This window comes from Nicotiana tabacum, chromosome 19 (genome assembly GCF_000715075.1).
Source record: "Nicotiana tabacum cultivar K326 chromosome 19, ASM71507v2, whole genome shotgun sequence".
Taxonomy (NCBI): Eukaryota; Viridiplantae; Streptophyta; class Magnoliopsida; order Solanales; family Solanaceae; genus Nicotiana; species Nicotiana tabacum.
In genome coordinates, this window is record NC_134098.1 from 19,535,414 (window position 1) to 19,607,502 (window position 72,089).

The following is a 72,089-nucleotide window of genomic DNA, read 5'->3' on the forward strand; positions in this document are numbered from 1 at the left end:
TCCGCTTGAGAAACTCTTTTCATAAGCTCGGTACCAATCAAACTAATCTGCAAAAAGGTAAAAGGAGGAAGAGTTATGAATTAGGAAGAAAGAAGAACAGAAATATAAGCTTGTACCTTCAAAGAAGAATGAACAATGTCATTAATTAAAGTTAGTGAGCTATGTCTTTTTAATTTCTTCTTCTCCACAAGTCCAATCAGTGGCTTCAACCACACGTCGGCTTGACCAGATTTCCTCAGTAAGTTCCCATATTTAGGGACCTCAATTACGACTCTTTTTATCTCCCTTCTGCTGCTTGAAGGTTCGACCTCTATATGAGAAACAACTGGAGTAACGTCACGCAAATACGCTGAGGTGTTGATGGTAGATGAAGCTGGAAGTGAAACAAAAGGCAATTCTTCAGAGACAGGCCCGAAAGCATCTTCACCCTCGAAGCCTCAAGTTAACAATCTATCAACGGAACTTGGTGGGGGATCAACAACATCTTCCTCAGAAATCATTAAAGGAGCATTCTCTCGCTCATCTATGAATCTGAAAGGAATTGCACTAGAGGGGAGGTCATGAGAGGGGGGTGCCTCATCATCAGAAACCATGCCTCTTCTAACGCGCATCTTTCTCACCAAAGATTCTTCATCTGTTTCTTCTTCATCATTAGAGCCACGGGCTTCGTCAGTTTTCCTTTTGGAGGAAGAAGCACTCTAAATCCGTTCTTGAGCAAGACTCTCGGAAAGTCTGGTTCATGGAACAGATGTGGGGCTGATACCATGAATAGCAAGTCCTAACAAAAAAGAAAAGGGAAGGATGAGAAATTATTGTATAACCAAGTAAAAGGAAAAGAAGAACTATGAAGGTAAAATGTACCGTGTGTCTTCACTTTCCAACCAAATTTTTGAGAAAGGAATTTCCAAGATCTTTTGTTTATAGGGCATCAGTTAACATATTTTCTAACCAAGCACAGAAGTCGGGAATCTCATCAAAGACTTCCATGGTTGCTACAAAGCGGGTACGTGATTACATGAAATTATGCAAGATATATAAAAAAAGAAAAAAAAGGAGAAGAAAACTTATGTGCAGAATTCCATTTTTCTAGGAAAGACATGTTTTCTTCACCCACTAATCCACTAGTGGGAGCAGCAACGAAATGGGCATACCAGCCACGGTCTCGATCATCTTTAGGGCTAACAAACACTCTCTTACTTCTAGCCACGAGAGAAAACCCCCTTCACGAAACAGCTTGGGAGAGTAAAGGTGAAGCAAGTGTCGAAAGGTAAACTGGACGGAAACTAGAGTCCGACAAATAACAAAGGCAAGCTACAGTCCTCCATACAATGGGGCCAATCTGGCCAAGACACAGGTTGAAGTAATGACAAAACTCAATGATTACTGGATCAATATGAGGCTTAAACCCCAAAGTAAAAAGGTAGGTATAAACAAAAGAATAACCGACATGATAAGAGGTGATTCTCTGATTGGCACCATAGACTAAAACTGGAAAATCCAATTTTCAATGGCACTCTCGTCGAACTAAGAAAAGAAGACCGGTAATGATCAGAATCGGGTAAAGTTAAGTAAGGTTGAGGGGAGTTATAGAAGAAACTTGATTTCTCATGGTTTCACGATCAGTTATAAAAGAAAATTCTTGGGGAACAATTTCTGCAACTGTAGGTTCACACATATATTCGTTTAAATCCTTATTCCCAGAAGAAGATCTAGGGGTTAAATGAGCCCTAGGTTTAGAAAAAGATGGCCTAGCAGAACTACTTTGAGGAGAGGAACCACGATTGGATAGTGAACCAAGGCTACGAAGTCTACCACCTCTCCTACTTCTAGTAGGGGCAGTAGAAGGAGCAAGTTCATCAACAATCACAACTTTTCGAGGATTTGGCATTGTCGAAGACATGATTATCCAATGAAATACAGAAGAAAGGATGCAGAAATACAAAGAAAGAGTAAATGTAATGGATGATGAAGAAGTAAGACTCCAAGAAATAAAAAAGAATGAAGTATTTATAAGAAGATACGACCGCCATTAAAATTGGTCATTATGAAGCGTCTTAATGGAACCGTCACTTTGAGACTGGCACATCCGTAGGGAAAGAACCCTAAAAGGCACTAAGAAACTGTAGAACCAATCGTAATAAACCACATGGTGTGGGCATTAAACAGATGTGACAAGCGATACATCGATTCTGAAAAAGACATGATGATGCTCGAGAAGCGGCGGCAAGGAATTCCTGCCATAAAAACTTACCACTTCCCGAATATTCAATTGACAATATTCGGAATGAGGGAGGACTATCTTTATTGGTGAAAAAAAGTCATGACACATGGAACGGCATTAAACTAGCGAGGCATGACGCGTGGAGTGTCGATATAGCGACAAATGGCATTCTCAAATTAACTGAACTAATAATGCACGGAAGGTACGAGAGAAACACCTATGGGGTAGCATAAGAGAAAAGAACTGAGCCTGACAGTTGTCAAAGGAAAAATAAGAACGGAATGAATGAAGACTACAAAGAAGGGAAGATACATGAACCGGAGATAAATAAGGAAGGGAAATCGAGAGAAGTTATAAGGAATCTTTAGTCATAAATATGCCGGTTATGGTTATCTATGATAATAGGAAATCAATAAAGCTAATGCCCTTAATTAGTCCAAATTAGGTATGATAATCGTTACGATTGTATGCTCCTATATAAGGATGAGAATTTCATTTGTAAGGACATGTGACGATTATTACTTAAATTCATACTATAAATCGTTGCTTACTCTCCAAATTTTCAGCCTTGATTTTGGGAAGTGTTTGTCAATTCATTCCTCATTTTTTCTTTGTTAATTATTTCCATCATTTTTTTATTTCTCTTAAGATTATTGAGAAAGTGAAGTAAAACTTGGTTACCAGTAAACTGTTTTCTTCTAGATATTGGATTTGACTGGAAAATCTATTTTTGGTTAAACAAGTGCATTCACTCTTTCCCTCTTTTGACTAAATAGCAAGTTGCCGAACAATGCAAATAGTTAATCATTAACTTGTGGCTCTGATGCTGTCAGCAGGGGTGGGCGTTCAGTACTTTGGTACGGTATTTATGAATTACGGTTCGGTACTTCGGTATTCGATATATCAATTGTGCATACCAAATACCGTACCAAAGTAGTTCGGTACGGTTCAGTATTTTCTTGTTTGGTTCGGTACAATTCGATACGGTTTCAGTATCGCACCATCTCTATCTAACGTGACAAGAAGTGGCACTGGCCAATGAAAACTGCATATATATAGTTGAAAAAACTTATCATGTCATTGCACTAGCAAACAATTGGGCTTGGGCAGAGAAAGCTTGTCATAAAGCGAACCAAATCTTAATTAAGAGTAATATATATTGCTCCAGTTGAGAAAGTTTTTGAAGCAAAAGTTCTTATTTCTGATTAACATAATGATTTTCATCTCCATTCGCAAGTTGAGCTGCTTTGAGGCAGCACTAAACAGACGACAGATTGGTAATTCCTAATTCATATTGGATTTTTGGGTTAGGTTGGGAAACAACAGAAAGATATCAAGGGACTTGGCTTAGTCTTATTAGGTTAGGCATTTAAAATTTTGGGCTAGGCCGTTGGGTAGTGTAGGACTGTAGGTAAAATTAATTCAGTATTTCTGTATACCGAAATATCGAAACCTCAATACCGAGGACCGTACCGAAATATCGAATAACCGAAAAATTGATACCGAAATACTGAATAAACCGATACTGAAATGCTGAATTAATTTGGTCCAGTTCGGAATTCAATTTTTTGAATTGTATGCCCACCCCTAGTTGTCAGTCCATTGGTTATTAGTACTTTTGTTCTTCCATAACCTTAGTGAATGAGGTTCTTCTGCACAAGTCATTGCCTCAATGTGACCCTTACTAGTCGAATTCCTCCATAATGAGCGGAACAAGGTCACTAATTATTTTTATTTAAAATCAAATCTGGTAGGGTTTTAAAATTCAAAATCAAAACTAGATCAAACAAAAAGATTATCGATTTCTTGTATCGGCTTGATTTAATTTTCGGTTTGATTTGGCTTTCTATTTTCTCGGAATACCCTGGTTGAGAATATGGCTATATATAGTTTCAAAATATATATCTGAATATTAAGATGTGTATTAAAATTCAAAGTTAAAAACAAATGATGCCTAAGCTTTATCCCTCCCTAAGTGAGAAAAAGAAAACCCAAGAGCCTGTTTGGAAAGCCACCTATGAATTGAATTTGGGTATAATTGCACAGTTTGGTATGTTTGTCTGACCAAGTAATTACTTGGAACATGGAATTGAGTGTAATTGGAGAGGTTTAGGGTGTGTTTGGTATGAAGGAAAATGTTTTTCGTGGAAAATGCTTTCTTAGAAAATATTTTTCATGAAAAATGAGTGGTTTTATCACTTATTTCCCCTTTTGATTGGTGAGTGAAAAACTTTTTCCGAAAAATATTTTTTAGTGTTTGGTTAGAGAGTAGAAAATATTTTTTATTCTACTCTCCTCACCCCCCTTCCCCCAAGTCCCCATGTTTCCTTGCTCGCCCCCTCCCTTCCACCCCCCTCCAACCAAACGTTTTCATGACTCTATTTTCTTCAAGGTATTTAATTACTCTTCTAAAAATACACACAACCCTAAATGAACTAATGTGTTGCTTTACTTTTTACGCAAAAATAATGTTAAAATTTATACTCCATAACTTAAAAAAAATACACTTGAAAGTACTCTTGCTACAACATAAAAATAAAATAGTCATTTTATTTAAATAAAAGAAATACTTTTTCTACATCATGAAAAAGAAAATGCTCATTTTGTTGAAATAAAACAAAATATTTTTTTACATCATGAAAAGAAAATACGTTTTCTTGTTGAAATGAAATAAAATACTTTTTCTATGAAAAGAAAGTACTTTTGTTTTGTTGAAATGAAAAAAATACTTTTTTATATCATGTAAAAAATACTCATTTGTTGAAATGCAAAAAAAAAAAAAAGAGTCTATCTATAACATGAAAATAAAGTACTATTAATAATATTTTTATTTAGGGTAGGATTGGGGGGTTGGGTGGGTGTGGGTGTGGGGTGGTTTGGTAGGTATGGGGGTGGGTTGGTGGGGATGGAGAATAGGGTGTGGAAGGTTGACAAGGAGTTTTGGAAAATATTTTTCTTTTTCTTGATAGGGAAAATATTTTTCTCCAATTGAAGGAGAATGAGTTTATGAGAAAAATATTTTTCAAAACATTTAATAGCATGTTTGGCCAAGCTTCTTTTGAGGCAAAAACGCTTTTTTTTTGTTGTCAAAAATGCTTTTTTCTAAAATTAAGGTGTTTGGCCAAGCTTTTGAAAGGAAAAAAGAGAAGCAACTTTGGAAAAACAGAAAAAAGTAGCTTCTCTCCGAAAGCATTTTTTTGAAAAACACTTTTGAGAAAAGTATACTTAGAAGCAGTTTTTTAAAGCTTGGTCAAACACTAATTGCTGCTCAGAAGTGCTTTTCAAATTAATTAGCCAAACACAAACTGTTTCTCACCAAAAGTACTTTTGAGAAAAATACTTTTGAGAAAAAATACTTCTCAAAATAAGCTGATTTTGGTAACTTGGCCAAACGGGCTATAAGTCAACCAAACATGAAAAAATTGAAATTTTTTTTCGGAAAATATTTTCCGTCATACCAAACACATCCTTAATTACACTCTCCAATTCTCAAAGGGGAGGTGAGAATTTACGGTAATTACACTATGTAATTATAAGGTTATTTTTTGATTTCTTTCCTTTTAATTTTAATTTATTTTTTTCACAACTTTTTTTCTATTATTTTAATTCTTTTATTTATTTTTTTACTTTTTAATTTCTTTATATATATTTGTACATTATTTATCTTTTATTTCTCTACCTTACTTCTTGTGATTTCATGTAATTGCTCGTATATTTTATTTCTTATTTGTTTTATTTTCTTCATTTACCGTAACTGCGTTATTATTCTAATATTATAAATAATGAGTCATTAACAAACTTGGGATATAATGAGTGATGTCATTAAAGTAGAATTTCATTGTTGAATGATGTTATAAACTTACTATGTTTCACAATCTTAAATTGTATTGGAGCTTATTTTTATTATGTTAGAATTTGACATATGTTAAACTATTTTTTTTTTTTGATTTTGAAATTGTGTTATATTTATGGTTCCAATTTACTTGTTTTAGTAGTATTGACTTGTTATTTCACATTGCATGTTATTTATGTTTTAGCTAGAATTGGTAGATTAGTTTTGTCAAACATATAAATAATGTTATGGCATTATATTTATAAATATTAATTTATTTTATCAAACATACATTCCACGATGTTCTTATAAAACATATATTTTATAATTAATTAAACTAAATATTATTAATTTTAAAAATATACATAAATTATTTTTACAATATTATTATAACTATATGTTTACTAATTAATATATATATTCAAAGAAAAATATGCATCTTAAATACCAAATCTAATATCATTTATACTTATAAAAAATTATTTATAGGCATATATTTATTACATTAACTTTTAGTTTTGATAGTTACTTTATTTAAAATTTAATTTAATTATATAATTATACTTGTATAACCAAACAGTACACTTATAATTACACTATCGTAATTACTATTGTATAATTATTAAAATATATAATTACTATAATAGTAAATACATCAATTCCAATTAATTTCAAAAAGACATCAGTATTAAAACAGTAATAAGAAAAAAAGGCAATAAAACTTGGCAACATTTGTCAATTAGTATTTTCCTTTGCCATTCTGTTTCGTGTATCCGTACTGCCGGAGTAGCTGAAATCGACGAGGAAGATGGGAGAAGAAGCCCCTCCTGCTATTGACATCGATCCCTCATCATCATCGCCGCCTTTGCCTTCGCAAAACAAAGATAAAGCATGGCACTCTTACATCTCAGAGGATCTGCCTCGCACAGTACAAGAGTCTACTGACTCCGCCCTACGCTCTGCCCGTTCCATCCAATATACTTCCTCCACCCACCTCCGCACTCTTCAGGTTTTTGTACTAACCCTACCATTTTAAATTTTTCATTCTAACCCGGGTTTTCTAGTAATGCGCTGAATATCATATCCGCTTTTTCTTTTTGGATTTGTTTGTGTTTACTGTATCTTCATTTGGGATCTCATATTCTTCCAGATATGAATATTTAAAATGTTAAGGATTTCTGTATGTATCCCCCGTGGAGAAGCCATGATTTTCATTAAAAGTTTCAAAATATAAAGAAGTAAATACGCTAAGAAGCCGAGTGAAATCAACATATAGTATATTAACATTTAAAAAAAATTGACCTATCTACGTAGTGTCTTTTTCTGGCGAAGGGATTTCGATTGACTCCACTCGAACAAGGGTAGCTCCGCCCCTCCGTATCCCATTAATGGAAATGGTATGAGAAAAAAGACTTACAAGTGTAGAACCTAGATAAATTCAGCTCCAAATGTCAGTGTCTTCAAGGTTGTGAAAGATTAGTATTTAATTTTGAGACCTTACAGATCTGCAATAACCTTAATTTATAGTTCCTTTGCTGTAGTTGAGGGGATGATAATTGGTACTTGTCAATAAATTATTATTTGCATGATTTTCTCGTGAGAGCGCTTCTAGGTATTCTGATACTGGCCCATCAGGCAAATTAGTTGGCGCTGTGGGGGTACAATTGTGCAACTTTTCACTTGAAATTTCTCTCCCCCTTCTTAGCAAAGTTTTGCAAGTTTCCTCTCTCAGTTGTAGCACTAAAACTAAACTGAATGTAGATAACTGATCAGGTAGAAGATAAATGGTTTAATTTGAAGCCTTATAGCTTCGCAAGGACCGTAATTTAGAGTTATGTTGCTGGAGTTTGAAGGATTAAAATGGACTTACTGCATGCACGAAGTGCTCTCGTGCTAGGATGGTGGTATGGCAAGACTGGGGGTTTACAGTACACAGCCTTCCCTTTTCATTTCTGCAAAGAGGCTGTTTTGCACCTTGAACTTGTGAACTATAGGTCCCCAAAGAGCAATTCTACCATTACGTCAAGGCCTGTCCTCAAAGAAGTTTGAAGGGTTACCATTTTCTTGAGAGACCTCTTGTTGGGCGGGCTGAATTGCTTTGGAATATTTCACTGGAGATATGCAGTAGGAATGGAACAAATAAACCAGTGGGTACTTCGTCGAACTATCACCCTTAAGTTGGCTTGATATAAAAGGGAACGAATAATTCCAGAGGCTCATTTTAGATAGTTAACACATCTCAAACTAGAAAACTGTGCAGTTTACCGTCAGAAAGAATGTAATGTGGATGATTGAAGAGGCCTTTCTGAGCAGTTGTGTAGAAAACCCGAAAACTCCCTATTACCTGAGTGCGGAAGAACATGAAGTTATGTCATGAGCTTTTCAGCATCAAGTTGCTAGGAAAGTTATCTCCTCTTCCTCTTTCTTAAAGTTGCTTTAACGTTTTCAGCCAACAACATGTGACAATGAGCTGATACACAAAGCCACTATGACTCCCAAATCTTTAAATGTCAGGAAGGAAAATTGAGGCTAACAAGCAAATGATCTACCCTCTCTGAAGTTCACCTCCTTATAATTTAGACTCCAGGAAGCAATCTTGAAGTCCCCAAAAAGAAATTCTGTTACCAAATGCCAGCTACTTGCTTCCAATACGTTGCCTTACAAGAAGAATGACTTGACCGGCTAGACCGTAACTACTAGTGGCTCTGTTCCATTATTGGAAAAAGTTCACTTATCCAGAGTAGAGCATTTATTATTATAACTATAGTGTTACATAAGGAACCTAAACAGTGTAACTGAAAAGAACAATAAATGCATATAGGCTAACATGTTACTGAATAATTACGCAAGCTCGCTAATCTCATTAAAATAATTCAGGATTAGCGCTTGCATGTTTCAAGCTTTTCTTTGGCAGTCAGCGTGAACATTGAATCCACCTCCCTTATTTTTCCATGCTTTCTGAACAAACTAGATGGAAAAATTGAGGAGTTTACTCTTAAGGATAGAAAAAAAAGGAAAGAAAGAAATGGGAGTTGATGAAGTGGTTCATTTGCTCTTTCTATTGTTATATTTTCCATGGGAGGTTGTCCAAGTATTTAATGTACCTGTTATAATGTCTCATATTTGTGCATGTACCGTTGTCTCCTTAGATGGCCTTGAGTAGTCCGCACATCATGGATTAACTTTTGAGGTTGAAATATTCCCAAGGTCTATTTTCTTCACATTGTATCGGAACCAGATCTGTCCAAGTTCTTGCTTTTCCTAGTGTTAGGCTCCCATATTACATTGTCCACGCACAAGATGTTTTTGAGGTGCTTTTGGGGGGGGGGGGGGGTTGCGCAGGTGTTAGATATCCCACTCAATGTTATTAAAGGCCAAACTTGAGAAAAAGTGCTGAAATCTGTCAAGGCTTTAAGCACAAAGTGCATATAAAGCATGTGCTTTGATGAAGAAAAAATAAAAAATTGTGTGTGAACAATTAAAAAAAATTATATGTAGTTCAAAAATAATAACTATTAAACACAAACAACAATTATTTGGACAAAAAATTATAAAAATTATTGTTAGAAGAAATAATTCTCTTTTAACAACACAATCTTCAAGACTGAGCCCGTGGGGATGAGGTGCACAACTTAGTGCCAACACTAAAGTAAAGCACCATCTAAGCAAACGAAGCACACAATTGATTTGCACCTACATTTTCAGGGCTTAAATGTGCCTTTATGTGAGCCTTTGACAACACCGGTCCCACATTGGTTGAGAGAATGAGTTGTTGTTTCCTTATATTGTCTTGGGCAATCGTCAGCTCATCAACTAGCTTTTGAGGTTGAGTTAGGCCTAAAATCTATTTTTTCCAGAGTTCCATCTAAATCATTCCATGTTATTTTATCTTTTTTGGCATGTCTAATCTATAAGTAATGTGTTCCAGGATTTTATGCCAAAGATAAAAGCCCAGTATACAACATATGAAGAAGTTTTCTTCAGGAAAATTAAAGGTAACTTGCACTTGCCTTCTTATAGTTATATGGACTATTATGCTTCTATCCTCCTGAACGCCTTGTAAATAGAATGTCATTCATCATTTGTTGGTCAATGAGCTTATGTTGCATATTTTCAAAAACAAGTGAACCCTCATGGTTTGTAGATGCTACCAGTCTTGCACAAACTTGCCTTCTCATGCATGTAATGTAAATGATTTCCTGCTATATTTGTATGAAGAGAATCTCCATTTTGAGATGTTGCATGACCTTTGCATTACGCTCTATGCTTTCTTCAATATCTATCGGGCGATGTCTTATTCCAGCAAGGAATCTTCATTGGCATGGCTGGGAGTCAGCATTGGTAAATCTATAAGAAATTTTGAGATGAAGACTGCTTTGCTTGATAGGGGGTCATTGCAATTAAAAAAAATGTAGTCGATGCTTTAGGGAGAATCTTTACTGATGAACATGATAAAGTGGCTCTGCGTGCTACCTTGGGAAGGAAAAAGCTGTTCAAGGAGCTGATTAGTATTTCAGTTTTCTTTGTTCTTTGTGTAAGCCTTCATTAGCCTTTAGATTTGGCTAGTTCCTATTTTTCTTCCTTTACTGTTGTACTTCATTCAATGTACTCTTTACTTTTCCGAGGGAATAAAAAGGAATGTGTGAATGTTTTATCTCCTTTGTTCCTTAGTATCCTTACTTTTTATTGTTGCCCTTCAGAATTCGACAAGACCATTGTGACTTTATTGATATTATAATAAGAATTTGATTTAGAGATTAACTTGGTAAATGGATTTTTCTCTTATAAACGCCTTGCTCCAATCTATCCTTTCAGATGAGTTGGTAACTGCGAGAGAGCACCCTGCTATGGCTGGGGGAATTGGTATTGCTGCTGGCCTCCTCCTTATGCGAGGTATTAGATGTACTTATTTTTACTTTAAATTTTCTCACCCATAATCTGCTGGGAACTGATTAAGTATCACTTATAGCCTGTTTGGCCAAGGTTCTAAAATCAGCTTATTTTGAAAAGTGCCTTTCTCAAAAGTACTGATAAGCAGTTTGTGTTTGGCTAATTAATTTGAAAAGCACTTTCGAGCAGTAATTAGTGTTTGGCCAAGCTTTTAAAAATTGCTTCTAAGTGTATTAAAAGTGCTTTTGTAGAGATGCTACTTTTTTCTGCTTCTCAAAAATTGCTTCTGATTCTCCTCAAAAACACTTTTTTTCTTTCTAAAAGATTGGCCAAACACCTCAATTTTTGAAAAAGCACTTTTGGCCCAAAAGAAAGCTTGGCCAAACAGGCTATTAGTCGTTTATCTGAAATTAATAGAGAGGTGGGGGATAAAGGATACAAGTCTTTGATTTGCTTAGAGCCCGTCTCTAATACATAGTGACAAACTTTTGTGATATTTTGAAATTTCAGGAAACAATGCATGAAATAGCTAGCATTTGCGTTTTGTTTTCACTTTCTTTTTGTATTTAATGTTGAGGTTTAGCGAATGTGTCATTGTATGTAGATCGATATAAGAGATCTAATTTGCGCGCCTTCAACTCGTAAGTGCGAACAATTCACCGAAAAAAGTAGTAGTAGTTTTATAATTGTCGAAAATTTCTTGTTGTACTTTGTTCATATTTTCTTTGCTTTCTTATCAGTATTCGCCGTTATAATAAAGAAACAAATCAACTAAACTGGCCAGTCACCAAAATGACAGAGAAGAAAACAAATCCAAGATTACACAACATAAATGTCTCATTCTAATATAATATGATATAATTGAAAAATAGTCCCAACATATGCATTTGCCTAAAGTGGGAGCAACTTCTTTTTCTTCTTTTCTTAGGAGGTTGGTCCATTGTGTTTTATCTCCTAGTTAAGGATTTTTGTTTTTAAATTATTGTTATTGCTTAAAATACATTATCTCCGCCTTTCAAAACTATATAACGCCCCAAAAGTATAGAACTGGGGTTAGTACTGATTTGATATTTGTTGTTAGTTTATAGATATGTATATAGTCTTGTCCTACATTGGAGTAGGAGTAATAAGTCCTTGTAGTGTATAACTATAAATAAGGACCTCTTGTATTGTATTATTTGTCTAATATCAATAACATATTTTCTCCCGTGCTTTCTCACATGGTATCAGAGCAATCGTGAGAGATTTATCGCTGCGCATAAATTCCAGCGACTCCGGGAAGAGAAATTAGTCACCGGAAGTCTTTTTCCGGCGACTTTTTCAAGGCTGTTTGTGTCTTCTTTGTCTCCGTCAGTGTTGTGCAAAATCCAACACTACCACAAGAGTCGTCATTGTCCGGCGACCAAACCCCAGTCAAAATCTCCGGCATCAGCCTCCTCACGCGCCCCCATGCGCCACCAGAAGCTCACGCGTGTGAGCTCACGCGCCGGCGCGTACGGCTACTTCCGGCCATTTTTTGAAAAACTTCCTTCAGAACAGTTGGGTCGCCTGGTAATTCCGATCCTACGCTTATTGTTTTCGTTTCATTCCAACCACTTTGAGTTTTTTTCGGCAGCTACAGTAAGTGAATCTACATTATTCCCTTATTCTGTTTCAGTGTTTCCTTACTCTGTTTCAGTGTTTTCTTACTCTGTTTCAGTGGATTACAGTTGATTTGTCTCTTATTTGGTAATAATTTGCAACGATGTCTTTGGGATTTGATGTTTTTGGGTCTAGAAACATGAGTTCTGGAAGCTATAGTGTTATGATTACCTTAGAATCTTTAATGGGAAGTTAAAACTACTTAGCTTGGGCTTCATCTGTCGAGTTGTGGTGTAGAGGTCAAAGTGTTCAAGATCATCTAATCAAATAGTCTAGCGAAGGAGATGAAAAGGCGATAGCACTTTGGGCAAAGATCGATGCTCAGTTATATAGCATCTTGTGGCGATCTGTTGATTCCAAGTTGATGCCCTTGTTTCGTCCATTCCAGACATGTTATTTGGTTTGGGCAAAGGCTCGCACCTTATACACTACTGACATATCACGCTTCTATGATGTGATATCGCGGATGACAAACTTATAGAAACAGGAATTAGATATGTCTACTTACTTGGGTCAAGTACTGACAATCATGGAGGAGTTTGAGAAGTTGATGCAGTTTCTGCTAGTGTTGAAAAACAACAAGAGCAGCGACATGAGATGTTTCTAGTTCTTACCCTCGCTGGACTTCCTAATGATCTTGATTCTGTACGCGACCGGATTTTGGCTAGTCCGACTGTCCCCACAGTTGATGAATTATTTTCTCGATTACTCCGCCTTGCTGCAACACCAAGTCACCCAGTGATCTCATCACAAATACTTGATTCCTCTGTTCTCGCATCCCAGACAGTGGATGTTCGGGCATCTCAAACTATGGAGAATAGACGAGGAGGAGGTCGTTTTGGAAGATATAGACCCAAGTGTTCTTATTGTCACAAACTTGGACACACTCGTGAAATGTGCTATTCCTTACATGGTCGTCCACCCAAAAATGCTTACATTGCTCAGATCGAGACTACAGGTAACCAGGGATTTTCTTTATCTAAAGAAGAATATAATGAGCTCCTTCAGTATCGAGAAAGTAAGCAGACATCTCCACAAGTAGTCTCGGTTGCTCAGACTGATACTTCTGTTACTGGTAATTCTTTTGCTTGTGTTTCCCAGCCTAGTACTCTTGGACCATGGGTTATGGACTCATGCGCTTCTGATCACATCTTTGGTAATATATCACTTTTGTCAAATATTGTATATTCACAGTCTCTTCCCACTGTTACTTTAGCTAATAGATGTCAAACCAAGGCAAAAGAAGATGGACAAGCTAATCCCTTGTCTTCTATCACCCTAGATTCCGTTCTTTATGTCCCTGGTTGTCCTTTTAGTCTTGCATCTGTTAGTCGTTTGACTCGTGCCCTCCATTGTGGTATATATTTTATTGACGATTCTTTTATTATGCAGGACCGCAGTACGGGACAGACAATTGGTACAAGACGTGAATCAGAAGGCCTTTACTACCTTAACTCACTCAGTCCTTCCACAACATTTCTAGTTACAGATCCTCCAGACCTAATCCACAGACGTTTAGGACATCCGAGTTTATCTAAATTTCAGAAGATGGTGCCTAGTTTATTTAGTTTGTCTACATTAGATTGTGAGTCGTGTCAACTTGGGAAACATACCCGAGCCTCCTTTCCGCGTAGTGTTGAGAGTCATGCAGCGTCTGTTTTCTCCTTAGTTCATTCTGATATATGGGGTCCTAGTAGAGTCAGTTCAACCTTGGGATTTCGTTATTTTGTTAGTTTTATTGATGATTATTGAAGATGTACTTGGCTTTTCGTAATGAAAGATCGTTTTGAGTTATTTTCTATATTGCAGAGTTTCTGTGCTGAAATTAAAATCCAATTTGGTGTTTCCATTCGCATTTTTCGCAGTGATAATGCCTTAAAATATTTATCTTCTCAGTTTCAACAGTTTATGACTTCTCTAGGAATTATTCATCAGACATCTTGTCTTTATACCCCTCAACAAAATGGGGTTGCGGAGAGAAAGAATAAACACCTTTTTGAGACTGCTCGCACATTTCTAATTGAATCTCGTGTTCCGTTGCGTTTTTGGGGCGATGCAGTTCTCACAGCTTGTTATTTGATTAATTGGATGCCTTCATCTCCCATCAAGGATCAGATTTCGCATTTAGTATTATTTCCACAGTCACCGTTATACTCTCTTCCACATCGTGTTTTTGGGAGCATGTGTTTTGTTCGTAACTTATCCCCTGAGAAAGATAAGTTAGCTCCTCGTGCTCTCAAGTGTGTCTTCCTTGGTTATTCTCGTGTTCAGAAGGGATATCGTTGTTATTCACCTGATCTTCATAGGTACCTTATGTCAGGTGACCGTCACATTTTTTGAGTCTAAACCTTTCTTTGCCTCTGCTGACCACCATGATATATCTGAGGTCTTACCTATACCGACCTTTGAGGAGTTTATTATAGCTCCTCCTCCACTTCGACCACAGAAGTTTCACCCATACCAATCATTGAGGAGTCTAGTGTTGTTCTTCCTAGATCCCCAGCCACATGAACACCACTCTTGACTTATCATCGTCGTCCGCATCCTACATAAGGCCCAACTGGTTCTCGTTCTGCACCTGACCCTGCTCCTACTGTGGACTTGTCTCTTCCTAGTACACTGATTGCACTTCGGAAAGGTATACGGACCACACTTAATCCTAATCCTCATTATGTCAGTTTAAGTTATCATCGTCTGTCATCTCCCCATTATGCTTTTATATCTTCTTTGTCTTTAGGTTTCCATCCCAAAGTCTACAGGTGAAGTGTTGTCTCATCCAAGATGTCGACATGCTATGAGTGACGAGATGTCTGCTTTACATACAAGTGGTACTTGGGAGCTTGCTCCTCTTCCTTTAGGTAAATCTACTGTTGGTTGTCGTTGGGTTTATACAGTCAAAGTTGGTCCCGATGGCCAGGTTGATCGACTTAAGGCCCGTCTTGTTGCCAAAGGATATACAATGTAGATAACAATGTCATCTAAATTGACAACCACAAAGTCATCCAAGTACTCATACATCACATCGTTTATCAGGTTGCAAAAAGTAACAGGCGCATTCGTCAACCCGAACGACATAACAAGGAATTCATATGAGCCATACCTTGTAACACAAGTAGTTTTTGACTCATCACCTTCAGCTATCCGTACTTGCCAATAACCAGACCTTAAGTCAAGCTTTGTGAACCAACAAGCCTTGCTTAACCTGTCCAACAGGTCCTGCACCAACGGAACTGGGTATTTGTTCTTCACAGTCACTTTGTTCAACGCCCTGTAATCAATACACATCCGAAGCGTCCCATCCTGTTTCTTTTGAAATAAAACAGGTGCACCAAATGGAGTTTTTGATGGCTGAATTAATCCCGCATCGAGCAACTCGTTCAGTTGTTTCTGTAATTCAGCCAACTCTTTTGGCGCCATCCGATAAGGAGGTTGAGCAGGGGCCACAAAACCTGGCAGCAACTCTATCTTGTGATCAATAGCCCTCCGTGGTGGTAAATTTCTAGGCAATTCTGGTGGCATCACATCAACAAAGTCGCTCAATATTGGAGCGACACAGTCCGACACTTCAACCTGAACATCAGGCTTCACCTCGACCATCGAAGCAAGGAAAGTCTCATCTCCCCTCTTCAAACCTTTTTCGACCATCATGGCCGAAACTAATGAAGCCTTTTGTTGAGTCTCTTCCTTCCCATAAGGATGAACAACTTAACCAGGAGCCATTTCATGCATTATCATTACTCCGTCCAAGTGTGGCATTGGAACAAAGCGATTTTTTCACATGAAGTCGATTCCAAGGATTACCTCAAAATCCTCCGGTGAAATCACCATCAAATTTGCTTTCCCATTCTAGTTACCAATTGACATAGGAACATTGTAAGTCATACCCACAATGGCTTGGGCTTTAGCATTTACAGTTTTCATGTAAAAGGGACATTTACTCACATTCAACCTGTACTTTTGCACCAATTTCGTCGAGACAAAGGTGTAAGTAGCTCCGGTATCTACCATTGCTATTACACTCTTTTCCCCTTGTTTTATTTCAATGTGCATCATCAAAGAATGAGGGTTGGTCTCGTTGCCTGTAGCATTAAGCAACGCCATGACATTTATCAGTCGCAAAGGGTTCACCAAGGCAACAACTTCTTCATCTTCTCTTTCCCGATTATTTTCTGATGCAAGCAAAGCATTAACCCGTTCTGGATTTGGGCAATTTTTAGTTAGATGAGATCCACCGCAAGTCCAGCAACCATCGCCCTTTTTGTTGGCGTTGCCTCTATTTCTAGCATATCCGTCAGCAACAGCCTTGCCCCTTTCCACAAATTCTTTTCGGGTTCCTTCCTCCATTCCCCTTTCTTCTCTACCTTTTTCTTAGGTTTTGAAGTAGAAGGAATTTCAGAAAGAATTCGGGTACTGCGGTAATCCACCAATGAATCTGCTGCAGCAATCGCACTCGGTAGGTCCTTCATGCTCTGCCTCCTGAGTTCGTTTTGTGCCCATGCTTGCATTCCAGAAATAAAATTATGCAAATTGTCCTCCTCTGACATGTTTTGTATATCCAACATTAAGGAAGTAAATTCCTTAATATAATCACGAACTGCTCCTGTTTGCCGCAGGCGTTTCAAGCGATCCCTAGCTAGCCAAGAGTCGTTGCTAGGTAAGAACTGGTCCTTCATTTCCTTCCGGAGTTTCTCCCACGCATCAATTTTAGGCCTGCCCGCACTTTCATCATCGGCCATGCGAGTTCTCCACCATAGTTTTGCATCTCCCATTAGGTACATGCTTGTTATGGTTACCTTTTCTCCGTTTGGAATCTTGGCAGCAATGAAATATTGCTCCATATCCCATAGAAAATTCTCCAGCTCTTTTGCACTACGCGCTCCACCAAACGCCTTTGGTTCTGGGATCTTCACCTTAGATCGTTCTTCATTGCCTCGGCCAGGAACAGCCAAGGTCCTTCGAAGAACCGCAATTTCTAAGTTGAGAGTTTCATTCTCCTTCTTAAGATCCTCAACTTGAACATTCGTGGCCTCACGTGCTTGTTGAATAGTTTCACGAAGCTGATTCAACCCTTCCTTTAGACGATATATCTCAGTAATTAGATCATCCAAATCTAAAGGATCATCAGTCACTCCCATCAGTGCCTCCAACTTTTGCACACGTTCTCGTAAGTTTGCATTGTATCCACCAGCCATGATCCTAAATATCGGGCAACGCTCTGATACCAGTTGTTACAGGGTAAATTTTCGCAACTAACTCTGCACGGCAGGAGCGTAACACTTAAGCTACTCAGCCTTACTTTTCCCACACTTGGAATTATTTCAGACTTTATGAAACGAAAGCAACACATACAATTACGGGTAAAACACCCAACCTTTTATTATTCTCGCAGAATATACAAAGGACTCTCTGTTGGAAAGGCTTACAACTGACTTGATGCCTTAACCAACGAACTACAACACCTATAAATAGGCTGCCACTGGCAGATTACAAGGGGCAATTTACAAAGGGACAAATACATTATAGTGCTTGTCATTATCAAACACTATCAGCAAACACTTAGTCATATAACGGAGCACTTCCACGAAATGGTCCCTCTTCTGCGCTAAGCCATATTGGTTGGAGCACTAAGCCATGTTTTTTTGGAGCACTTGCCATATAATGGAGCACTTCCCACGAAATGGTCCCTCCATTAGCACCTTTGACCCCACTGCAACATGCCTTGCTCACAGATTTATCCACCCTTTGTCTCTTCCTTGCCTTACCTTGTCATTTGATCATGCCTCGCACATCAGCTTATGACAATGTCTTCGTCACAGCCTTGTCGTCCCACTGATTCATTCGCATGCCTGGACAAAATGTCATGCGTCTGCCATCGTCGTCGCACATACCCAAGGTTGCCTTGCCATCACTCAAGGAACCTTGCCTAGCGGACCTGCCCAAGTCCGTGCACCTGACTTAAGCACACTCTCAGCTTTGTACATTGTTTATCAATCCCACACGATCCCATGTCAAGGACCAATGTACAAACCCTTGACACTGGTTCCATCCGTCATCCGTCACGTCTCAACATTAGGGGCTAACAAACCATCCCCACTAATGTTGGGAAGCAACCTGCACAACCAGCGGCGATTGTACAACAAAAGACCGGGGGTAAATGTCCAGCCGCTTATCGCTATGGTTTGGATAGACAAGCTATGATCAAAGAAGCGATAAATAGCTTGTCAAAAGCTCAGCGAAGAATGAAGAAATATGCTGACAAAAACAGGCGCCCTTTGGAGTTCAACGTGGGTGATAAGGTGCTGTTAAAACTTACTCCACAGATTTGGAAAAGATTGACAGCCGTGTCAGGCATCGAGCCTTGGTTGCACGGTATGATGGTCCTTTTGAAGTTGCTGCAAAAGTTGGGGAAGTTACTTACCGACTGACGTTGCCGGAAAGAATGAAAATACATCCGACTTTCCATGTGAGTTTTCTAAAGCCTTATATTGAAGATCCTGAAGATCCGAGCAGACACAAAACTAAGAGAGCTCCTCCTGAGATGCGCACTCAGCATGAGGAAGAAATTGAGAAGGTGCTTGACCACCGGGTTCTTGGGATGCATAAGAAAAATAGGCGGACGGAATTCCTGATTCAATGGAAAGGAAAGCCCGAGGCAGATGCGACTTGGGAAAAAGGTGCTTCATTATGGCAATATGAACAACAAGTAGAGGACTACTTGAAGTCAGCCTCGACGAGGACGTCGAGTTCAACTAGTAGGGGTGGTTTGTTAGCCCCCAATATTGAGACGTGACGGATGACGGATGGAACCAATGTCAAAGGTTTGTACATTGCTCCTTGACATGGGTTCGTGTGGGATTGATAAACAATGTACAAAGCTGAGAGTATGCTTAAGTCGGGTGCACAGACTTGGGCAGGTCATAGGTAAGATTCCATGAGTGATGGCAAGGCAACCTTGGGTATGTGCGACGACGATAGCAGACGCATGACGTTTTGTCCAGGCATGCGAATGGATCAGTGGGACGACAAGGCTGTGACGAAGACATTGCCATACGCTGACGTGCGAGGCATGATCAAATGACAAGGTAAGGCAAGAAAGAGACAAAGGGTGGGCAAATCTGTGAGCAAAGCATGTTGCAGTGGGTCAAAGGTGCTAATGGAGGGACCATTTCGTGGGAAGTGCTCCATTATATGACAAGTGCTCCAAAAAACATGGCTTAGTGCTCTAACCAATATGGCTTAGCACAGAAGATGGACCATTTCGTGGAAGTGCTCCATTATATGACTAATTGTTTGCTGATAGTGCTTGATAATGACAAGCACTATAATGTATTTGCCCCTTTGTAAATTGCCCCTTGTAATCTACCAGTGGCAGCCTATTTATAGGTGTTGTAGTTCGTTGGTTAAGGCATCAAGTCAGTTGTGAGCCTTTCCAACAGAGAGTCCTTTGTATATTCTGCGAGAATAATAAAAGGTTGGGTGTTTTACCCGTAATTGTATGTGTTGCTTTCGTTTCATAAAGTCTGAAATAATTCTAAGTGTGGGAAAAGTAAGGCTGAGTAGCTTAAGTGTTACGCTCCTGCCGTGCAGAGTTAGTTGCGAAAATTTACCCTGTAACAACTGGTATCAGAGCGTTGCCCGATATTTAGGATCATGGCTGGTGGATCCAATGCAAACTTACGAGAACGTGTGCAAAAGTTGGAGGCACTGATGGGAGTGACTGATGATCCTTTAGATTTGGATGATCTAATTACTGAGATATATCTTCTAAAGGAAGGGTTGAATCAGTTTCGTGAAACTATTCAACAAGCACGTGAGGCCACAAATGTTCAAGTTGAGGATCTTAAGAAGGAGAATGAAACTCTCAACTTAGAAATTGCGGTTCTTCGAAGGACCTTGGCTGTTCCTGGCCGAGGCAATGAAGAACGATCTAAGGTGAAGATCCCAGAACCAAAGGCGTTTGGTGGAGCGCGTAGTGCAAAAGAGCTGGAGAATTTTCTATGGGATTTGTAGCAATATTTCATTGCTGCCAAGATTCCAAACGGAGAAAAGGTAACCATAACAAGCATGTACCTAACGGGAGATGCAAAACTATGGTGGAGAACTCGCATGGCCGATGATGAAAGTGCGGGCAGGCCTAAAATTACTGCGTGGGAGAAACTCCGGAAGGAAATGAAGGACCGGTTCTTACCTAGCAACGACTCTTGGCTAGCTAGGGATCGCTTGAAACGCCTGCGGCAAACAAGAGCAGTTCGTGATTATATTAAGGAATTTACTTCCTTAATGTTGGATATACAAAACATGTCAGAGGAGGACAAGTTGCATAATTTTATTTCTGGAATGCAAGCATGGGCACAAAACGAACTCAGGAGGCAGAGCGTGAAGGACCTCCCGAGTGCGATTGCTGCAGCAGATTCACTGGTGGATTACCGCAATCGGGCCTAAGAAAAAGGTAGAGAAGAAAGGGGAATGGAGGAAGGAAGTCCGAAAAGAATTTGTGGAAAAGGGCAAGGCTGTTGCTGACGGATCTGCTAGAAATAGAGGCAACGCCAACAAAAAGGGCGATGGTTGCTGGACTTGCGGTGGATCTCATCTAGCTATAAATTGCCCAAATTGGGAACGGGTTAATGCTTTGCTTGCATCAGAAAATAATCGGGAAGGAGAAGTTGCTGTCTTGGTGAACCCTTTGCGACTGATAAATGTCATGGCGTTGCTTAATGCTACAGGCAACGAGATCAACCCTCATTCTTTGCTGATGCACATCGAAATGAAGATAGGGGAAAAGAGTGTAATAGCAATGGTAGATACCGGAGCTACTCACACCTTTGTCTCAACGAAATTGGTGCAAAAGTACGGGTTGAATGTGAGTAAATGTCCCTCTTACATGAAAACTGTAAATGCTAAAGCCTAAGCCATTGTGGGTATGACTTACAATGTTCCTATGTCAATTGGGAACTAGAATGGGAAAGCAAATTTGATGGTGATTCCGCTGGAGGATTTTGAGGTGATCCTTGGAATCGACTTCATGCGAAAAAATCGCTTTGTTCCAATGCCTCACTTGGACGGAGTAATGATAATGCATGAAATGGCTCCTGGTTTTGTGAAAGTTGTTCATTCTTATGGGAAAGAAGAGACTCAACAAAAGGCTTCATTAGTTACGGCTATGATGGTCGAAAATGGTTTGAAGAGGGGAGATGAGACTTTCCTTGCTTCGATGGTCGAGGTTGAAGCCTGATGTTCAGGTTGAAGTGCCGGACTGTGTCGCTCCAATATTGAGCGACTTCGCTGATGTGATGCCACCAGAATTGCCTAGAAATTTACCACCACGGAGGGCTATTGATCACAAGATAGAGTTGCTGCCAGGTTCTGTGGCCCCTGCTCAACCTCCTTATTGGATGGCGCCAAAAGAGTTGGCTGAATTACGGAAATAACTGAACGAGTTGCTCGATGCGTGATTAATTCAGCCATCAAAAGCTCCATTTGGTGCACCTGTTTTATTTCAAAAGAAACAGGATGGGACGCTTCGGATGTGTGTTGATCACAGGGCGTTGAACAAAGTGACTGTGAAGAACAAATACCAGTTCCGTTGGTGCAGGACCTGTTGGATAGGTTAAGCAAGGCTTGTTGGTTCACAAAGCTTGACTTAAGGTCTGGTTATTGGCAAGTACGGATAGCTGAAGGTGATGAGTCAAAAACTACTTGTGTTACAAGGTATGGCTCATATAAATTCCTTGTTATGTCGTTCGGGTTGACGAATGCCCCTGCTACTTTTTGCAACTTGATGAACGATGTAATGTATGAGTACTTAGATGACTTTATGGTTGTCTATTTAGATAACATTGTTATCTACAGTCGGACTTTGGACGAACATATCTCACACTTGAGAAGGGTGTTGTCTCGTTTAAGAGAGTACCAACACTTGAGAAGGGTGTTGTCTCGTTTAAGAGAGTACCAACTCTATGTGAAGATGCAGAAGTGTGAGTTTGCCAGACAGGAGATTAAATTTCCGGGGCACTTGGTGAGCTAGAAACGAGCGAGGATGGACCCGAAAAAGGTGCAAGTCATTGTGGAATGGCAGGCCCCTAATTCAGTGAAAGAATTGAGATCTTTCCTCGGGTTATCAAATTATTATCGGAAATTCATTGCGGGTTATTCAAAGAAAGCTGCTCCTTTGACGGATTTGTTGAAGAAAGATGCTAGGTGGGCATGGACTGCGAAATGCAGTGGTGCATTTGACCTGTTGAAGGAAGCCATTGCCTCGGAACCTATCTTGCAGCTTCCAGATTTTGAACTACCCTTTGAAGTTCATACCGATGCTTCCGACAAGGCTGTTAGAGGTGTGTTGGTTCAAAAAGGCCACCCAATGGCATTTGAAAGCAGGAAGTTGAATGAAGCAGAGCAAAGATATTCGGCTCGCAATCAGTGTACTAGGAAGAGTCAAGTCCGCAGTAGGAGCAGGGTCAGGTGCAGGACGAGAACCAGTTGGGCCTTATGTAGGATGCGGACGACGATGATAAGTCAAGAGTGGTGTTCATGTGGCTGGGGATCTAGGAAGAACAACACTAGACTCCTCAATGATTGGTATGGGTGAAACTTCTGTGGTCGAAGTGGAGGAGGAGCTATAATAAACTCCTCAAAGGTCGGTATAGGTAAGACCTCAGATATATCATGGTGGTCAGCAGAGGCAAAGAAAGGTTTAGACTCAAAAAATGTGACGGTCACCTGACATAAGGTACCTATGAAGATCAGGTGAATAACAACGATATCCCTTCTGAAGGAAAGGTATACGGACCACACTTAATCCTAATCCTCATTATGTCAGTTTAAGTTATCATCGTCTGTCATCTCCCCATTATGCTTTTATATCTTCTTTGTCCTCGGTTTCCATCCCAAAGTCTACAGGTGAAGTGTTGTCTCATCCAAGATGTCGACATGCTATGAGTGACGAGATGTCTGCTTTACATGCAAGTGGTACTTGAGAGCTTGTTCCTCTTCCTTCAGGTAAATCTACTGTTGGTTGTCGTTGGGTTTATACAGTCAAAGTTGGTCCCGATGGCTAGGTTGATCGATTTAAGGCCCGTCTTGTTGCCAAAGGATATACTCAGATATTTGGGCTCGATTACAGTGATACCTTCTCTCCCGTGGCTAAAGTCGCATTAGTCCGCCTTTTCCTATCCATGGCTGCGGTTCGTCATTGACCCCTTTATCAGCTGGACATTAAGAATGCCTTTCTTCACGGTGATCTAGAGGATGAGGTTTATATGGAGCAACCACCTGGTTTTGTTGCTCAGGGGGAGTCTCGTGATCTTGTATGTCGCCTGCGTCGGTCACTTTATGGTCTAAAGCAGTTTTCTCGAGCCTGGTTTGGTAAGTTCAACACGGTTATCCAGGAGTTTGGCATGACTCGTAGTGAAGCTGATCACTCTGTGTTTTATTGGCACTCTGCTTCAAGTCTCTGTATTTATCTAGTAGTGTATGTTGATGATATAGTTATTGCTGGCAATGATGAGGATGGTATTACCAATCTGAAGCAGCATCTCTTCCGGCACTTCCAAACTAAGGATCTAGGCAGATTGAAGTACTTTTTAGGTATTGAGGTTGCTCAGTCTAGCTCAGGTATTGTTATTTCTCAAAGAAAATATGCTTTAGACATTCTTGAGGAGACATGGATGATAGGTTGCAGACCTGTTGACACTCCGATGGATCCGAATTCTAAACTTCTGCCAGGACAGGGGGAGCCGCTTAGCGATCGTGCAAGCTATAGGCTGTTGGTTAGTAAATTAAATTATCTCACAGTGACTAGACCCGGCATTTCTTATCATGTGAGTGTTGTAAGTCAATTTATGAATTCTCCGTGTGATCATTGGGATGCAGTTGTCCGCATTATTCGGTATATAAAATAGGCTCCAGGTAAAGGATTACTGTTTGAGGATCGAGGTCATGAGCAGATCGTTGGCTACTTAGATGCTGATTGGGCAGGATCACCTTTTGATAGACGTTCTACGTCTGGATAGTGTTTTAGTAGGAGGAAATTTGGTGTCTTGGAGGAGCAGGAAACATAATGTAGTTGCTCGGTCTAGTGCAGAAGCAGAATATCGAGCAATGGCCATGGCAACATGTGAGCTAGTCTGGACCAAACAATTGCTCAAGGAGTTGAAATTTGGTGAAATCAGTCGGATGGAACTTGTGCGCGATAATCAAGTTGCCCTTCATATTGCATCAAATCCGGTGTTCCATGAGAGAACTAAACACATTGAGATTGATTGTCACTTCGTCAGAGAAAAGATACTTTCAGGAGAAATTGCTACAAAGTTTGTGAGGTCGAATGATCCGTTTGTAGATATTTTCACCAAGTCCCTCAGTGATCCTCGTATTGGGTATATATGTTACAAGCTCGGTACATATGATTTGTATGCACCGGCTTGAGGGGGAGTGTTAGTTTATAGATATGTATATAGTCTTGTCCTACATTGGAGTAGGAGTAATAAGTCCTTGTAGTGTATAACTATAAATAAGGACCTCTTGTATTGTATTCTTCATCTAATATTAATAACATATTTTCTCCCGTGCTTTCTCACATTTGTCAAAACAATAATTTGATTGATGGTGCGGGTAAACACCCGTTGTACTGGTGACATACAAAATAATAGAGAACCTACACTAAGATATACTTATCACTTATTGGCTGCACCAAAAAGTGACTAAAAGCAAAAGATTAGTCCTAAATTGTACAGAACTTTTCATTACCTTCTCTCTTTTTTTTTACTCCACAATATCCACGTAAGTGGCAATGCCGTCTACCAGAGTTCTATTGCTTACTTGGATTGTACCAATAAATGGTTTATGTTCTCACTCGTATGGATATTTTTGTCCTGTGCTTCGTAGGCATGCACAGTGACATGCTAGATCTGCCTAAATCTTTATTCAGCATGATGTTCTCCTCTTCATCCTGCTCTGTCCCCATGGTCATTTATCCAGAATTGGATATGTAACTCTGAATTCGCTTCGCTTACTTTTCTTGGCATACAAAATTTACTTGATAAAAAGAGAATTCGATTAGTGGGGTCCATCTTTTGCTGTTTGCTATGTCCCTTCTCATGCTTGTTTCCAGACACAACCTCTTATAGCCACGCCTGTTGATTACAAATCGTTCTGTAATGCAACTTCAGTCCAGAAAGGGATCACATTGTGGTCCCTTCCCAGGGAAAAAAAAGTGAAGTCACGAAAATTCTCTTGCAGCACCGACACTACCCCAAACTTAGTCATTTGCTTTAACTAATTTATCTCTTGTTAAAACAATTTGAGGATCATGTCATTAAGGAGGGTGAATGTTGGATGATTTAAGCCTGGTTTCTTTAAATGAGTTTGCCCTTGAAATAATACCTAGTTTCTTTAAATGAGTTTGCCCTTGAAATTATGCCTGGTTTCTTTAGATGAGTTTGTCCTTGAAATAATATTTGATTTATCATCTAGCAAGATGGATTCTTGTTATTAGGAGTTGCCAATTTTGAGAAATCAAGAGATCAGTTTAGGATCCATAGACAAGCATGTGCATTTCTAAGTCTTTTGTTTTGTTTTCCTCCAAAGATGCTTATTCTTTAGTTGCATTAGTTAAAATAATGGCACATTGTTTGGTAACTAATATCAAGCTATCCTCTGCGCTGAGCTGAACAACCTCTTCCCGCAGGACCTAGAAGATTTCTGTTTCGTCAAACACTGGGCCGTCTCCAGAGTGAAGAGGTAGTCTGCTAAAAATATTTGAGTTAATTATGCCATTTGTGCTAAAACTTTCATATGAAACTCTGGCCAAGAAGCTACATGATTCTGTCCTGCATATATGTCATTCCTTTTCAATTTGATTAAGGCAGTAATTCAACTTTTCAGGCTAAGTTTAGTAAAGCTGAGAAGAATGTGAAAGAGTTGAGCCTGTCTGTTGACTTAATGAAAAAAGAGAGTAAAAAGCTGCTTGAAAGAGCGGCTCTCGCTGAAAAGGATATGAAACGGGGCCTGTCTGAGCTCATGTATGTCTTTTATGTATTTTCGTTTGTATCGTTATTTCTGTAGCTTCTGCATTTGATTATTTAAAATTCTTAGGGATGCTGGAAATCAGATCCAAAGTGTTGGAAAAACTGTTTACAAGGTTGAAGCTCAAGCTGCTGGTTAGTGTACCCTATTTTCCTTATTATTTTACGAATAAGTGCTTTTGCTCATTTCCTCCGTTACCCACTGCTTCTCATTGTTTGTTACATAAGTCTGCAATCGACGTAAAACCTTTCTCTTGAATGGAGTTATGGTTTAGCAAGCAAGTTATTTCCTCTAAATTTACAGAAGATTTGGCATCCAAGTACATGAAAGCATGAGTTTTTGGATAAAACTAGGTATTGCTTTGCTAAATGAATTAACTTTTATCTTTCCAAATTATGGCTCCCATATTGTTTGCACTTGTATCGGAAGAAACCAGGCATTATTAGGAGGCATTGTCCAAATAATGCCTGTTTTTCAGTTTGGAGGCAGATGTAGTGAATAAATCTATTGGTTTGCTTTAACTGATTAAACAGCTGATTGCTCTGCATGTTATCTGCATAGTGATGCAGCTGATTTAGATTGTTGTTGTATTTTGAAAATATACCTTTTATTAATGCAACTCCTGTCCTTGTATCAAAAAACTTGAAACAAAAGGAAAATCAAGGCCTCATTTGTGTTTTTATGTAAAGAAAAGGTTCCTTTAACCAATGATTTTTTGTTTCATTTGTATTTCGTGGTGTAAAAGAATTGTATAGGAAGTTGGATGGATTTTCTGGAAACTTCATTCGACATCCATGTAAAGCTGACAACTTCTTTGTTGGTGTCAATGAAAAACTTAATGCAACTTCCTTTTTTTCAACTGATAGATTTGATGGATGTGCTGCGGGAAATTCCGGGTAGAGAGGCTTTAAAGCTACGAGCAGAGGTGAGTTCTCTTGGCGAACTGATATTCGTCTTCAATTTTACTTGTTTCATCAATTTCTACTATCTAGTTTTGATTTATATCTGCATTGAAAGTCCTCATCCTTATCTGAGTATGTCACTCAGGTTGCTTCTATGGCGTCGCATCTACGTCAACAAAGGACTGCAATTGACAAAAGGATTGTCAAGGTTTCTGAACTAGGTGTTCCTATATGAGGACTTAGGATGAATATTGAGGAGGGCTTATATCATATGGATGAACAGTTCATCTGCCCCCCCCCCCCCCCCCCCCAAGGTGTGATGGGGAAGTGGGATTAGAGCTTTTTACATTTGATTCGTCCACAAAAAGTGTTTGCAATTTATGGAAATCTTACTAGTCAGGAAATGTGTAGCAATAAGCTTTCTGCATCATTTGGCGCTTGCTAATGAAACCTTCCTGATATTTGGTGGATGCACTGTCTCGTTCAGGAATTCGATATATTCATCTTTTTATACTTCATTGCCTTGGTTAGCTAAATTTCTTAGAGCCACCCCATTGCCGTTCGACAAGATTTCTTGGGTTGTAAACAGTTTTTTCGGTAAAAGGCCAAAATTGCCCATGTATTATTTGTCCAGGGACACTTTTACCTTCTGTTAATAGTTGGGCATTTTTTTTGTCCCTGCTGTTATAAAACTGGCAAATATTTGCCCTATGATTTGCGAAAGGTTCACTTTTATCCCTTTTCACTAACGGATCCATTAAAAAAATAAAAATGAAAATGAACAAGATCCAAAATTGTTCTTTAAGTTTGCAAAATGTTTACTTTTGCCCTCAATAAAATATTTTGGCAAGTATTTTTGCCCTCAATGAAATCCCGGTGTAGTTTTGGAAGAGTGCGGGCAAGGCAGGCTTGGAGCGGCTCACTAGGTTATTTAATGTCGTTTTTAGAATGAAGAAAATGCCTGAAGAGTGAAGGTGGAGCACGATGGTTCCTATATACAAGAACACAGGTGATGTCCAAAATTGTAATAACTATCGGGGTATCAAATTGCTTGGCCATACTATGAAAGTCTGGGAGAGAGTGGTAGAGCTAAGAGTGAGGAGGAGTGTGTCTATTTTCGGGAACTAGTTCGAGTTTATGCCAGGGCATTCGACTACATAAGCCATCCACCTTGTTAGGAGATTGATGAAACAATATAGGGAGAGGGAAGGACTTGCATATAGTGTTCATCGACTTAGAAAAGACGTACGATAAAGTTTCGAGGGAGGTTTTGTGGAGATGTTTGGAGGGTAGAGGTGTAGTTGTTGCCTATGTTAGGGTGATTAAGGACATGTATGATGGAGCAAAGACCCGAGTAAGGACGGTGGGTGGGGACTCGAACCATTTTCCGGTTATGATGGGGTTGCATCAGAGGGTCGACGCTCAGCCTTTTTTTGTTTGCCCTCGCGATGGACGTACTGACGCGCCATGTCCAAGGGGAGGTGCCGTGGTGCATGCTATTTGCAAATGATATCGTATTGATTGACGAGACGCGAGACGGTGTGAACGCGCAATTAGAGGTATGGAGGCAGACCCTAGAGTCTAAAGGTTTCAAGTTGTGCAGGACCAAGACAGAATACTTGGAGTGTAAGTTCAGTGGCGAGACTCAAGGAGGGGAAGTGGAGGTGAGGCTGGACTCGCAGGTCATCCGTAGGAGAGGCAGTTTTAAGTACCTTGGGTCTATTATTCAGGGAGATGGGGAGATTGATGAAGATGTCACACATCGTATTGGGGTGGGATGGATGAAATGGGGACTCACTTCCGGTGTTCTGTGTGACAAGAAGGTGCCACTGAAACTTAAAGGTAAGTTCTACAGAGTGGTGGTCAGACCGACGATGTTGTATGGGGCTGAGTGTTGGCCAGTCAAGATCGCTCATGTCCAGAAGATGAAGGTAGCAGAGATGAGGATGTTGAGATGAATGCGCGGACACACCAAGTTAGATAAGATCAGAAATGAGGTTATTCGCGATAAGGTGGGTGTGGCCCCTATTGAGGACAAGATGCGAGAAACGCGGCTTAGGTGGTTTGGTCTTGTGAGTAGGAGGAGCACATACGACATTGGAGGGCCTACGGAGAGGTATAGGTAGGCCAAAGAAAAGGTGGGGATAGGTGATTAGGCAAGACATGACGCAACTTCAGCTGACCGAGGACATGACCCTTGATAGGAATGTATGAATGTCGAGGATTAGAGTAGTAGAGTAGGTAGTCTAGAGTGTTTATAACAGTAGTATTGGCACACAATTTCGCTTTCTGTTGGTAGTAGATTTTTATGACTAATCGTTGTTTTCTTTCATTGTTGATCACCTTACTATCTTGTTATTTTTATTATGCTTTTTATGGCTTTTTAGTGCTGTCCCTTCTTTTATATATTTTCATTAATGTGGTGCTTATGCTTTCCTGAGCCGAGAGTCTATTGGAAACAACCTCTCTATCCTCATAAGGTAGGGATAAGGTCTGCGTACACACTACGTTTGCAAAATGTTTACTTTTGCCCTCAATAAAATAATTTGGCATATATATTTTTCCTTTTCACTAAGGGATTCATTTTGAATCTCAATTTGTGCATATTAAAACTATAAAATGATACTTGACAATTAATTGAACCTCCCTTATATGCCACCTCTTTCCCTCCCCACTTTACCTTGGATTTAGTAAAAAAAATTAATTTCAAAAAATTAACCATCAAATAGATGTACCCATAATGCAAAATATATTAAAATCCATGAACTAGAAGCAAATGATTGAAAGAAAGAAATTAGGAACTAAAAGTACAGGCAAAAAATCTAATACAGTTTTAAAAAATTCATTCGACACAACGGGTTTCAAGGAAAAAATTCTTAAAATTCTCAATTCAAATATAAAAAATATTTAAAAATGGAAGAACTAAACACACATCAAAGAAAAATTAAAATAAATATAACAACAAAAAAACTATAAGTAAAATGTCTGATTTTCTACAACTAATAAACACACTATTAATTAGAGCATATATAAGAAGAATTCAAATTTATGTTTATTTGGCGGTTAGTCAAACCTAAATGGGAGAGGGAGGGGGGATGAGAAGTATTATTTTGTGATTTTAATATGCAGAAGTTGAGATTTAAAATGGATGCCGTAGTGGAAAAGGGCAATATTATCCAAATTATTTTATTAAGAGCAAAAGTTATAAACATTTCATAAGCTTGAGGGGTAATTTTGGACATTTTACATGTTTTTAGTGGCTCCATTAGGGAAAAAGAACAAAAAACCTTTGACAAATCATAGGGGCAAATATGTGCCAGTTATGTAACGACAGGGGCAAAAAATAACCCAACTATTAATGGAGGAAAAAAATGTCCTAGTGGGATAATAGCAATTTTGGCCCTTTTTCGTAGTTTTTTTAATTGGCAATCAAGGTGTAGATATGGCAACCATGGATGGAATGTGAACAATTCTAAGCAGACGTTTGGATATAATATTTTTCTCAAAATTGTTTTTGGATATGAATTTCATATGAAAAAAATATAAAAAATAAAAGTGAAAGATAATATATTTCACTTGAAATACCCTTCAAACAAAATATCGAAAATGAGAGGTTGCCGACGAAAGGGTCAAAGGTTGCGCTTGCGATAATCTGAAGGTTGCGCAAGACCCCTTCAACTTCGCTCGCGTGTTAGCTTGCTTGTACTATCGCTTGCCTGCCTGACCTGCTTTCTGGCTAGCTTCTTTATGGCAAGCGCTACCCTAACCTAGCTAGCGCTACATCTTGCTAACGTCATCTGAATTGCCTTTCATTAGTGTTATGATTAAATTATAAATATTGAAATATTATTTATAGCACAAGCGGACCTAATCTATTCAACTACTAGCGTTTGGGTTAGTTACCTAGGCTAGAAGTAGTACCAAGCAATGTCGAGATTAATTATACAACCATACAAAGACGAGCTAGGTAAAAATGAGGGTGGTTCCTTCATATAATTTCATACGGTTGATAGGTAAAAATATATTTTTTTTAATAAATAAACAGTTAAATTTTTTTCAGATGAAAGATTTTGGTGCAGTGGTAAAAAGGGTTTAAAAGTTGATTTAGGTTTAGTATAGTGGTAAAAAGAATTTAAAAGTTACTCTAGGTCACAAGTTCAATTTACAAGTATAATTTTTAATATTGTTTTTTAAAATTTCCCTTATATCAATTTACCATAAATGGTCTTATTTCAAATGGGTTGGTTTGACTTTAAGTTAGAATAAATGTGAGCTTACGTATAAAATTAAAAAAAAAGAACGTGCGGCTTGGAGGATCGCATTTAAAGAAAATTAAAAAATTATAAGGTAATTATCCATTTCAAAATCAAATTCAGACATGTGGACTGAAGTTAAAAATAGTGTGTCTAAACTTTCAACGAGTCTGGTGTTGAAAACTGACCAAGCTTAACTTCAGGTAACATTTGGACTGAAGTTTGAAAACTTTCCAATCCAAATGTCTATACTTGAGAACCAGACAAGCCTAACTTCAGACCCCCATTATGTCTAATATTGTTATTTATTACTTCAATAAAATATAGTAATTGATTTCTCTTTTCTGTTTCTGTTTACATGTTTGAGGTATGTAATGGCTGCAAAAGTTTACCCATTAGTGGTTGGAAGAGTAATTGGCAATTTAACGTTCATTTTACTAATGAATCCCTGCGAACTATATGTGTTTACACTTTACAGGCAAGGAAGCAGCAGCACTCAAAATTTTAAAGCCGTGGAAATTGAACCTCATACCATATGTGAATAGTTATTTGAAACTTGATTATCAAAATAATTAACGAACAAACTATAATTAATATCATTCTAACAAAAAAGATCATTCTATTCTGAATTATTCTTCTATTCTGAATGATTTTCATCTAGTTTTCATATTTTTGAAATAATTAATATCATCACTATTTACAATTATAAATATTTTATTCTGTCGTTACCATTTAAAATTTGTCAATGATTTTGTTACAACAATTATTTTTTTTGTAGTTCATTAATGAAAAAGGTATTGAAGAACCAAGTATACAACATAGTCGTAGAAATCACAGTAAGTTGGTAATGTCCATCAAAAATAAATGTAATTTCCAGAATCTCCAATTTATTGAAAGCTCCATAAAAAACTTTATAATCAAAATGCTTTTCTTTTTAAAATATGTCAGAATATATCCATTTTTAAGATGTGCCTAGGGCTAGTTTTTATAAATATAATTAAAAAAAACAAATAAAGTGTTGTCTTACGATAAGTAAGACCATGAGCTATGTCTAATCCATATATCCTAGTATCAATTTTGAGTCTATGATACCCAAAACTGATATTACTATTTGAGCTAGGTAAAGACATGCAAAATTTAAAAACTAGCCTATTACAGTAGTAGCCATAATCTGTCCGGATTGTCCAAGATTTGAGCATCCTTCTAGTATATGTTCCTTTTTGCACAAATAGTATCCAGCTTGTGAGGTGATCTTCCATGTCGATAAACAACATCCATATATTGGAATAAGGCAGCTTCACCAAAATTGCTCAGTCTTGTGAGAATCTGGGCAATGTTATCTCTTCTTTGTGCTTCTGATACAAGAAGCCCCTTGTTGCTCGATTTGATTGTTCCTCCTGCTCTTGAGAATGTATGGAGAAATTCTTCATGAATGTTAACCATGTGATCTGATGCGTAAATGCAGTCTTCAGTAGTATCCATCTGTGAATGATCATGTTGTTCATCCCATTTATCATCTCATTTTCATGACCTTTCATTATTGGATTTCTTATCTTCCAGCCATGTATTTTATCTTCAATAATCTCAACCAGTATGTTTAAATGACAGATAATCCATACTATGTCCATTATACTCGTCCGTTGGTCCAAAGGACAGTTTTTCAAGACCTTACACCTAGGTACTTTAGGTTTCGTATTTAGAAGCCATGTCACTTGATGCCCATTAGGAGTAGGCAACCACACCTTGTCCAGATTACCTGTGTAAACCAAATTTTCCAAACCATTAACACTGCCCAGATTTTTGAGCTGATGAGGTATATCTTTACTCCTTGCTCTCATGCTTATGCATATCCATAACACCCTTTCCAATGGAATGAGTACTAAGTACTAATACCACCAATTGAAAGTTCATTATTAGATAAGGCATGAGTACAGTAACTTGTCCTGCAAAAAAGAACACAACGTTAGCATAAAAAATTCCCACCATGTTCGCCTCCACATAGATTTGAACAAGGTGAGTATATGAGAACATATGTCCCTTCATTGTGTTCCTCACACTTCTCCCTTTCATTACCTTGTAACTCTTATTCTCAAGTGTGGGCATTGTAATTTATCATCATTCAACAGCCTTCTCCCAACACTGTCCAGTTGAGCAAAAGAATTGCACTCAATAGGACCTACATCGAGTGAGTAATTGGCTAGATGGTTTGGCAATTTGTTGCCTTCTCTATATATATGAGTCACCTTGGAATTACATAGCCTCATCAACTTTCGAATCTCCTCCACATACTCCATAATCCCCCATGGAATGCTCCATTTTCCTTCAATGACATTTTTCAATAACATAGAATCCGTTTGAACCCAAATGTGCGAGAGCAGATTTCTATTACAGTACCTAAGGCCATCACGTATTGCTACAGCCTCTGCCTCTGTATTAGTTGTTTCATGAATCTCTTGCCCAACAACATATATTAAATCTCCTTCTTCATCCCTTAAATAGTAGGCTATAGCACTCCTTCCTGGATATCCCCGCGCTGCACCATCTGTATTTAATTTAACCCATCCATCACTAGGGAATTCCCATAACATCTTATTTACCTTCAATCTTGGAGTATATTATTCCATCATCATTAATAAGTCCGGCTATTTGTGTGGAACATCTTTTATTCCTGGTTTCCTTACCTTCACTAGAACTTGCAATGTAGAAGACACTTAATATCTCCACAAGACCCTTCTTTTTTTTTTCTTTTTTTTTTTTTATTGGTTGTTTTCTCACTTACTCCTTTTGTCCTTCTTATGTTTTTTTAGCTTATTGTTGTTTTTTCACTTTATGTTTTTTCTTTCTAATAAAACTTTGCTCTCTTTCTTAGTTTCTTCTTATTATATTTCTTTTTTCTTCTAGTAATTTTTTTTTCCTAGTGATAACTTGTTAGTCAATATATATTACTGTAATAAATAACGAAACAATAAACTTTATGAAACAGAAAAAATAGAAACAGACAGTTAGCAACAACAGAATGTCGAAATAATTTCTGAAAAAATAATTTCGGAATAAATCGAGTCCACTGAATGCACAGTGTATCCTTAAGGAAATTATTTCCCTCAAGTACCCGAGGTGCTGGAATATTATCCTCCCAAGATAGAACGATTTAACTCACCGAAGTGTTGGTACTAAAAATACTGGTGAAATAGCGAACCACTCGAAGGCTGTAAAATACACTAGAAGTTTCGTGCAGAAGAAGAAGAAGAATAGAAAACTTCATGAGGAAAGATTCTGGGATTCAAATCATATTTATAGACTTTTTGGCACTGTTTCTGAAAAGGTTTGAAACCTTTCAGAGACAGCCATAGCTGTTGGAACAGGTGGAAATATTTCTTGTTTGAAATATTGCGGGAAAACAGAAAACAGATTTAAAATAATTCAAAAAAGAAAACGGACCGGACCGGGTCGCATCGCGGGTCCTGATTTATTCCGGGTTAAATTTTCGTTAATTAATTAATTAAATAATTGAAAGAAATTTTGTCTAAAAAGATTACTCAATCAATCATTGATTCAAATCCGAAGCCGAAGCCGAGCCGAGCGACGACGACGACGATGATGACGACGACGACGACGCGAGACTTACTTTCTTTCCAAACCATTTAACACCAAGAGAAGTGCTTTCTCAATATAATCACATTCACTTTTTTTTTCACTACCAATGAAGGACACTTTGCTCTTTCCAAAGCAAAAGGGAGCTCACTTTCCCTCCACTTTCTTCCCTCCATTTTCTATTCACCAATCTTTAATCCCAACAATCCCCCACATGAATGGGAAATGGCTATAAGACAAAGGAATGCATGGATGAGTGTACGATTTATATGCAAGGATTAATTACATCTGGATAAGTAGGTTTCCTTTTGAACTTTCCGTAGTGAACGTATATTTGATATACTCGGTCAATCGGTAGATTTGATATCTTTGAACCATCGAGCTTTGTTGTATAACTAGACAACATAAGTCACACAATCAATCGTTAACCATCTATGGTTCTCACGGTTGTGTTCGTTTCAGCCATGAACACCGCATGGTTTCATGAGTGCTTAGAGAATGGGCCTTTACTTTCATTCCCCTTGAAGCGACTTATACTTCACATTCACATAGGTGATTTCTAAATATGTAATCCTATAGATACACTATCTGGTCATATCCCGCCAGACATAGCAAATCATTAAAAAGCTTTAAGCTTTATTGATGCACCAAAAAGCCTTAATGCTTTACCTCAATTTTTGAACATTGTCCTCATCATGAGAATGGGTTGAGTTATTTGACAATGTTGAACCGTCATTCATAACTTTGTTTGATCTCTTTGAACCTAGATCTTGGGATCTCCAGTCAGTTAGGTAGAGTTACCGCCATGATGACTTGTCTTAGGCCTTAACCCCATTTCCTTTGATGATCTTTTAACTACCTCTATAGATAGGCATTTTGTAAGTGGATCCGACACGTTATCTCTTGATTTTACGTTGTCAATAGTGATAACACCACTAGAGAGTAATTATCTAATGGTATTGTGTTTTCGTCGTATGTGACGAGATTTTCCGTTATACATAACGCTCCCTGCCCTGCCTATTGCTGCTTGACTATCACAATGTATACACATATTGGTGCCAAAGGTTTGGGCAAAAATGGAATATCTTCCAGGAAATTCCGGAGCCATTCAACTTCCTCACCGGCCTTATCTAAATCTATGAATTCAGATTCCATTGTAGAACGAGCGATGCATATTTGTTTGGATGATTTCCAAGACACTGCTCCACCTCCAATTGTAAAAACATATCCACTCGTGGATTTAACTTCAGATGATACAGTGATCCAATTTGCATCACTATATCCCTCGATCACGGAGGAATATTTGTTATAATGCAAAGCGTAATTTTGGGTATGTTTCAGATATCCCAAAGTTTGTTTCATTGCCATCCAATGTATTTGATTGGGATTACTTGTAAACCGACTCAGTTTACTAATAGCACATGCTATATCTGACCGCGTATAATTCATGATATACATCAAACTTCCCAATACTCTTGCATAGTCTAGTTGTGAGTCACTTTCACCTTCATTCTTTTGAAGTGCATAACTCACGTCAATAGGAGTATTGGCAATTTTGAAATCCAAATACTTGAACTTGTCAAGTACCTTTTCAATGTAGCGATACTGTGATAATGCTAGACCTTGTGGAGTTTTGTGAATTCTGATTCTTAAGATCACATCAGCAACCCCTAAGTCTTTCATGTCGAATTTTCTTGCCAACATGCGCTTAGTAGCATTTATATCTGCCATATTTTTGCTCATTATCAACATGTCATCAACATATGAACAAACAATGACTTCATGTCTTAGGGTGTTTTTAATATAAACACATTTGTCACACTCGTTGATTTTAAACCCACTTGCCATCATTGTTTGGTCAAATTTGGCATGCCATTATTTGGGTGCTTGTTTAAGTCCATAAAGCAACTTAACAAGTTTGCACACTTTCTTTTCTTTACCTGGTACCACAAAACCCTCAGGTTGTTCCATGTAAATCTCTTCCTCAAATTCTCCATTTAAGAAAGCTGTTTTAACATCCATTTGATGGATTTCAAGACCATACATGGCCGCTAATGCCACTAACACCCTAATAGATGTTATCCTCGTTATTGGCGAGTAAGTGTCAAAGTAATCAAGACCTTCCTTTTGTATATAACCTTGACAACAAGTCTTGCCTTATATTTGTCAATAGTGCCATCAACTTTCATTTACCATTTAAAGATCCATTTCGAACCTAAAGGCTTACTTCTTGGAGGAAGGTCAACAAATTTCCATGTATGGTTATCTAAAATTGATTGAATTTCATTATTGATTGCCTCTTTCCAAAATGCTGAATCAGAAGATGATATAGCTACTTTAAAAGTTTGAGGCTCATTTTCAAGCAAGAATGTCACAAAATCTGGTCCAAAGGAAGTAGATGTTCTTTGACGTTTGCTACGCCTTGGATCTTCTTCACTTGGAATATTTTCCTTTGGTTTTTCCCGCGGTCGTTTAGTTCTTTCACTTAACGACTCACATTCAGTTTTATACGGATAGATACTTTCAAAAAATTCAGCATTATCTGATTTAATTACCGTATTAACATGAATTTCAGGATTATAAGATTTATGAACCAAAAACCGACATGCTTTACTGTTTGTAGCATATCCAATGAAAACGCAATCCACGGTTTTTGGTCCGATTTTTACCCTTTTGGGTAAAGGTACTTGTACCTTTTCTAAACACCCCCACACTTTGAAATATTTCAAGTTGGATTTTCTTCCTTTCCATTTTTCATATGGAATTGATTACATTTTGCTATGGGGTGCTCTGTTGAGTATTTGGTTAGCTGTAAGGATAGCTTCCCCTCACAAACTCTGCGATAATCCGGAACTTATTAATAAAGAATTAAACATTTCCTTTAATGTCCGGTTTTCCTTTCCGCAATTCCATTGGATTGAGGTGTGTAGGGGGCAGTAGTTTGATGGATAATTCCATATTCCGAACATATTTCTGCAAACGAAGATTCATATTCTCCACCCCTTTCACTTCTAATCATTTTGATCTTTTTATTCAATTGATTCTCCATTTCATTCTTGTATTGCTTAAATGCTTCAATTGCTTCATCCTTACTATTAAGCAAATAAACATAACAATATCGAGTGCAATCGTCAATAAAAGTAATAAAATACTTTTTCCCACCTCGAGATGGTGTCGACTTCATATCACAAATGTCAGTATGAATTAAGTCTAAAGGATTTGAATTCCTTTCAATAGACTTATAAGGATGTTTTACAAACTTAGATTCAACACATATTTGACATTTTAATTTATTACACTTGAATTTAGGCAATACTTCTAAATTAATTAACTTCCGCAAGGTTTTGTAATTGACATGTCCTAAACGAATATGCCATAAATTATTTGACTCCAATAAATAAGAAAAAGCTAAAATTTTATTCATACTGTCAATAACCATTACATTTAGTTTGAAAAGGCCCTCTATGAGGTAACCCTTTCCAACATATATTTCATTCTTGCTTATAACATATTATTAAACAAATACACATTCGAATCCATTCTTAACAAGTAAAGAAGTAGAAACTGAATTCTTCCTAATAGTAGGAACATGAAGAACATTGTTGAGCGTTAACACCTTGCCGGAAGTCATCTTCAGGAATATCTTCCCATAACCTTCAATATTGGATGTTGCAGTATTTTCCATGGAAAGCTCTTCTTCGGGACCAGCAGTAGAGTAAGCCGCAAATACTTCTTTGACAGCACAAACATGTCGAGTAGATCCAGAGTCAATCCACCACTCCTTCGGATTTCCAACTAGGTTCCATTCCGAAAGCATTGCACACAGATCATCAATGTCATCATTCTTCTCCACTATGTTGGCATGTCCCTTCTTCTTATCCTTTTTCGGGAGATGACAATCAGGAGCTTTGTGACCAACTTTTCTACAATTATAACATTTGCCCTTGAATTTCTTTTTGTTATGCTTCTTAGTCTGTCCAGAAGACCTCTTTCTCTTCTTACTTTTTGGAGCAGTCTCCTCAACGATATTAGCTCCCATGATCGTTGAATTTCCACGAGACTTCTTCTCGGCTGTTTTGTTGTCTTCCTCAATCTTGAGACGAATCACAAGATCTTCCAACTTCATTTCTTTGTGCTTGTGCTTAAGATAGTTTTTGAAATTTCTCCACGAATGAGGTAATTTTTCAATCATTGCAACCACTTGAAATGTTTCATTCACGACCATACCTTCAGCAATAAGGTCGTGAAAAATAAGTTGAAGTTCTTGAACTTGGGTTCCAACGGTTTTGCTGTCTATCATTTTATAGTCTAGAAACTTGGCAATCACAAACTTCTTCAAGCATGCATCTTCAGTCTTCTACTTATTCTCAAGTGCGTCCCATAATTCTTTCGAAGTTTCACAGCACTGTAGACATTGTACAAGTCATCCTCCAAAGCAGTTAGGATGTAGCCTTTGCAAAGAAAGTCTGCTTGTTTCCACGCCTTAACAATCATAAACTTTTCATTGTCCGGCATATCGACAGCAGGGACTGGAGGGTCTTCACTGGTGAACTTCTGCATACCAAGCGTGGTAAGCCAGAAAAACACCCTTTGCTGCCATCCTTTGAAGTTGGCTCCAGAAAATTTCCCCAATTTCTCGGCCGGTGGAACAACAGTTCGGCTTGACGTGGCTATCGTCGTTGCCGCAATAGTCGTAGAAGAATTTCCATTATCAATTGCCATTTCTCACTGCCAACAACAGAAGAGTTCAATTAATGAAAAAAATAGAATATTAAACAGTACTGTAATGAACGATAAACAGTACGTTTAATAAATAAAAACCGAAGTTTTTATATATTATTTTATTGTAAACGATGAAGTTTTTATGTTCTTCAAATCGTTCTGAATTTTAATACTCCGATGACGTTTTTATATCTTTAAATCAGAATAGAAAAATTCAGAAAGAGTAGAAAACCACACAGGTTTTAATCTCCAAAAAACAGAATACAAAATACAATAAAGTAATTTCCTTAAGATTGTTAGTCAGTATGTCGAAATAATTTCTGAAAAAATAATTTCGGAATAAATCGAGCCCACTGAATACACAGTGTGTCCTTAGAAAATTATTCCCCTCAAGGACGGGTCCTGAGTTATTCCGGGTTAAATTTTTGTTAATTAATTAAATAATTAAAAGAAATTTTATCCAAAAAGATTAATCAATCAATCGTTGATCTGAATCCGAATCTGAGCGAGCGACGACGAAAGTGCGATGCTTACTTTCTTTCCAACCCATTTAACACCAAGAGAAGTGCTTTATCAATATAAGCACATTCACTTTTCTTTCCACCATCAATGAGGGATACTTTGCTCTTTTCAAAGCAAAAGAGATATCACTTTCCCTCCACTTTCTTCCCTCCATTTCCCATTCACCAATCTTTAATCCCAACATAACTCTCATTCATTTTCACTTTATTTTTATCTTAATTTTTATTATTTTTTCGTATTTTTTTTATTTTCCTAATTTTATTCTTTCCAGTAAAGTTTCTTCATCCAAATTATTTCACTCTTCTATAATATTTTATTTTTCTTCTTGTATTATTTTTAGGAAAATTCCGTCATTCAAAATTTTTGTCACTCTTTTGTATTTTTTTGTTTTTGATCTTTCGAGTAAATCGGCAATTCAAAAAATTTGTATTGGGTCGCTTTCTATACATCACTTATCAATCATGATCACTGAGAGTTCCTTGTCAGTTTTTACAGTTATTTTTGAAATTTTTTATTTTATTTTATATTGTAGATGGTTTTCTTTTATATTTTTCAAACTAATATTTGGGTTTTTTCCTAATAAAAATTTGTCCCCATTTTTTGTACAATTAAATAAACGTATGAATACCATTTAACATACTAGTAACTATAATATACTATGATTTAGCTGTAATCATATTATGCGACATAGTATTTAAGAATATTGTTAATACAATTTAACATACTAGTAATCATAATATACCATGATTCAACTATGATCATATACTGCAACAGTATAACAAGAATATTTTGAATACCATTAATATATCAGTAATCATAGTATATAACAAAAAAATTATTGTATATCATGATTTTACAGTAATCAAGTATGTTATAATTTTACTGTAATTATGGTACACTACATATTATACCAAAAAATATCAGGAATATTGTTGACATACTCAAGTAAAGTATACCATGTGTCACGACCCCGATTCCCAAATTCGGGGTCGTGATGACGTCTAACATTTGCTTGCTACGCAAGCCAATATTAGATAACCACTTTAACCTTTTAACAGTTTAAACAAGATAATAGCAATTATTAATGATAGTAATGCATGAAATAAACACATAAAATAATACGGTCTATTCTAATCCTAAAATTCCGGTATCACCAATACACGAGCAACTAGAAGTCAACAAGTATGATTTGAAATAATTATAACTATTCGAAATGAGATAAACAATAAAGATAGATATAGATGGGGATTTCAGGGACTACGAACGCCAACATCTCTACCTCAAGTCTCCGTTGTAAATATGATCCGAGCAGAAGCACCACTAGACACTGCTGGGACCGATACCAGTATCTGCACAAAAAGTGCAGAAAAGTACCATGAGTACAACCGACCCATGTACTCCGTAAGTATCGAGCCTAACCCCGATAAGGTAGTGACGAGGTTATGACAAGACACCTACTTAAATCCCGTGCAGATATATACATAAAGCAACAAAATAACAAGTAAGGCAATTAAATTATTAACTGGGATGGGAGATGTAGAAGGGAGTATGATAAGAACGGCTAGTACAAAATTACCAAATAGCCCTTTTCCGAAAACAACAACAATGCAACCAACTAAATCATCAATCCGGAAATCAAGTAAAGCGGTGAAATCAACAATGACATGGCATCACCCTTCATGCCTTTACTCTCGTGCTCACCATATAATATTATAAATGAAATGGCATGGCATCACCCTTCGTACTTTTACTCTCATGCTCAACATATAATAATGATATGATAATGAAATGGTACGACATCACTCTTCGTACTTTTATCCTCACAATCTCTCAAATAAATAATACTGTATGCAAATAAGGCACGACAACACCCTTCGTGCTTTTCTCTCTTCCTCACCAATAATCCAAAATAGACAAACAATGTAGGAAGCAATTTCGCTTCAATCATAGTGTAATGATAATTCAACTCAACTTTTGGAATCCCAACAAATTCAAAATAAATAATAGATATGAAGGCGAACAATTAAAGAAGTAATAATCTAGCTACGACATGGAAAGCATAGTCAATGGAACAATATAATGCAATAATTTAATTTTCACCCGCATGCTTTAACCCAATGACAACACATATATACTCGTCACCTTACATATATGCCGTCTCCATACGTAATTCACGTAGCAAATAAACCAACAAGTCCTAATTCTCTCAAGTCAAGGTTAACCACGACACTTACCTCATTCCGCAACCAAATCAACACTCAATCACGAACTTTCCTTTACAATTAGCCTCCAAACCGGTCAAATCTAGTCAAATATAATTCAAATAATTTAAAATAAGTTTTAGAATCTATCCATGGGTGAAAAAGATTCGATCTTTAATGAATATGGAAAAAGTCAACAAAAGTAAACCCCTGGCTTGCTTGGTCAAATCCCGAGATTCGGACCAAAATCCGATTACCCACACCCCCGAGCCCGGTTATGTGATCATTTTTTGAATTCCGACCTCGATTTGAGGTCTAAATCTCAATTTTATAAAATTTCTAATTTTTACCCAAATTCCTAATTTCTACCATAAAAAATCTAAGATTAAAGGTTAAAACCAATGGGTGATTATGGAAATATAACAAACAAGTTGAAATTCACTAACCAATGAAGTAGGGATGAAATATCTCTTCAAAATCGCCTCTAGGACGAGCTGTAGCTTCAAAATGGTGAAAACTGGTTCATACCCCGACTTTCAGCTCTTTTAATACCTGAGCGTCAGGTGTTCTTCGCATTCGTGAAACACCTGATGCGTTCGCGAAGAGCAGTGGCCAAATGGACTTCGCATTAGCGAGGTCCTCTTCGCGTTCATGAGGTGCTCTTCGCATTCATGAAGGCTTAGATCCCTACATGCCTTCGCGTTCATGAACCTATGTCCGTGTTCGCGAAGAGGAACCGCCTGACCTCCCCCCAGATCCCACAAAGTTTCGCGTTCGCGAGAAGCCTGTCGCGTTCGTGAAGGGTAAGCCCCTCTCTGCTTCGCATTCGCGACCAGCTCCCCGCGTTCACAAAGAACAACCAGCCCCCAACCCAAATTTTTCCTTCGCGATCGCGAGAGATGCTTCGTGATCACGAAGCACATTGCATCAAACACTAGAAACAACTAAAAACCAGCAATCTCTTAAGTCCAAAATGGCCAGAAGCCTATCCAAAACTCATCCGAGCCCCTCAGATTCCGAACAAAATATGTACACAAGTGTAATAACATCATAAGAACTCGCCCGCATGACTAAAATACCAAAATAACATCGAAACCATGAATTGGACATAAAAACACTTGAAATTCAAAAGAAAACTCAAGAACCTCAAAAATCACAACCAAGCGCCCGAGTCCTATCAAACCAACTCCGAATTGTACCAAATTTTGCAGACAAATTTCAAATAATGAAGCGAACCTATTCCAAGTCATGAAACCAAAATCCGAATCCGAGAGCATCAGGTCAACCTACGATCAAACCTTAAAAATTTTCAAACTTTCAAATTGCTAACTTTCGACAAAATAAGTCAAATCAACCTAGGGACCTCCGATTTTAATTACAGACATATACACAAGTCCAAAATTACAATACGAACCTACTGAAACTGTCAAGATACGTACCACGCACGCAAATCAAGAAATATCAAATGAAGCTAATGGAGTCTCGGAACATGGAAATTGGGTATGATGACCCGATAGGTCATTTTGAGTACTAGCCTTTATTTTCGTGTTTTGAGACCTCTCATAGATTCATTTGATATTTACTGATTTGCGTGTGTGGTCCGTGTTATTTTTCGAAAAGCTTTTACGTGAAATTTTAAAAAAAATGTGATTTTTGGCTCTAAACAACTAGAGTTAACTACGGTTAATATTCTGGTAAATGACCTCGGATCGATGTTTTGACGATTTCTGTAGGTTCGTATGATATTTTTGGACTTGTACGCATGTTTGGTTGGGGTCCAAGGTGACCCGAGCGCCTTTCGACACATTATGTGAAAGATTGTGAAAAATAAAATTTTAAGTTGAAATCTTGAGTTTTGATGACTGATTATTGTTATTTGATGTTATTTTGATGATTTGAGGTAGCGAGCAGGTTTATATGATGTTATTACACTTGTGTACATGTTTGGATTGGAGTCCAGGGGACTCGGGTGAGTTTTGGATTGGTATCAGACCATTTTTAGCCTTGATGAGTTGTTGTTTTACTGCTGGTGTTCAGTGCTTTGCGATCGCGAAGCCACTCTTGCGATTGCGAAGGGGAATTTGGGGCTGAGGTTAGTTGTTCTACGCGAACGCGAGGGTAGGCTCGCGAATGCGAAGGCTTGGGAGACTAACTAGAGAGGTTTCGTTTGATATCTATTGATTTGCATGTGTGGTCCATGTCATTTTCCAGAAAGCTTTTATGTGAATTGTTAAAGAAAAAAATATGATTTTTGGCTTAAAAAATAACTAGAGTTGATCACGGTCAATGTTCTTGGTAAATGACCTCAGATCAATGGTTTGACGATTCCGGTAGGTTTGTATGATATTTTTGGAGTTGTACGCACGTTTGGTTGGGGTTCGGGGTGACCCCAGCGCGTTTCGGCGCATTATGTGAAAGATTGTGAAAAATGAGTTTTAAGTTGAAATCTTGAGTTTTTATGATCGATTCTTGTTATTTGATATTATTTTGATGATTTGAGGTAGCGAGAAAGTTTATATGATGTTGTTACACTTGTGTGCATGTTCAGATTGGAGCTCAGGATCTTGGGTGAGTTTCAGATTGGTTTCAGACCATTTTTAGCCTTGTTGAGTTGCTAGTATTTCTGCTGGCATTCAGTGCTTCGCGATCTCGAAGGAAACGTTTGGGGCTGGGGCTGGTTATTATACTCGAACGAGAGGGTAGGCTTGCGAACGCGAAGGCTTGGGGGGCTGTTCTTCACGAACGCGGCAAACCTCACGTGAACGTGTAGTGTTGGGGAAGGTCTGGGGAATGGCAGGTGTTCCTTCATTGTGAACGCGACATATGGGATGTGAATACGTAGGCTTGGCTGGGAGATGCCTTCGTGAATACGATGAAAAACTCGCGAACGCAAAGGACAACATGCATGTGCACTTCGCGAACGCGGCAGGTGCTTCGCGAATACGAAGAACACCTGACTTCTAGTTAAATAAAAGCTGAAAGTCGGGATTTTATTATTTTCCACCATTTTTAAATCTAGAGCTCGGACTAGAGTGATTTTGAAGAGATATTCATCCCAACTTCATTGATAAGTGCTTTTTAACTAGTTGTTTTGTATTTTCATAATCACTCATTGATTTTTAACCTTAAATTTATGAATTTCATGGTAGAAATTAGGAGTGTTGGGAAGAATATAGGGATTTTGTAAAAATAAAAATTTAGACCTCAAATTGGTTTCGGATTTCGAAACAAATCACATAACCGGACTCGGGGGTGAATGGGTAATCAGATTCTGGTCTGAATCTCGGATTTCAACTATGCGGGCATGTGGTTGACTTTTTCAATTTAGTTGAAAAACCTTTTTTACTCGTGGGTAGTTTTTAAAGCTTATTTTGAATTATTTGAACTATATTTGGTTAAATTTGATTGGTTCGGAGGCATATTCAAAAGGAAAAGTCGTGATTGATCATTGATTTGATTGCGAAAAGAGGTAAGTATCGTGATTAACCTTGACCTGAGAAAATTAGGACTTGATTGGTCTATTTGATACTTGATTTATGTGTGGGAACGGCGTATTTGCAAAGTGAAGAATGCATATACGTAGTCATGGGTTAAGCATACGGGTCAGAATATTTATTTGTTAAGGCATTTAATCCATGGTATTACGTGTTAAATGCTTTAATTATTACTTGCTCTTACGTTCTAAATTCATGCCTTTATTCGTTACATGCCTTAATTTGCTATATGTTTCCATGTATCTGTGCCTTTATTTATTGACTCCCTTTACTTGCTTTATGACTTAAAGTGTTGTTAGATAGCTACCTTTATCCACCTTATGTATTTAATTATGTAATTCCCTTATTTCGTTTCGTTGTGAGATACGTTGTAGTTTGTACATTCCTGTTATATTGTTTGGGATCGGGTTGCATGCCGCAACGAATATTGATATTATTTTCTTGGATCAGATTACATGTCGCAACAGATATTGGTATTATTGTTTGGGATCCAGTTGCATGGTGCACAGATATTAGTATTATTATTTGGGATTGGATTGCACGCCGCAACGAATATTAGTATTACTGTTAGGGATCTGGTTGCACGCCACACCGGTATTTGTATATATATTTTGGATCAAGTTGCACCTGCAACGGAGAGGACATATTGATTGCTCTACATGTTGGTTCTGTATCCGTGTTGTATTGAGAAGTTGAGCATAGATGTTATTCTGGGGCCCTGTGTTATGTATTTCTGTTGCGATTTTTATGTTAATTCTTGTTTTTTCTATTCTGCTATTATTTTATTTATACTCGCACATGTTTATAGTGAGTGGATTGTTATAGCCTCGTCACTACTTCGTCGATGTTAGACTCAATACTAACGGAGTACATAGGGTTAGTTGTACTCATACTATAGTTCTGCACTTCTTGTGTAGATTTTAGTATTGGTCCTAGTGGAGCTTAGTAGAGTCTTTCTTGTGCTATACTCATATGGAGACTAGAGGTAGAGCTGAAAGGCATTCGTAGACCCTGAAGTCCCCATCCTATTTTCTTGCACTGTTATTTTATTCAGACAGCTGTATTTTTATTTTAGACCTTAGTTGTAGCATTTTATCTTTAGTAGCTTATGTACTTGTGACACATGATTTCGGGGTTAGACTAGACAGCGTATTTGGAGATTATTTTATACTTTTTAAACATTTACAGCTTTACATTCTTAATAAACTACTTTCAAAATTGTTAAGACGAATCATTGTGTACTAATATTGGCTTTCCTAGCAAGTGGACGTTAGGCACCATAAGATATGCAATAAATAGTAAGGCATATCATTTTCTGATTCATAAATCATAAAATTTCGACATTCATATTAATACGGTAATCGAATCAGATAATGTTGAATTCTTTGAGAATATCTATCCGTATTAAAAGGAATGTGATTCGTATAGTAAAAAATCTAAGCGATTAGAGGTAGAGCTGAAAGGCGTTCGTAGACCATGAAGTCCCCATCTTATTTCCTTGCACTGTTATTTTATTCGGACAATTGTATTTTTATTTTAGACCTTGGTTGTAGCATTTTATCTTTAGTAGTTCATGTACTTATGACACATGATTCCGGAGTTAGACTAGACAACATATTTGGAGATTATTTTATACTTTTTAAAGATTTATAGCTTTACATTCTTATTAAACTGCTTTCAAAATTGTTAAGACGAATAATTGTGTACTAATATTGGCTTGCCTAGCAAGTGGACATTAGGCACCATAATATATGCAATAAATAGTAAGGCATATCATTTTCTGGTTCATAACTCAGGAAATTTCGACATTCATATTAATACGGTAATTGAATCAGATAATGTTGAATTCTTTGAGAATATCTATCCGTATTAAAAAGAATGTGATTCGTCTAGTAAAAAATCTAAGCGACTTCAAGAAGAAGCAAAGGGAAGTACGGTTAATGAGGAGAATCCAAGATGTAGTAAACGTCAAAGGACAACTACTTCCTTTGAACCAGATTTTCTGACATTCTTGGTGGAAAATGAGTCTCAAACGTTTAAAGAAGCAATGTCTTCCTCGGAAGCACAATATTAAAAAGAGACAGTCAATAGTAAGATAGAATCTATATTAAGTAATCATACTTGAGAATTGGTTGATCTTCCTCCAGAAAATAAACCTTTGGGTTTTAAGTAGATTTTCAAAAGAAAAATAAAAGTTGATGGTACTATTGACAAATATAAGGCAAGATTAGCCACCGTGTATGGTCTTGAAATCCATCAGATTGATATGAAGACAATCTTCTTAAATGGAGATTGGAGGAAGAAATTTATATGAAATAACCTGAAGGGTTCGTGGTTCCCGAAAACTAAAAGAAGGTGTGCCGACTTGTTAAGTCACTTTACGGATTGAAACAAGCATCCAAACAATGGTATGCGAAATTTGACTAAATAATATTAGCAAATAGGTTTAATATTAATGAGTATGATAAATGTGTTTACATTAAGAATTCTCCAAATCACGTAGTCATTATTTGTTTATATGTTGATGACGAATAATAAAAAGGCACATGAAATATTTGAAATATGCGGGTGCTTAGCTTATGCATGACAAAAACCAATGTTAGACGCAATGTCTGTATTATTTAGAAGAACTAGATGATATAATTTTTGGACCTCATAAATTCTTAGTAGATATTGATATGGTAGTCAGCGTATTCATTACTTGACCAGTGATGACTAATTGATAAAACTACCCACGCGAAAGTTGTTCACGTGCCTTTCTAGAGAGGTTGTTCTTTCTTGTTTCGTTCTTTTATAAAATGGTGTCACTTGGAAGGTTGTATCTTCTCATGAAACGATGTGTTTGTACGTTTTTGTATAGACATGACTATATATGAATAAATATATTAATACGTTGGTCTATAATGAGGTGAATCAACCGATGAAGATGACAAAAATCCCTAGCAAGTTGGATTTGTTTCATTAATGAATGTGCTATAATTTGCATATCATATAGACGTATATATGAATAAATAGCATATAAATGCTAGGAGAAAAAAAAGGCGGAATGATTATTGAGGGGCATAGTGATGCAAATTAGATTACCGGATCAACTGAAATAAAATTCACAAGTGGACACATTTTTACCATTGGTGGAGGAGTAGTGTCTTGGAAGTCGTCCAAGCAGACATGCATCGCCCGCTCTACAATGGAGTCCGAGTTTATAGCTTTAGACAAGATCAGCGAAGAAGCTGAATGGCTCCGGAATTTCTTGGAAGATATTTTATTTTGGCCAAACTGTTAGTACCTATATGCATACATTGGCGATAGTCAAGCGACAATAGGAAGGGCTGGGAACGTTATGCATAACGAACAATCTCGTCACATACGACGAAGATATAATACCATTAGACAACTACTCTCATTATCATAATTGACTATGTAAATTCAAAGGATAACGTGTCGGATCCGCATACAAAAGGCCTAACTAGAGAGGCGGTTGAGAAGTCATCGAAGAGAATGAGACTATGGCCAAGGACAAGTCATTGTAGCGGTAACTCTACCTAGAAGACTGGGGATCCCAAGATCTAGGTTCAAGGAGATCAAACAAAGTCATTAGTGACGATTCAACATTGTCAATCAAAATTTTGATCCATTCTCATGATGAAGACAATGTTCAGTAACAAAGATAAAACGTTAAGGTTTTTTAATAGTTTCTAAGTTTGATACGGGGTATGTCAAATAGTGTATCTACAGAACTACTCATTTAGGAATCATTTATGTAAGTGTGAAGTGTAAGCTGCTTCAAGAAGAATTCGGTAAGGTCAATTCTCTATGCACTTATAAAATTAGGCGGTGTTCATGGCTTAAATAAATACAACAATGAGAACCAAAGACGGTTAAAGATTGAAGGATTGATTGTGTGACTTATGGTTGTCTATGTATACACTAAAGTTCGACGGTTCAAAGATATCAAATCTACCAATTGACCAAGTATGTCCGGCATAAGCTCACTACGGGAAGTTCAAAGGTAAACCTGCTTATCCAGATGCGATTAATCCTTACTTGCGAATCACACAATTTTTCATGTATGGTTTTACACATATGTCCATTCTTCATTCATGTGGGGGATTGTTGGGTATTCCTTTAAAGGGTGTGAATGAAAAATGAAAGAGGCACATTTTGGATTGCACCTCTCCATCTCACTCTTCCTTTGTTTGTAAATTGAAGTGCCGCTTTTACAGAATAACTTTTTTGTTCTATCGTGATAGGAATTAATTCATATACCTTAAGCAACAATGAGGAGATTAAATTCCTTAAGGAGTAAGGAGACACAAGCAACTTGTGGGCTAAGAATTAGTTTCTATTTTGTTTATTGAATTAACGTTTCTTTGCTTCTCTAATTTTCTGATTTTTAACACATTTTATTAACAAGAAATGTGTATTTTTATTAAATAAACTAATAAGGAAAATGTATAGATTGAAACGCATGGAGTAGCATCTATAAAACGCATGGCGTATTCCTTGTTTGAACTCAAACTTAGATTGGCATGGTGGAGCGGCGTATATCGTGTTAGAAGTTCATATGAGTTTTATCTTTTTAAAAAAATCATTTTCAAATGTCGATGATAAAATTAAAGCTTAATAGTATTGCTACGGCAGAGTAACATTATAGTGCTAGCTCAGAAGTGTACGTGTAAAAGAAAGTTTAAATCGCATAAATAATATTCTCTCCATTCCACTTTGTTTGACACTATTTTTTATTAGTTCGTTAAAAAAGAATAATTCATTTCTATTTTTTTAATTAAAAGCTTCTATAGACACACAAATACTTCGAAATATTTAAGATTACAAGTTTCAAATATTATACATACATACCCAAATATTATAATATGTTTAAATCAACATATTATAAAAATTTATATTTCTTTCTTAAATCGCGTACCGAATCAAATTAAATAATATGAACGAATAAAGTTGTACTTTCCTTTGTAGTGGACTTCCAATAAGTGAAACTTCATGTGGCCCATAAGTCCTAATTTTCTCACCTTTCTAATTGAAAAAATAATTAAAATGAAGACTTTAGTAGGTCAGTTGGTAGACTACCTATATTTTGATTATGCACCTTGTAATTTCCTTCCCAATTCCATTTCCCCTGCCCTTATATATAATAAAAAAATTTAAAATATTGATAAATAAAAATAATAATTAATGTCACGAGGAAAAAAAAATTAGTGTTACCATTGTGGTGAGAGGTTAGCCATAAACTTTAACCTGTATATTAATAACCAATAGGCAAAAACATGTAGGATTGAGACAACTCTGTCCATATACTAGAGTACCCAAAAAAAAGGCATCTAGGAAAAAATGAAATAAGAGTATTTCCTCACAGTACACATTTGAGAATGTAAGAATATTTTGCTCCTTAAGTATGTACCAAATACCAGAAAAACTATACATCAAAAAGGTTCTTTTTAATTTTGATCAGTTATTCCATGGCATTCTTTTCAAAAGATTGTTTGTTGATAGCCATACCATATCGAATAAGTTAGAGAATGTCATCACTAGTTTTGATATTCTCAATCACATAACATAGATGTTTACAATTCGAAAGGGTAGAAAGTGAAGGGAATTGAATGGAAACAAATGTCATCAACAATTGTGGTCAAAAGAGTCAAATGTTTCCAACTTACTTGTAACTAATTAAATTTGATATCACCTGTTAGGCAGCGCCTTCCTCAGATGTTTTGGAAGCGCGATGTAAGGCAGAGCAAATGATATTCATACGATAAGACCATGTCCGCATGCTAGATTAGACTGTCAGTATCGTACAGAAAAGTCGATGTCCAAATCACAATTTGCAACGAGAGAATTGAAAAGAGTATTGAATGAAAGCTTGCTTATATTAACGGAAAACAATGAATAGGGGGGAAAGAAACACCAATATAGAGATTTTGATTGCTCGACAGAAAACTTCATCGACTATATTATCTTTAAATTGTGTCCTTGCTCAATTGGGTAGAAACAATGATTAACCAATTAATTAAATCATTTTTAATTAACGAATAATTTACTAAGACGAGACAAGGATCATTATTTTAGCAAAGCTACAAGTAGTAGCAGCAGTAGAAGCGTTACTGTTGTTTTAATAACAATAATTATCGAAATACCAACAAAGATAACTATAATAGTAACAATAGAAGAAAATATAAAGGCTATAAATTACAATGACAGACATGACTTAGTTTAACTAATAAAAACATAAGTGCAAACAAATAACAATAACCACGATGGATGACGATGAACAACAAGAACAAAAATATGATGTTTTCACCAATCTGTCAGTGGAAAATAATAAAATAGCACGGGCTAGCCAGTTTTCGGACCGATAATTCAAAAATAGCAAGTGTTTGCAAAGTCATTGAAAAATAGCCACTATTTTGCTGCAACACGGACCGGTCCAGCATAATATACTGGAGATTGGTGCACCTGTGTATGAACTTCCAGCATATTATGCGGGAATTCCAACGCGGAAAGTTTCAGCATAATATACTGGAGATTTGGAGCACCTGTGTATGAACTTTCAGCATATTATGTTGGACCGGTATATTATACTGTAACTCCAGTATATTATGCTGGAATATTTTCCGGATTTTGAACGGTGTTTTCGTTCAGATTTATCTTTACATAAAAAATGGCTAAATTTCTATTACTTTTGAAACTGTAGCTATTTTTCAATTACTACTTGTAAATCTGGCTATTTTTGAATTTCTCCCAATAGTAAAAATAGCATTTGAAATAAAGATTTGTAGCTTGCAGAATTATAAGACCAAAATGACTGTCCTCATCACCGTCACTCAATTTAATTGCAACGAACTCTTATAAATAAATCGACTAGTTCTATGATAATTATTCATTTGGCTAATACATTACTCATCAATACCTAATTCAACTTTAGATCTGTATGAATCTTCTCCAATCGTGTCACTCCATTTGAGCGCATCTCAAGCATTATTGTAGTTAATTAGTTTTTGTTTGGACTATTCTATTCTAATTTTTATTTCCAGTTTTTACCCTATTTAACTGACTTGAAAAAGATGTAAGGAACTTTTTCCGAATCTTTGAAGGACATTCAAAAAAACAAATTTAAAAACAATTATATATGGGTGCAAAATCCTCGAAAAAAAAAACAAAAAAACTCTAAATGCATATCTTCTTATTTGTCATCCTATCAATTAAAGTATAATTTCACCTCTATTATCAAAATATTTAAAACAAACATCCATTAGCAATAAGTTTGCGCTAACAATGTAAAGGAAAATCAACTAAAAAAAGTAAATAACAGGCTACACTCGTGAAATTTAACGTTGTCCAAGTGAAACAATAAGAGAATCTGAGTATGTTAAAGCGTTTTTGTTCGAAGTAATTTGGGGTTGGTCGTGATTACCAACAGAGCAGAACGGTAGAAGTGTTGTTTTACAACTAAACATGTTTGCCCTCTGCTTCTGACATTTCCTCTGTTTGGTTCATGGGATAAAGAACCTAAAAAAATCACGAAATAGAATGTGGTATTATTTAATTTCATATTTAGTTGAATATTATTTTTGGTATAGTAATTCCAAGATAAATTATAACACAATTTCAGTGTTATATTTATACCACATTCAATGTGCGATAACAATCCCGAAATTAGCTATCTCAGAATACAACAATCAAATGACATAGGAGCTTGACACATCAGGCTCAGCGCAATTTTGTAACTAGGTCCAAGCCAAAAATCTACTCTTTTATGGCCAGAGATTTTTTTTTTCTGTTCTTTTTCTTTTTGGAATAACGAGGGAATAATGCAATGAAAAAGGGGAATAAAATGAGTTTCCAGAGTCTCAATCCATAAAAAAAAGAAAAGGGTAGACGTGGGATAAAGCTGTAGGATAAGTGTAGTTGCTTGCTCCAACTCGCCAAGAGCAAAAGTGACATGAAATAATACACAACAAAGATGCAAGAGTCTGTCCCATCACTCAGCTTCATCCACAACTGATATAACAGGAGATAATTTGTACTAACAAAGAGTGAACTGGAACAATCTACTAAGTACAACTTCTTCTACAGCACTCATTTATCCTCCTTGTTTCTCTGATTAATTTTCTTTACAAGATTTGTGTCAGTCGAACTACTTTCTCATCTGCGTGAAGAGTTCAGAAGGTGGTCTTGCAGTAGCTGAACTCCCACCAAATGCAGGGAAGCCACCGCCACCGCTTTGTTGGCTGCTAAAAGCTCCAAAACCACCGCCTTCAAAATTTAGCACAGTTGAAAAAATCAGACATATAAGCGAGGGTATCTTACCATGTCAAGTAATCTATATCAGTAGTATTATGTAAAATTTCAAATCATTTGAGTCACACAAAGTAACAAATTAAGCATACTAGTGTGTACCACAGATAGAAGAGAGAACAATATTCCTCACTCGCTTTCCAAAAGACAATTTTTTTCTTTTTTATATATGGTTTCCCTCGCTGGAAATTTCAAACAATGAGAAATCCATAAGACAAAATAGTTTAAAATTCCAGTGAGGGAAACCATATATAAATTGTCACAAGATTCTTCATAACAAAGAAAGGACTCACTTTTCTTTGCTATTTAAAAATTTCACATTCTACTTAATCCAAATCAAATAGGAACGATTTGGTCGAATAGCAAAGAAACATACCTGAAAAGCCTGAACCAACAGCAGTTGGAGCAGCAAATCCAACACCAGCTGTGGCAGCAACTGCAAATCCACCAGCAGATGTGGCAGCAGCAGCAAATCCACCAGCAGATGTGGCAGCGGCAGCAAATCCGCCACCGGGAGCAGCAGCAGCAGCAGCAGCACCGAATCCACCACCAGGTGCAGCAGCGGCAGCAAATCCACCACCAGGTGCAGCAGCGGCAGTGAATCCACCACCACCAGAAGCCAGACTGGCAAACCCACCACCAGTAGAAGAAACTCCAGAAAACCCGCCTCCAAAACCACCAGCAGAGTTATTGCTTACAAAACCCCTCCCAAAAGAGCTTGCAGATGCCGCACCAGTTCCGGGTAGCCCAGCACCAATCTGCCTTGATTGTCCAAAAGTACCAAGAACTGATCCTAAAGCTTGCTGCCCTTGTCCAACCTGAGCCGGCTGGCCAAACCCACCCATCGCCGGAGCTTGACTCGTGGAACTGAGGCTGAAGCTACCAGGAAAAGCACCAAAATTTGCAGATGCTGACGGTTGGGGTGGCTGTATCGGTTGGAAACTAAACGATGCTGGTCGAAATAGCTCACCGCCTGAAGCTGTACTTGTAAATAAGGAATTTGCCGGAGATGAAGCTTTACTGGGTGATACTGCACCAAATGGATTAGGTTTCGCAGTAACTGGAGTAGCAGCAGTCCCAATACCAAACCCAGCCAGGTTTCCCAGTGGATTCTCAGTCATCTGACTACTCTCAGGAGCTTCTTCTTCCATCTCATCCTCGTGGTTGACAACATCTGAACTACCACTTTTCACATTAATTGCACTACCAGTACTTGATGTCGCTATTGGTGGTGAAATGGCAGAAGCAGAAAATGGCTGTCCTGGTGTAGTATTCAAGCCCACATCTAAGACTTCGCTTGATGTCCCACCAGAACTGATCTGATTTGCAGAATTTAAACTGGCTGATTGTTCGTTAGTGGATTTTGACTGGACCGACGGTCCAGTTTGTAAATTAGATACGCTGACAGATACTGGAGGCTGTGAAGCTGAATCTTGTGGTGTATCCATCTTCGTACTTAGATTCGCAATTGAAGCTGGTCTGTCGGAATTCTTATCAGCCTTCGTATCAAGTATGGCAACTGAAGGCAGAGACGAGCCTGTTGGAGACTCAGACTTTGTACCATCTGAGGGAGGGGTAATGAGTAAGGAATCCAACTTTTGAGTGCTCAGAAGAGATGAAGACTGCGTCATAGAAGCAGCTGATGATTGAGATTGAGAGACCTTTTGACTAGAACCCATATTGGCTTTAGAAATGGATTCAAATGATGTAGATGATATTGGTGAAAACATTGGCTCTTGTGAAGAAGACGCAGATGCTGATGGCGTGATTTTTACTTGGGACGAGGAACTCCATGTTGATGCTTGGGAAGAAAATGGATTCTCAGTAACCTGGCTCGCATTCACAACTTCAGAGTGTATGACCTTCGCAGATAGAGTGAAGGGAGAATCAGCAGCAGCTGCAGTGGACAAGGAATAGTTAGGACTACTGCTAGATTCAAACTGCGTGCTTTCACTAGTCACCGCTGCATTCTTCCAATCTCTGATTGTAGGTTTGGTGATTCCAGGTTTATCAACCGCATTTGAAGTCTCAATTGAAAACTTGATTGGGGTACATGTCTGTGCAGGAGGATTCGATGAGTTTGGCTGCTGCATTCTGTTCTCAGATTGCTGAATAGCCTTCAGTCCACCTGTTTGCACAGTATCTCTAAGAGGTATCGTGCTGCTACCTGATCTTTCCTTAGCAAGATTGTGAGTATCTACTGAACAGTATTGGCTAGTGACCGCGATTGACTGTGATTCACGCTGCAGTAAAGATACTGGAGAACTCATTGGTGGCATTTCAGCTGCATGTCTTGGAAGTCCATCAGCCCATTGGAAAAAAGGATTTTCAGTGGACTGCTTTGCTGGCATATCATGAAGACCTACATATTTTTCAGCAAAATATACTTAATTACATAACATCCATTTAATGAAGCACACATTCACCATATTATTTGGTTTAGGGTGGAAACCTTTGCTTTTAAGTTGCTGTGAGGAGGTGGAAGAGGCATTAAAGATATTAGATTGAGCAGTCGCTGATCTTTCTCGCATCTGAGAATGGTGATGTTTCTTATCCAGTGACAAAGATGACCTATTTGCAATATCCTTCTGACGATCTTCTTGCAGGACAATCCTTTTCACAGTTGTTTTTGGAGGTTCGAAGCTAGCCCAATTCTGCCAAAGGTCACAAATGATGCGTACAAGTTAAGCGTAGAACAAGATGAATGATAAAACCAGCACTTAATGATTATATAGGCATAAAAATGCCAACTACCAAGTATATTTCTTCAGATACCAATTTAAGGAATGCAGCAGGAGAAACTTTAGCTTTAAAGGAATAATGAAGCTTCAGATCTATGAAAAACTGCACAACAAATTTAAGGAACAACAAATAGAATAGATGCTAAAGTTTACCCTCTTAATTACAAGTTCCCAACTACATACTCCACACTAACCTGTGCAGTTTACTCACATCGCTCCATGGATTAACAGTCAGCAAAGACATAATAGCTACTTTTACTTTGTAGTTTGTGCTTTACTAGGTAATCAAGTATTCAGAATGCTTGACAGCTTGTCTTTCGTTTGCTCTGCAAAATAATTTAAATACATATACCTTCCATTGTACAAGCTAATTGCTGAAAGATGCCACTGGCAATACCTACTGTGAACCAATTCCTCTTAGGTCGCCATTCCAAGTATAAAGCCAACCTGCGTTGTGGTTACCCACTCCCAACAACCTAGTGAAGCTCCCTGCAATTCCCTAAAGTTTATGTCTAGTATTCACAAAGCCCAACATGTTGTTCTTTTTGTTTCAAAATCATCTATAGACTGAATGGAAATTTCCATCACACGTGCTACTAACTGAAATGAAAATACTTATTTGTAAGCCAACTCCTCTTTGGTCTACATCCCGAGGTTAGCGCCACAGAAGTTACAACACGGTTGAACTACACGGTTATTTTAAAGGTAGTGCGATTATTTTTTTAGGAACCGTACTTTTCTCCAAAAGGTAATCCAACGATGTCTTCTTCAATTCTGAGAGAGAAAAATATTTTTTGGTTTTTTTATTAAAGCACACAAAAGGGAAAGACATTTAGTTCATATTAATATCACTTTGTTTCCAAGACAATCAAAGTAGGCTTAGAGCAATTTCTTTGAACGTGATTTCTACTCTGTTTGTAAAAACAAGTATGTGCTTGCCATTTGTGCCAACAGATCAGCAGATATTTTTACTAAGGGGTTTTTAATCCAAGATTTGAAGGTCTTGTAAGCAACTTAGTCTTGTCAGATATTTACATGCCAACTTAGTCTTCTGTTTAAATTACTGGTGGCGCCATTTTTTCCCTATCACTGTTTCACCAACAATGAGTCTTTTTCCAATATCCCCCTCTTTTCGGCTAGTATTCTCACCGTTCTTTCAACCACTATCCCATCCATTGTCCCAACCACTTCTCCAGAAACTTCTAGTCGACATTCGGAAAATGAAAACCTTTTCGACAAGATTCTGGCCCTCAAGCCTCAATATTAAAAATTAAAAGATGCATATAACATAAACAAAGCTTAAGTAACAGTTGGATAACAGTAAATGTAATACTTACCGAAATAACAGTAATGTAATAGTAGATCAGTAACTACAAGTACCAATTTTTTTATGGTGACTTTCTGATAACTGTTCAGGTGATACCGTAAGGTGATTTTTTGATGACTGTTCACTATTCCAGATACTATTTGCTTGAATCATACAGCCTCTCCAATAATCGAAAATAGTATTTAAATCATTTGGACGACTCTTCGGATTCTTCTATCCCAACTATAGCTTTCCTTCTTAACCCTAATAATTCTTCATAGGGGTGGGCGTCCGTCGGTTCAATTTTTCAAAAATTTGGTCCAGTTTTATAGTTTTTACCGGATCCTCGAAACCAAAAAGCGAACCAAAACTATAGAAAGATTAACCATGAAAAAACTGAAATTTTTCAGTTTTTTGCAGTGGATGTAGCTTTTTCTGATCCAGAGCTGCCTCATGAAACCTGAATCATCTGTTATCTTATACTACAGAACATATGTTGAATGTCACTCCTTCATGTGCACAATAAGTGAAGTAATGAGGGTTAACAGCAGTTGGATCAGCAACATATAACAGCAGCAATTATTCATATTGAAATGACATTTGACACAACAAAGCACAGGCCCATGTATAAACGTGTTCAAGGTAACGTTATCCGCATCTCAAGAGAAGGTTGGAATATTACCCGATCAAGTGAGTCACGGCGTCTCCTTGCTGTCTCTGGTTCAGCGCTCTTCACAGGGCTCGTTTGCTTTCTCCTGGATCGCTCTTTAACAGCAAGAAATGCTGATAATTCTTTGTTAAAAGGTGTATCTACAGCCTTTTCCCCAACTGGAGAGTTGTAAGAGGCACCATCATAGGATAGACCAATTGTCTCGAACAATTTCTTCCTAACATTCTGACCTTTTGCAGGAGAATCTATGCTCAAATCAGTCATCAGTTTCGAGAGACTTTCAGAGAGCTGCTCTGCTACTGCTAGTTGTGTAGTCATTGTATTACGTAAACTGTGCAAGGACTGGACATGCCTGGAATGCGAATAGATCCAAAGTTCACCCTAAATGTGATCATTAAGACAAGAAAAAGAAGGTTCCAATACAGAGGGAAAGCAGGTTGGAGAAATAAATTCACTCTTGTAGGGAGGAAAGAAAGTTGGATGCAACAAGTGCAATAATTTGAAGTGATAGCAGAAAGTAGACAATCATAACAAAGATAAACTAATTGTGTAGCCAAAAAATAAAGAGCCAAACCAATACCTGGGTTGTCCAGGCCTGCTCTGGAAACCTCTTTTACTTGTTTGTATCCCGCTAGTGTCACCAAACTTATTCAACTCAAGTGTGTTAAAATGTCTTTCCAATTCAATCAGCTGGCTGGTTAAGCTCTACAGAAAGGAGAAAATCAGAAGTGATAAGGAAAACTTTAGGACAGGAAGGAACAAAAGCATTAGCATTGAACATTCTGTTGGCACCTTATTAACTTCCTTTATATGTTGCCTCTTTAACTCCAGTTCAGAATTTAATTTCTGGCGATTCCAGAGATCCCAGTACCGTTCATCAGTAGCTTGCTTAAATATTCCTTCCATGTATACTTTCCTCGCCAAAACTGAGAATAAAGAGAGCATACACCATAAAATTATGAGATAAATGCTATCAACAATAATAAGGTTATTAAAATGAACAGGCAATACTCTCAATGTCTTTAATCACAAGCTGTTTCTTTCAAATAAATGCAGTGATTGTGGTACGGTTATATGGTTTTAAGCTCCAACATCCCAAAAGAGAGGTAATTGAAGACAGAGAAATTGAAGAGAGACGAAGCAGGGTGCTAGGAAGATAATGTCCTCTGAACATATCCCTTGTGCTTCCAGATGTACATTCTGAAGCTGATGCGGCAAAGCACAAAAATTTCATAAGATAATGCCCTCTGAACATATCCCACGACTGATTTGACATTGGCAAAGACCAGTATGAGAAATCAGAGAAATGGGAAAAAGAATTGTGCTAAGAATTAGGTCGGTTTTCTTTTTAGGAAATTGGTAATCGTAAGAACCCATTACTTGTAAATATAGGAAATGTTTCAAATCCGAATTTTTTTTATAACCACGGGTTACCAGCTACCTCCCACCAGCACAGGTATTGGATAACTCTATCTACCAAGGCTTGGACAAATGAGAAGAAAACACTTTGTGCTTTTGCCTCCGTTGAGATTTCATCCTGAGACCCCATGGTTCAACGCCACCTCATTGACCACTAGGCCACACCCTTGGTACGTCTCAAATTCAAATTATTGTGTAAATAGGAAGAGGAATTACTTTCTTTCTGATTACTTGTAAACACAATTAAAATCCCAACATGCTTGAGGGAATAATTAAGCAATTCTATTCCCAAATTCCCCTCTATTTTCCACGTTCCTCACATGGCATCGGAGCCTGGATGTTAGTCCTTTTCCTTAATCCATTCCATCCTCACCAAATTCTTTCTTCTTTTCAACCAAAAAAAAGGAAAGAAAAATGGCTGAAAAGCAGGCTGTTGAAAATCAAACCATTGAAGCTAGAAGCTTACCTTCACCGGATGCAAAGGACCAAAATACTTATTCTATTACTTTGACTGAGCTAATTATGAGGACTATCTTCGGTACCAGATTATAAAACAACATTAAATCATCCGCAACTACAGCTTGCACATCCCAACATGGTAACTTGGTTGCCTAGTTATAGTCTTCCTAAACTTTTGAGGTGTAAACTGAACTGTGAAGATGACAATTCAAAACTTTTTAGAAGTGTAGCACTTCATATCCAGATCTTGGGAATGATTGAACTCCAAATAGGAGTAAAAGAAACTTTACCCATTTGTCTTGTTAAAGCTTTGCTTCATCGTTTTTTTGTCACAATTATGATGTCTATATCAAATAAATGATTAACAATAAACTTACTTAGGAGATCATAAGAATAATAAAGCAGCCTACTTAGTGGACAAGATCGGTTATATATACCTTGTACTGTCTTATCAAGGAGAAGCTGTATCTCGCCAAGTTGCTCATCCATTACCCCCTGCAATTAGAAGAAGAAATATTTCTAAAACTCATCCAGCAGTAATTCTGGTAGGAAGTGGAAATACAAGAGAAGAGATTGGGAGAATTGGCCTATACTCCCTCCGTCCCATTTCAAATGTTGTTTTGGCCCAAAAAATGTTTCAAAATATCTGTCACTTTAGAAAATAAAGGAAAATTAAATTTCTTCTCCAATTTTATCGTTGCCATTAAAGAGGTCAAAAGCGATAAATAGTACTCACTTTCCAATAGTAGCATTTTATTGTCAAAGAACATTTATCACTTCTGATTACTACTAGTACTACCTCTATTCAGATTTTCTTTGTATTCTTGGAAGCCTATGTCGGTAACCAAAGCATATCGTTCCCGCAACCACTTTGGTTTATAACTTTTTTAAGTTATTTCTTTTCAATATCCAAGTTCTTTCATCTCACGTAAATAATACTAGTCCTAGTAAAAATTAGTAAAGAAGATACTCCAGGAGTGTAAGTTGTATGAGTATATTTCTTTTAAAAGAGAGTTGAAAAATCAATGGATAGTTGAGGACTCAACAGAAACGGTTGAAGACTTAATAGAAATTGATTGAAACTCAACGACAGATGTTGAAGCTGAAAAATCAATTGAAGGAGTCGAAGATTCAATTAAAATAGTCGTTGACTCAATGGAAATAGTTGCAGAATCAAATAAAAAAGTTGTACATGATTTGACTTGAATGGACATGCAGATTGTTGGTTTGATTTGAACAAGTTTCCTAAAGAAGGAGAAAAGCTTTTGAGAACAAAGAACTTCTTCTTTAGCCCTTTCCAACGGGATAAAAAGGGTGAATTGTATGACACTTGGGGGTCATTTGGTTCGAACACGAGTTATGCAAGGATTAGTAATTCAGGAATAGGTTATGTAGGAGTTGGTTATGTAGGGATTAGTTATGCACAGTGTTGTGAAGAGCGTGAAGCGAGGAAAAGCGACAACCCCCTTTTCGCTTAAAGCGAGAAGCGAGAAGCGAAGCGTTCGCTTTTTTGAAGTGAAGCGGAATTTTTTAAAAAATAATTAAAATAAATATTGCATAGACAACATTCAATACTTCAATGTAAAAACTAAAGAGTAGCATCAATTAAAGCACAAAATGAGCATCCTATTCTTCTACAAGATTGTCAAATTCTTGTATCCCACTATCATTATTATATTGCTCGTCATATTCTTCAACTTCTTCTTCATCAACTAATAAGAACTAAGAATAAAGGACATAAAAATAAGAGGAAGGGCAGTATACCATTCCAGTAAAAAATGGACAGCATTTCAAACGAAAAAACAGTGCAAGAAAATGAAGAAGAAGAAGAGGAGAAGAATGAGAAAGAAGAACTGAAGGAAAAAAAAAATATCGCCAGCATTTAGCTGCTATTTGGACGTTGAAACGGTGAAAGAAGAAGAAGAAGAATAAGAAGAAGAAGGTGGTCGATATGTTAAGAAGACTTGAACCCAAGTCGCCTCTTTCTTTCTCTGTTGCTGCTGGTCGATATGTTTTAAAAAAAGAACATCCTTTTTAATTAAATAGGTGGGCAGCCCTTTAAAACAGAGAAGCGCACGCTTCTTACGCATCGTTTCGCATCCTCGCTTCTCGCTTTTTAGTGGGAAGCGAGCGCTTTTGAATACCTGCTACGCTTCAGATAGCAGAAGCGCTCGATGGGTCGCCTCGCTTCGCTTCTCGCTTTAAGCGAGGAAGCGCCAGCTTTTCACAACACTGATTATGCAGAGATTAGTTATGCAGGGATTACAAAAACAATAATATACCTAGTGTATTCCCACATGTGGGGCCCGGCAGTGTTATCAAAAGCAAAAAGCGCAAAAAAGCGCTAAAGTCCATTGGGGCTTTAAGCACAAAAAGCAAATAAAGCGTGAGCTTCAATGAAGAAAGGCGCAACTGAAGAAAAAATTATAAAAACATGTGTAGTCCAAGACTAAAAATTATAAGCATGAACACCAAATATTTGGATAAAGAACAACTAAGCGAACCGAAGCACTCAACATGTTTTGCGCTTCCCTTCAAGGCTTAAGTGCGCTTTGAGCGAGCCTTTGATAACACTGGGGTCTGGGGAGAGTAGGGTGTACGCAAACCTTACCCCTACCTTGTGGAGGTAGGCAGGTTGTTTCCGATAGACCCTCGGCTAAAGAAAAGCAGTTCAAAGCAGGTTTGAGAAAGAAAATAGTAGTGAAGAAGCCATGTTGAGAATTATGAAGACATGGACAGTAACAACAGCAAATAACAAAGCAATAACATAACCGAAGCAAAAGAAACAACAGATATAGTAGAAATCGAGGGATAAAATAATACGAGAATGATAAAAATAATAATAATACTGATATGGAAATTAAGGAACAAATACGGTGTTCTAAACTCGACTACTTACTAACTTTCTATCCTAATCCTCGACCTCCATATCCTTCTATCTAGGGCCATGTCCTCGGTAAGCTGAAGATGTGTCATGACATGTCTAATCACTTCTCCTTAATACTTCTTCGGCATACCTCTACCTCTCCTTAGACCACCACTGTCAACCTCACACCTTCTCACTGGGGCATTTATACATCACTTCTTCACATGTCCGAACCATCTCAGCATCGCTCCCTTCATCTTGTCCACCAAAGGCCACTCTCACTTTGCCCCTAATAGGAATTAGTAATATAGAAATGTAATGTGAGTATTATTTATTATTTATCTAGTTTATTTTATTAAAATTGTTACTCCCTATGTTTGAATTTAAATGACACACTTTCTTTATTAGTCTGTTCCAAAAAGAATGACACATTTCTATAATTGGAAACAATTTAACTTTAAACGTTTTATTTTACCCACTTTACTCTTAATGATAAGTTTTTATAGCCACAAAAATATCATGGCCCCAAAAAGCTTTTGCCCTTAAGATTTTAGGACCACATGTTTCAAAAGTCTTCTTTTTTTTCTTAAACTTTGTGTCAAGTCAAACTACATCATCTAAATTGAAACGGAGGGAGTAATATATTTTAGGGAAAAGGTCCAAAATTACCCCTCTACTATGGTATATTGTTTACTTCTGCCACCCGTTATACTTTTCGTCCAAATCTATCCCTACCGTTAACAAAGTTTGCATAATTGCCCCTAACCCTAACGTCCCTCCACTGTGGCAGCCAACCCCTCTAATATTTTGTCCATGTCAGCTACCAAGTCAGTAAGTCGCACTAATTAACCCACCCCTTTTCTTATTAAAATATTCTCATCTTCTTCTCATTCTCTTAAGTCTTAACTCAAGAATTATTTTGGTCATCATTTAAAGATCAAAACCACCAGATTTGAAGCTTTGATGAATGTTTCCAATGGAGTCTTTAGATCTCTTTCCAGTTCCAAGTTATCTCCAGAATAGCTAATCATGATTTTATAGCCCAAGTAGTTAAGTTCAGATGTTTTGAAGACCAAAGATTAGCTCCAAATCAAACCCAGACAACAAATAACTCCTAATTATCTTTTAAAAATTCAAGCTTTAAGCCCAACGAACCCAGGTAATGGTGTTCTTCAAAAGTTCTACTCCAGATCTTAGTGAATTTTCAGCTCCACAAACACACAACCAACTGAATTTAATTCCCAATAAACAATAACATATATTTTTCTTCTCAAATTTGAATAACTTTTTTTCCAGCCACAACTTCGATCTCCAAGCTAATCTAGCACTAGGTGCTTGTAATGTTCAACTCACTTTCCACCCAACAACCGCCAAATGATTCAAACACAATTAATAGAAGCTCATTTGTTCTTGTTCTTCATTGAGAAATCAAACGTTTAACTAAAAAATTATCCAAAATAGAAAAACTGTGTCTGCTTCATATTTGTTCTTCATGGTTTGCTTCTAAAATCTGATATCTCACTAATAGCTTGTTTGGCCAAACTTCTCCCCAAGCCAAAAGTGCTTTTTTCCTCAATTTGAGGTGTTTGGCCAAGCTTTTTTTGGGGAAAAAAGTGCTTTTGGCTAGAAGCAGAAGCAATTTTGAAGAATCAGAAAAAAGTAGCTTCTCCCCAGAAGCAGAAGCAGAAGCAGTTTTGACTTTTCTTCCTACCAAAAATACTCTTTGCAAAATATTAAATATACCAAAATAACCTTACTTAGTTTAAACTATTAAGTAATATAAAATGACTTTTGGGATGAACTTTCATATTTATTAAATGATTTTTTGATATATTTAAATTATCTTGAAAGAATAAAGTACTTTTCAATTTTATTTTTATATTTTACTTAAATAAAATAAAAAACTTAATTATTATCTTTAATAATAAATATTTGTAATTATTTATCTACTTATATAATATTAACTATTTAGCAAATCTCTTCATATCCTTATTTGTAATTTGACACTTAAAAGCATTTTTCGAAAAGCTTGGCCAAACACAAATTATTGTTCAAAAGTACTTTTCAAATTGATTAGCCAAACACAAACTGCTTTTCTCTAAAAGTACTTTTTCAAAAAGCACTTTTGAAAAAAGCAATTCTCAAAATAAGTTGATTTTTCCATCTTGGCCAAACATGCTATAATTCTTGTTCTTCATTGAGAAATCTAGTGTTTAACTAAAAATTTATCCTTGATCTCTACTCTTGAAACTTGGATTTGGAAGTTGGGTTTGAAATCCCATCACTGATTTGGGGTTTAGAACTAGGCCACCATTGCCAAGCTTAGAACTTCGAATCTGGGTTTGCATTTTCGGAGGTCTGAGGTATGTTTGTTCTGAATCTGATAAGCAAATCGTTGAAAACCCCTCGAAATCTAGAATTATAAGTGAATCCGTAAAATGCGATTGACGAGTCGACGTTCTCAGATCTGGAAATTCATCGAAGTTGTGACTCAAATCAATTGGGTGTTCAAATTTCTTGTGGGAAATACCTTGCGAAGCCTGTACTGATATTTGATTCTGTTTGGAGAGGATTCGAACACCATAAGCTGCTCGGTCTCTTGGAAATTCGAATATTTTAATAAGAAAAAGGGTGGATTAATTAGTGGGACCTGCTGACTTGGCAGCTGACATGGACAAAATATTAGAGGGGTTGGCTGCCACAGTGGAGGGACATTAGGGTTAGGGGCAATTATGCAAACTTTGTTAACGGTAGGGATAGATTTGGACGAAAAGTATAACGGGTGGCATAAGTAAACAATATACCATAGTAGAGGAGTAATTTTGGACCTTTTCCCTATATTTTAAATTTTTTTAAGCAAAAAAGTACAAGTTTGAATAGAGGGTATTCTTATCATTTTGTGTTTTAATCCAAGTATTACTGATACATTTATTAGCTATTCCATCTTCAATTATACATAAAATAATACATAGATTCCCATATAACTTATGCGTGTATTAGTTATACGAAAAAGAACATATAAACCAAACATTGTATTAGCAATGCTATTTTTTATGTGGAAAAAAGGAAAAACCAACCAAACATTATAACTTATGCTAGATTCTACGTGGGGATTATTTCCCCCCATTTTGTAACCAAACAATGTATAAAGTTATGCTAGTTTCAATACATGGATAACTCCTCTCATAAATGCTTCTAACAAGCAACACCCCCCCCCCCTCCCCGGTTGTCTTTCTTGCTCTTTCCCTCCTTGAACCGAACATAGTATTGCAATCTTGAATTGCTTGGTCCAAATCGAACTTGAGATTTTTTGAAAATATCTTCTACTTCTATTCCCATTGGTTCCAACCAACCAAAGGATCTTGGTATTGCAATCCCTACTTCCAAATGAGAGCCCTTTCTACATACTGACTCGGTGATACTTTTCAATGGTTGCAATTTTATTTTATCATTGGAAAAGGACCTTAATCTTTTTTACTTTATCAAAAGAAGGACCATAAATCTCAACTTTCTAAATTTGGTTCCCTCCTCCAAGGAAGCCAACCAAACGTCGAAGAAGAGCGGATTATCTACGATTTTAGAGAAGAACAACGATCTCAAATCAGTACCATGACTCCGTTCTCTAAAAAATATTTAAGTTTGCATGATTTTCAAAACTTTGGTTACATTGCTGAAGATCTATATAACAAAAAGTAGGGCACCAGTTGATGCCCATAATTTTTTCCAAGATGTGCTTGGCATTAATAAAATGTTTTCTCAGGTATCAATTCATCATTTAGTGATTGAAGGGATTCGCAAACCATTAACAGAAAGCACTTGAATTTTGTAGGAAGAAACGTACCACGAAGAAAAGTACCATGGGAAGAAATGACAAATCATATTTAGCAATCCAAAATATGTGCTGGTCGTCTTCATTGTAGTTTAGAATAGCAATTTTCTTAGACAAGTAAACTGAACAAAACAATTCACTTCTTCCCACTAGGTTCTTGTTCACCTTGTTCATTTATTCATCTTTTATATGGAACCAATGACTTCCATTCCGACTCTCTCTCAATCTTCAGTTTCTCCACATCCAATAACAGCATCTTCCAGCCTGTCATTCAGAGTCCTCACAGCCCATGTTAGTTGGCTTAATAGAAGAATGGCTCATCCCTTCTCCTATAATTTCAAAACTCTGCTATTTGCACAAAGAAATTGCTGCCTCATCACACATGTCAGTGACTCCACCCAACACCCACATGAGTTATACGCTTCTCTACCTATTTGCATACACGTTTCTTGAGACTAATTTCTTTTAATATGTTACATGTTTCTTGAGACAATTATTAAAAATTGGATTATAGCAGTTCCTCTGCAACATGTTCTCCATCACCTACTTGTACTTCAAAAGCTCTTCTTCCTTGTAAGACCTACGTGTTATTGTCCCCTTTCCCCTATCCATCTCAAAACTATACTTAAATTTCTTTTTTGTGGTTAAAGTTTTTAGCTCTATCAATTCAACTTTTACCCAAACTGGATAGCTTCTTCAACAATGATCTCCCAGAGCATATCCTTGCTGGAGAAAACCTTTTGCTAACATGAATCTTTAATACTCCGTGTATTTCTCCAATCCCAAACCTCAATTGTTTTAGCAGTCATTTCAGACCCTTGATCTTTCAATACCAGCTAACACCTGTTCCAAGAATTTTGTGAAAAAATCTACAAATGCCTCCACCCTCGCCATGACCATCTTTCAAGAACTGCACTGCTTTCTTTATGACCCCGTTTAAAAAATTACTCTATGATTTAAAGCATTTCCTAACTGATTCCTCTCTTTGTAAAAACTTCTCTCACATAGTCCCAATCCATCAATAATACAGGGGAAAAAATCCATCTGCTTGTTGCACCTTCTTTAATTCAAACGATTTCCTCCCAATAATTGCTGTAATCCTTCTCGCAAATAGAAAGATGCCATAGTACTGAACTCATCTGATGGAAGTTAGAAGAGATTTAGAGAGAAATTGTATTTCTATGATGTTTGGTTGCCTATGTTTTTCCAGTTCACTTTTGCTGCAGCTTTTTGTTTGTCTTGGTTACTGTGCAATTCACTTTTTTTATGACCGAGAAATCCGTTGGGGCCAATCTTTAGGACCAATTGCAGCCTCCGAAACTCAGGGATAATGGGCCCGCCAATCTGCGGTTCTACACTTAAATACCAAGCTTAGTTCGCATAACGCAGGGCACAAACCCGTGACGTAAGTCACAAGCCCTCAACCTTTGCCACTTGAACTAAGCCCTGGGGGCAGCAGCAATTTTCACTTACTTCATATCTTAGTAATCTCCTATTTTTTTTATCTTAGTAATCTCTTATTTAATTTGGAAGGTTTTCATATGAATGGTAGGACACAATCATAAACAACAACTACGCCTCAGTCCCCGACAGGCAATGTGAGCAAGCTCACACGGGTGGAATTAGGACTCAATCATAACCATGCAAAATCAATGGTCTTATAAGAAGCATCATCACAACCAAATAGCTTTAGTTTTGTTTACATAAAATGAAATAGACCATAGGAGAGCCTTCTTCCTTCACCTCATCTACTATTGAAGTTCAGCAAGTTTGGGACCTTCACATCTAATGTAATGACAATGAACTATTGTATGCAACTATGAAAAGATTATCAGCAAGCTCACACGGGTGGAATTAGGACTCAATCATAACCATGCAAAATCAATGGTCTTATAAGAAGCATCATCACAACCAAATAGCTTTAGTTTTGTTTACATAAAATGAAATAGACCATAGGAGAGCCTTCTTCCTTCACCTCATCTACTATTGAAGTTCAGCAAGTTTGGGACCTTCACATCTAATGTAATGACAATGAACTATTGTATGCAACTATGAAAAGATTATCAACGCCAATAACGTAATGCTCCAGCTGTCAAATTAGAAGATAGAAATTACAAGGGAGCAAAACCCTCAACCACGCAAAGCCACAGTAGCAGTGCCTTCTACTGATCTTAAACCAGCGTTCCAGCTTCAAGCCAGTTTAGGACTTTCACGATTATAGTACATCAGATGAAGTGCTTGATTTTTGACTTATGAAACTAAAAGCAAGATTAGCAAAAATCTATATGTTCAGTGAATAAACCCACAAGTCAGCAATTATGAAAAAAAAATCAAAAGAGAATTAAAGGAAAACCAGCAAACCAGGGACAAAAGGAGAAAGTTGCATAAGAAACATGCCATCATAGCAGATATCAAATGAGATAGAGAATGGACATAAAAGCTTACTCTCCATATCCTGCATTTCTCAGAAACACTCTCTATGCCTTCCTCCAATGCCAAAACTGAACTCCTGTGAGCACGAATGGAAGCATCTCTAAACCCACCTTCACCTTCTATACCTTCTAGAAGACTATCCAATTTCCTGGCCATCTCCTCAACCTTGAAGGAAATAGAGAATATGGCATGATTATGCAAGTTCCAATACCTTGTAGAAAAGCGGCAGATAAACTACTGTATGAATACAATACCATTTCAAATATACTCATCAAAAATGTAAAAAGGAAAAAAGAATTTGAAAAATGCATGCCACCACGTGCATCTGAGAAACAACACAGGATATAATATTAAACTCGCATGATATAAAAAATAATCTGCAAGCAGTAAAATAATCATAGGAGGAGCATATGCTAGAATATATGAAGGTTATGTACAATTGAGAATATATTAATTGTTCCAAAATTATGAATACCTATTAGTTTAACTATATTAAGGAAACTAGCTTACTGCTAAAAATTGAGACACTAACAATTTCTATCACTCCAAAAGGACTGAACAAAAACCGGGTCAACGTGGAGACTTGCCAGAATAGATAAAAGAATGATTTTAACTTTCCAAAGAAAAATGACAAATAAATGAAAAAGAAACTGAAGAAAAAGAGAGCATACTGATATGCTATTGCTCATACAGGATACATACACACACAAGCACACTCTATCTTACAGTTCATCCAAGATAAAACTTACATCGCGGAATTGTTTTGATGGAATTCCCTCACAAGTCTCCCTGGTCAAGTGAGGCTTCAAAGGCTCCGATACAAAACCTTTCTGTGACGGCAACCTTGAGCCGGGAAAAGCAGGTAATGACTCAATATTCCCTGCACCCGCCAAGGCTCGCTGCTTGAAAGAATCAATTGATACTGAAGTTCCAGCTGTCTCATTTGAGCCAGAAGAATTTCTATCAGAAAAATCAAAAGTTTTGCTTTGAACACCACTGAATGGTGTGGATGAGGGTCTTTCATCAAGTTTTGAAGAAATGCGGAGTTCGCTTGAGAGGGACGAAGCAGTAGAGGAACCTGTTGACACGATCTTTCCAGGTAACTCCATGACACTGCCAGTTCCCGTACTCTGCCCAATTGAAGGAATGGCAAAATTACCCAAGGAATTTCCTGAGAAATTCTTTGCACCAGGTTTAACTTCAGCTACTTTTTGAGTTTCTTGCGTCCTGAAATTACTCACACGTCCAGCATCCACATGTATAGATGTTTTGGATGTGGACTGTTCCAACTTTGCACCTTGGTTCTGCAAAAAGTTAAGACTGTTAGGACTCAACCAAGATTGATTATCATAGAAGATATCTTTGCTTCTCGCTGCTTATAGCTTTCCATCTAATGAGACAGGTATCATTACCTGATTTCTGGTTTTAATCGCTTCTTCTGAGCTAAACTTCACTGCTGCAGATGATAGAGCATCCGTTGCAACAATTTTATGACCTCTATCTTCATGAGGTTGCAGCCCTGAATCTACTTGGTTTATTTGCTTCCGAGCGCTGGAAGATTCAACTAGCACATCTTGTGATGATGCCACTATAGAAGCATCATTCTTCTCATCAGAATCAGTAGAGTGGGGTGGCGCTGAAGCAGCAGTAGCACTACAAAAACATTTAAATTACTTCATAGATCCTTCAGAAAAAAGATTGTCGCCGGCATAGATACGAGTGCAAACCATTAAAAATAACCACATATAGGTTCAAATGGCTGTGG

General features: G+C 37.3%; 2 protein-coding genes and 1 pseudogene across 2 annotated transcripts in view; 2 read left to right on the forward strand and 1 right to left on the reverse strand.

The window, feature by feature from the left end:
- Positions 1-6,773: 6,773 nt before the first annotated feature.
- LOC107802773 (RGS1-HXK1-interacting protein 1-like) lies at positions 6,774-28,038 on the forward strand. The gene is made up of 8 exons (XM_075239730.1): positions 6,774-7,062; positions 9,982-10,048; positions 10,869-10,946; positions 26,269-26,321; positions 26,466-26,602; positions 26,676-26,740; positions 27,473-27,531; positions 27,654-28,038. The coding sequence occupies exons 1-8, from the start codon at positions 6,862-6,864 to the stop codon at positions 27,741-27,743; spliced, it is 750 nt and encodes a 249-aa protein (XP_075095831.1). The 5' UTR covers positions 6,774-6,861; the 3' UTR covers positions 27,744-28,038.
- Positions 20,191-23,302, forward strand: LOC142173856 (uncharacterized; annotated as a pseudogene).
- Positions 28,039-54,161: 26,123 nt separating the features above from the next.
- The window catches only part of LOC107802780 (nuclear pore complex protein NUP214), a 35,898-nt gene continuing 17,970 nt past the window's right edge, over positions 54,162-72,089 (reverse strand). Inside the window, exons 9-18 of the mRNA XM_016626349.2 lie at positions 71,737-71,977; positions 71,074-71,628; positions 70,337-70,489; positions 61,634-61,691; positions 60,111-60,244; positions 59,899-60,023; positions 59,331-59,670; positions 57,054-57,255; positions 54,978-56,963; positions 54,162-54,559 (exon numbers count right to left, since the gene is read on the reverse strand). Of these exons, the coding sequence (XP_016481835.2) occupies positions 54,441-54,559; positions 54,978-56,963; positions 57,054-57,255; positions 59,331-59,670; positions 59,899-60,023; positions 60,111-60,244; positions 61,634-61,691; positions 70,337-70,489; positions 71,074-71,628; positions 71,737-71,977 (3,913 nt within the window). The 3' untranslated portion in view covers positions 54,162-54,440. The remainder of the gene's footprint in view (positions 54,560-54,977; positions 56,964-57,053; positions 57,256-59,330; positions 59,671-59,898; positions 60,024-60,110; positions 60,245-61,633; positions 61,692-70,336; positions 70,490-71,073; positions 71,629-71,736; positions 71,978-72,089) is intronic.

Bases quoted from the DNA above. Each gene is read 5' to 3' on its own strand.
- LOC107802773 (XM_075239730.1), top strand. From the start codon at position 6,862: ATGGGAGAAGAAGCCCCTCCTGCTATTGACATCGATCCCTCATCATCA. The intron at 7,063-9,981 runs GTTTTTGTACTA...AATGTGTTCCAG, and splicing joins CCCACCTCCGCACTCTTCAG to GATTTTATGCCAAAGATAAA. The intron at 26,322-26,465 runs GTAGTCTGCTAA...TCAACTTTTCAG, and splicing joins GCCGTCTCCAGAGTGAAGAG to GCTAAGTTTAGTAAAGCTGA.